The sequence below is a fragment of the Ochotona princeps genome, chromosome 2 (assembly GCF_030435755.1).
Source record: "Ochotona princeps isolate mOchPri1 chromosome 2, mOchPri1.hap1, whole genome shotgun sequence".
NCBI lineage: Eukaryota > Metazoa > Chordata > Mammalia > Lagomorpha > Ochotonidae > Ochotona > Ochotona princeps.
In genome coordinates this window covers 26,595,622-26,652,496 of record NC_080833.1, presented here as the reverse complement: position 1 = coordinate 26,652,496, position 56,875 = coordinate 26,595,622, and the positions used below count along the sequence as shown (strand labels likewise).

General features: G+C 43.4%; 1 protein-coding gene across 1 annotated transcript; it reads left to right on the top strand.

Annotated features, from left to right (window-relative positions):
• Window positions 1-11,839: 11,839 nt before the first annotated feature.
• Window positions 11,840-50,056, top strand: CLSPN (claspin). Its single transcript, XM_058678797.1, has 25 exons — window positions 11,840-11,969; window positions 22,486-22,591; window positions 23,075-23,517; window positions 24,419-24,580; window positions 25,567-25,644; window positions 25,922-25,994; window positions 26,718-26,826; window positions 27,004-27,563; window positions 31,134-31,325; window positions 34,233-34,489; window positions 35,400-35,578; window positions 35,680-35,744; window positions 38,769-38,965; window positions 39,271-39,425; window positions 39,988-40,214; window positions 40,800-40,911; window positions 42,255-42,330; window positions 42,551-42,648; window positions 46,703-46,867; window positions 46,959-47,080; window positions 47,292-47,419; window positions 47,724-47,826; window positions 48,987-49,069; window positions 49,297-49,458; window positions 49,758-50,056. The coding sequence occupies exons 1-25, from the start codon at window positions 11,946-11,948 to the stop codon at window positions 49,866-49,868; spliced, it is 3,987 nt and encodes a 1,328-aa protein (XP_058534780.1). The 5' UTR covers window positions 11,840-11,945; the 3' UTR covers window positions 49,869-50,056.
• Window positions 50,057-56,875: the final 6,819 nt, after the last annotated feature.

Here is a 56,875-nt window from a genome sequence, read left to right as displayed (position 1 = left end):
GATAAGGCAGTGAAGACCCAAAGCCTTGGGACCCTGTACTGGCATGGGAGACCCGGAAGAAGCTCCTGGCTCCTGATTTTGAATTGACTCAACTCCAGCCATTGCAGTCATTTAGGGAGTGGATCAGCTGATGGAGATTTTTCTCTCTGTTTCTCCTTTTCTTCGCAAATTTGATCTGTCTTTCCAATAAACATACAATAAATCTCTGTTTTTAAAAAGGAGAAGGAAAATTTTCTATGATAGGCATTACATTTAGTGAATTTCTGAACACTTACTTAACATCTGGCCTTATTGATCAAATACATTTTCTTACATCAGGAATGCATGTCTAAAACCCTTCTAAAAACTGGCATGTCTGACAGAGTTGCTATCTCTTTTTTTAACTTGTCAGATAATTTGTAACACATAAGATAACAAGGTAATCTATTTGTAAATACAGTGAGGAAGCATGGTGGGAAAAGAGTGTTGGGCTCCTGAGCTCAGAACTAGAGAGACTAGCTTCGAGTTTGAGCTAAGCTGTGTGATCCTGAAAAATAAACGTTCTGCCCTTCTCTTAGCATCAGTGTTCATCAATAAATACAGAAATAACAGTACCTCCGTTCTAAGTTTATTGTGTGTGTTAAACAATGTGTATGTACATTCTAGCCTAGTCCTAACATACCTGTGGTTTCTCAAAAATAATAGTTGAGGGACACCTATTGCTACTTGGGACACACATTCCATATCAGAGTGCCAATCAGTGAGTTAGAGGTTGTAATACATGTAGTATCATTGAATTATTATTTTCTCTGGGAGCAAAATTGAATCTGAGAAAAGAGAAGCAACTTCCCCAAGTGCAGAGCCAGTGTGTGTGAGGCTCTCTGTGATACAGGCACCTGGGCTTGTCCTAGCACTGTGCTGCCCTCTCGACTCATGTCTCTCGTGGGCTTAGCAACAGTCTCCGCCAGCCAGTGTTTGCCTTTCCAACCCATCCTCCAGACTGCAGGGCTATTCCCTTTGACCCAACACCAGCTGGCTTCTCTTTGACAACATGGCACTCAGTTATCCTTGAGAGTGTGTGTTTAGCCTAGTGGCTGAGAGAATTGGGATTTCATGGTGGTAAGAATCAGTGTGTTATGTGACCTGATACAAAATCATCATTTGTTTCAAGCGGGCTTAGCCTATCTGTTCATGAATTAGTTTTGATAATGCCTATTTATTTACTAATGATTGAACAGTAAATTGTTTTGTTGTTATTGTAGGAGTGGACAGTAGCTATTGATGTCTTACAACAGGGATAGATGGGCTACATGTTCCTTCCCCAAACCTTACTACTAGGTTGTGTGCCATAATGAGAGCAAGTCTCACACCGAAATCTGCCACTTGCTCAAATATTTATTAACAAGCAGGTACAACCAGTCCTACAACTTGCAAGCTCAGCAAAGCCCCAGCTCTCCATCCACTTACGTATTCTGTCAAGTATTTTGCAGGAAAGGTTTATTTTAGATATACAAGACAATTTTGTAGGAACAAGATGGATTTAACTTTCTAGACAGAATCAGGCGACAAGAGCTCTCCACCAGCGGGGACAGAAGGACTGAGAAGGACTGGAGAAATATTGCTGCTGGATTGTAGATGATTGTTTGGCTTTTCTCAGATCCTAACTAATCACTTCCAGAGTTTATTTTTCTTATCAGAGTATTCTAAATATCAACCAATGACCTCCAGGTTTACCTAAAACTGGTTAATACATGCATATGCTAAACTTTGTAGTATTAAATCTTTTAATGTGTATAACATTACTATGCTGTAATAGATACATGTTATACCATGTTGTTTACATAAGTTACAGTTACTATAACATGTCATAAGTATAGTGCTTAAGTAAATTATACACAATAGTACACTTTCTCTGGGATTCATCTCATTTTTCTGTGTGGGTAGGACAAGCTGATTTCTAAAATTTCCTCCACAGTGACCTTCTATGATTCTATAAATGGATTTTAACCCAGTTGGAAGAATCTGGGTTAGGACCATTGAAAAAGCTTTGTGACAATTGATGAAGGGTCATCAAGCACCGACATCTCTTTGTTAGAACATTTCTGTATTTTCTTCAAGGTTTAATTTTTCTAGTACACCTGCTCTTCCCTTTATCCCCTAATTACACCAGTCACCCTATAATCCATGATTAGCGTTTCTTTTCTTTTTTTTTTTTTAAGATTTATTCATTTTATTACAGCCAGATATACACAGAGGAGGAGAGGCAGAGAGGAAGATCTTCCGTCCGATGATTCACTCCCCAAGTGAGCCGCACGGGCGATGCGTGCCGATCCGATGCCGGGAACCTGGAACTTCTTCCGGGTCTCCCACGCGGGTGCAGTGTCCCAATGCATTGGGCCGTCCTCCACTGCTTTCCCAGGCCACAAGCAGGGAGCTGGATGGGAAGTGGAGCTGCCAGGATTAGAACTGGCGCCCATATGGGATCCCGGGGCTTTCAAGGCGAGGACTTTAGCCACTAGGCCACGCCGCCGGACCCTAGTGTTTATTTTCTTGAAAGAATTTAATGCTACCTGACATTTTTTTGCTTCTTTTTGCTGCAAGAATGTCATCTTTATGTGAATAGAAATTTCGCTCAAAACTGTATCCCTGAATGTTTTGTGTTTAACCTAGTAGTTGAGATATCCACATACCACACCCAAGAACCTGGGTTTGATTACTGGCTTCAGTTTCAGTTTTGCTAATACAGACCTAGGGAGGCACAATGAGGGCTCAAATGATTGGGTTCCTGTTTTCCTTCTCTCGTTCTCTCCCTAAAACAGAACAAAATAAATCTGTATTCTCGGCACTAACTTGTGATATGAGCTTTTCAATAAAATATTATTTATTTATTTGCATCTACACACGAGAGAGAGAGAGAGAGAGAGAGAGAGCGCGAGCGAGCTTACATCCTGTGGTTTACTCCCCCAAATGCACACACACCTAGGGCTGGGTCAGTCTGAAGCCAGGGGCCTGTAATTCTCTCCAGCAGGACTAGGACCTGGCTGTTTGATGCAAGTGTCTCAGTGGTAGCTTAACCCACAGTACCACAACTCCCACCCTGGGGACTTGCTTTGTCTATTGCTACATAAGAAAACATAGAGAAATACTGTGACTTAAAACAAGTCATTATTTGCCCACAGTCTTTTTTTGTTTGTTTGTTTGTTTGTTTGTTTGTTTTTGTTTTGACTGGGTTTAGCTGGTTGGTTCTTCTGGTCTCACTTTTGGTCACTTATTTGGCTGAATTCATCAGGAGGCTCGGGGAGATGAATGATCCAAGTTGTTTAAGTGTGATAATCTATTGTCGGATAAGGTATCTTGATTTTTTTCCATATGGCCCATCCAATGGAATAACTTTGCTTCTTAAATAGTAGCAACAATGTTTGAAGATTATGGAAGTAAAAGTGGTAAAGTCTTTTAAGGCATAGCTTCAGGAGCTATAGAATGTGGGGGTAACCCTGGCATGATGGCTCAGTGGCTAAATCCTTGCCACTGACCGGCTAATTGTTCATGTCCTGGCTACTCCACTTCCCACCAAGCTCCCTGCTTGTGGTCTGGGAAGGCAGTGGAGGATGGCACAAAGCCTTGGGACCCTGCACTTGTGTGGGAGACTCAGAAGAAGCTCCTGGTTCCTCGCATTGGCCACCTCTGGCTGTTGTGACCACTTAGGGAGTGAAACAGAAGAAGGAAGATCTTTCTCTCTGTCTCTACTTCTTTCTGGGAGTCTGCCTTTTCAATAAAAATAAATAAATCTTTAACAACAACAACAACAACAGGGCCCGGCAGCGTGGCCTAGCGGCTAAAGTCCTTGCCTTGAACGCACCGGTTCTAATCCCGGCTGCCCCACCTCCAATCCAGTGCCCTGCTTGTGGCCTAGGAAAGCAGTCAAGCATGGTCGAAAGCTTTGGGACCCTGCACCCACGTTGGAGACCTGGAAGAAGTTCCTGGTTTCTGGCTTCAGATCGGCGCAGCACCGACCGTTGCGGTCACTTGGGGAGTGAATCATCGGACAGAAGATCTTCCTCTGTGTCTCTCCTTCTCTCTGCATGTCTGACTTTGTAATAAAAAAAAAAACAACAACAACAATATGGAGGTTGGCATTGTCAGTTCAGATGCCACATGAGGGCTTGATACAGTGGCCTAGCAGCTAAAGTCCTCGCCTTGAACATACTGGGATCCCATATGGGCGCCGGTTCTAATCCTGGCAGCCTGACTTCCCATTTAGCTCCCTGCTTGTGGCCTGGGAAAGCAGTCGAGGACAGCCCAAAGCCTTGGGACCCTGCACCCGTGTGGGAGACCCGGAGGAAGTTCCTGGCTCCTGCCTTCAGATCGGTGTAGCACTGGCCATTACGGTCACTTGGGGAGTGAACCATCAGACAGAAGATATTCTGCTCTGTCTCTCCTCCTCTCTGTATACCTGACTTTGCAACAAAAATAAAATAAATTTTTTTTTTAAAAAAAGGATGCCACATGTGAACCTGCATGTCATACCAGAGTGCCTGGTTTGAGTCTGGGTTATTGCACTTCCAACTCAGCTTTCTACTAACGCATGCCCTTGGTAGCAGTAGGCAGTGGTTCAAGTATTAAGTACCTGCCACCCATGTGGGGGCCCCCAGTGGGGTCCTTGCTTTCTGGCTTTCTTGGCTCAACTCTTGCAGACTTTTGGGGATTAAACCAGGGGATGGAAGATATCTGTCTCTCTTTTTCATTCTCTCATTTTGGGAAATGGAACAGCGAGAACATGAACCAGGCACCCATATGGGATCCTGGCACTTGTAAAGTAAGGATTTAGCCATTGATCCATCGTACCAGGCCTTGTGGTAGAATTCTTTTCCCTCAAACATATATACATGGATAGAGTCTTCCTAAACTGATCGAGGCATATATGATTGAAGTATTTGGCCAAGTTTTGGGAATACTAATATCTAAATAAACTACTTGCATTACCAAACCATTAGGTTTCCATAGGGTTTTGGTTAGGGAACGTTCATGAAAACACTTAGGTTGCTATAAAAACCAACGTAAAGGGGCCGATGCAGTAGTCTAATGGCTAAAGTCCTCACCTTGCCTGCACTGAGGTCTCATATGGGCATCGGTTCTAATCCCAGCTGCCCTGCTATCCATCCTGCTCCCTGCTTGTGGCCTGGAAAAGTAGACAAGGGTGGCCAAAGCCTTGGGACTCTGCTCCCGCATGGGAGACCCAGAAGAGGCTCCTGGTTTTGGAACAGCTCAGCTCTGGCTGTTGTAGCCACTTGGGGAGTGAACCCTCGGATGGAAGATCTTTCTCTCTTTTTCTCTGTCTCTCCTGCTCTCTGTATATCTGACTTTCCAATAAAAATAAAGATCAATCTTTTTTGCAAAAAAAAATTTAAATGCAAAAAGCTGCTGAATTAAGGTTCTGGGTGCTGCAAGAATAAGTGGCTGGGGAATGGAATGTAGATGCAGGCCAGGGTCTGGGGAATACCTCTTCAGTCACCAGAAAATCTAAGAGAAAGTGCTCCAGTTTGGACAACGGATGAACACAGGTGAGCTAGGGAAGAAAATCCTTTTATTCCACATTTTCACTTGTGCTGAGCTAAAGTGAATCCATACCTAAAAGTAATAACCTGTATTCTCAGTTTCATTGAGCAGCACCACAATCTATCATTCACTGGTCCAAAAACATAGTAAGCACTGGCGTCAGACTGACTCCCCTCTCCCTTGCCCCTCAGTCACTCATCCAACAAGCCTTGTCAGTGTTGCTTCTTTTCCAATTCATTCCCTGCTGTCCACGGTTGCTGCCATTGACCTAATTCAGCTTCCCATAATCTCCCACTCAGACAACTGGTCTTCTTGCCTCTGGTCTAATCCCCTTCCGATTCATCCTTCATACACTGCTAGAATAATCTTTCTCAGGCATCTCTCTGGCCATTTCACCATCCTTCTCAACAACATCCTTCCAATTCCCGGCTGCCCAATTCACCCTGGCTAACCTCTGAGCATAGTATCCGAGAGCTTTTCTTGCTTGTTTAACTTCCAGCCTTCTCTGTGGCCACTCCCCTCACCTCTCACCCTGTATTCTGCTCACCCTGACTGACCTACTTTTCAGTTCCCCACACACAACCTGCCTCATCAAGCCCCTACGTGTATCTGGAATGCCATCCCCTGCCTGAACAACTCCAATCTGTCTTTGAAAATAATTCATGACTCATTTCTCCCAGACTTCCTCCAGCCACAAGCAGTTGCTCCAACCTCAGGCATGCTGTACCTTCTTGAATACACTACATGGTGCCCACTGACTGCTCGTTTGCCTCAAACTGCCACTGGGAAGCTCTCTGAGAACAGACTGCCTTTCATTGATCTTTATATTCCTTGCATCTAGCATATCCCTAAAATAGGTGCATGACGTTTAGTGAGGAGTGGATGAATATTTTCCTGTAGGTACTTTAAGGTCCCAAAGGTTCTGATAAAGGAGCTCTGTACACAAGGCAGCTATGCTGCATGCTTGTGAGCTAATATACCTTGGGGAAGGGCCCTGCTTGTTTTTGTATTTTAATCCTTCATTTAACAGTTACTTACAGAGTACCCACTACGTTTTAGGTCCATCGTCATTCTTTTTTTTTTTTAATGATTTATTTTTGTTGGAAAGTCAGATTTACAAAGAGAAGGAGAGACAGAGAGAAAGACCTTTCATCTGCAGACTTTTTTGTTCATTTTGTTTTTAAAACTTGTTTATTTTTTAAAATTTATTCATTAATTACATTGTATTATGTGACACAGTTTCTTAGGTACTGGGATTCTCCCCACCCTTCCCCAAACCCTCCCCCTATGGTGGATTCTTCCACCTTGTTGCATAACCACAGTTCAAGTTCAGTTGAGATTCCCTCATTGCAAGCATATACCAAACATAGAGTCCAGCATCTTATTGTCCAGTCAAGTTCAATGGCTTCTTAGGAAGACCCTCTCTGGTTTGAAGGCAGAGCCTGCAGAGTATCATCCTGATCAATTAAAAGCTCCAACATATCATCAGCAAAAATTTACATCATTATGGAATTGACATAGTATTTAGTAACCAATATGTTAAAAATAAATGCGGGTTTTTAACCACATTCTGTGACCACAGATTTGTTTATTTTTATTGGAAAGTCAGATATACAGAGAGGAAGATCTTCCATCCGATGGTTCACTCCCCAAGTGGCACAACAGGTGGAACCGAGCCGAACCGAAGCCAGGAGCCTGGAGCTTCTTCCAGGCCTCACATGCAGGTGAAGCATCCCAAGACTTTGGGTCATCCTCCACTGCTTTCCCAGGCCCCCAGCAGAGAGCTGGATGGGAAGTGGGGCAGCTGGGACATGAACTGGTGCCCATATGGGATCCTGGTATATGCAAGGTAAGGACTTTAGCCACTAGGATACTGGGCTGGGTCCCAGCAATGTCATTCTTAAAACAGATTTCTATATTTGGGGCAGATATGATGGCTCAACTGTCTACTTTTCCACCTCCTATGCCAGCATCCTATATGGATGCTGTCTCAAGTCCCAGCTGTATTAAAAATCAGGGACTACTGTAGTGAGCAAGAAAAACAGTGGTACTTTAAGATTTATTGACCTACAAACATGAAATTGTTCATGAGATCAGATGTTGGAAAATGCAGTTGGTTAACCAAAAGAAAGTCTAAATAACTGAATAATGTTAAAATAATTTAAGGATACAGTGGTTTAGGATACAGTGAGTACAGGCAAGGAGGAGGTGCAGGGAAGGGAAATAGCATTACCAGGATCTGCCACTTGGTGGCAGTGCTTCTCAAAAGATGAATATTTCAGCCAGAACTTGAGAAAAGCAAACTCTCAAACTTCATGTCAAAGATCTAGTCCTTTCTAACACATGGTATAAATAAATAAATAAATAAATAAATAAATAAATAAATAAAAATAAATCATGACATGATAGGCTTTGTCAATTTGCAGACAAAGGAGTAAAAGACATAATTTAGTCAAATATTTCCCTCCAAACTTCCCTAAGTCTCTGCTACTGGCTTTGATGGGTCTGCAAAAAAGCAGATACAAATAGAATACTGGAATGAACTAAGTATGTTATGCTCCACAGATAACTTTCTTCATGGTTGTATAATTGCATAATTTATTTTTCATATTGTTCTTTTGTTCTATAATGAGAGATCTCACAGGTGAAGATGTTACTTAATATATATGACCATGAAGAACAGGACTTGCAAAAACAGTTCCTGTGCAGTACCAATCAAATCCATTTGAGAATTATGATTGGATCCAATGTTTCATAGCCACGAGGAAAATAAGGAACTGAGTGACTTATTTAAGTCTGCAAAGCCAAGTATGGGACAGGTTAAAGCTAATTAATATAAAATGAACACTCTCCTTGGTGCCATCAACTTCATTGCTTAAAACATTTATTTATTTGAAAGGCAGAGTTACAGGGTAGGGGAAGATCTTCCATCCTCTGATTCAAGTATCTACAATGACTCCAGTAGCTACAGTGGCCAAACTAGGCCAGGCTGAAGCCAGAAGTCTAGAATTACAGCTAGGTCTTCCACACAGGTGGCAAGGGCTCAAGTACTAGGACCACTTTCCACTTCTTTCCCAGGTATCATTAGTAAGGAGTTGGATCAGAAGTGAAGCAGCCAGGACTCCAGTTGGCTCCCACATGGGATGCAGGCATTGCCGACAGTGGCTTAACGCACTATGCCACAATGTCAGCTCCCTATGTATTTCATAAAAACAGAGCTTTTGGATGAGTAATCTCAAGATTTGGAAAGGCCCAGAGTGGTCAAGGGTAACTGCCCAGTGTCTGGGCTGGTGGGTGATGGATTGTTGTGGTCTTTGCTAAAATTGAGAATGCACATTTCTACAAGTTAATGTTTAGAATAAAATGCTTTGTGCAATGAAGGAAATGAGGATTGCATCACAAATCTAGAGTTTCAGTATTGCGAAGTGAAAAGCTCTAGAGATGTATTCACAGCAATGTGAATGTATGTCATGCTACTGAACTGTATATTAAAGCAGTTAACATGGTATAGTTTATTTCGTGTATAAAAAATTAGTAAAGATTTCTTTTGTCTTGTTCACTCCTGTCCACCTACTGGGCAAATGGGAGATTTCTGCCTTCGCTTCTCTGGTGAGTGAAGAGGTGCTCTCCAAAGACACCTGAAGATTCTAATACAAGGAATATAATTTCATTTACTCATTTGCAGAGGGAGTTCAAAAAGAATCATATAGTTATCAATTGATACTTATCAACTTCCCCACTATAATCCAGAGTTATTCTAAGCTCTTGATTTTCAAAGTATGGTCTCTAGATCAGCAGTGATAACAACACCTGCTAACTTGTTAGAAACACCCATTCTCAGACTGGCACGATGGTTCCACTAATTAATCCTCCACCTGCAAGCGTCAGCATCCCATACGGGTGCCAGTACTTCCCATCCAGCTCCCTGCTTGTGGCCTGGGAATGCAGTAGAGGATGGTCCAAAGCCTTGGGACCCTGCATCCACAAGGGAGACCCAGAAGAAGCTCCTGATTCCTGGCTTTGGATCGGTTCAGCTCTGGCCATTGTGGCTACTTGGGGAGTGAGTCAGTGGACAGAAGATCTTTCCCTCTATCTCTCCTTCTTTCCATAAATGTGATCCACCTTTCCAATAAAAAGTTTTAAAAATCTTCTAAGAAGAAGCTCCTTGCTCCTGGGTTTTGATTGTGGCTTCTGGCTTTGGATCCTGTCTCTGCTCTGGCTGTTGCAACTATTTGCACAATGAACCAGCAGATGAAAGATCTTTCTGTCTCTGTTAAAACCCACCTTTAAAACAAAGATAAATAAATCTAAAAACAAACAAAAAAGAGAAACATGTATACATTTACTATGGCATTGGAGGAGGTGGGCAGGTATTTGGCACAGGGGTTAAGACATCATTATGCCGGCTACCACACCACATCCATCTCAGAGTGCTCAGATTCAAGTGCCAGCTCTGCTCCCGAAGGCAGCTTCCTGCATATGTGCACCCTGGGAGGTCACAGATGACAATTGGCTGTGTCCCTGCTATTCACATGGGAAACCCAGATTGATTCCAAGGCTTCCAGCTTCAGGTTAGCCTGGTTTGCTACAGTAATCATGTGGGGAATGAGTCAAGTACACACATGCAAGACAATAGCAACGTAGATGAGAAAAGCAATTAGACTGAGACACCAGAGGAAGAGGATATTGGTGGGGACGGAAGTGGGTTGAGAAGTGGGAAGGAGGTGAAGAAGTGAAGACGAGGAAAGGGCTTAAAAAAAGATTTATTATTATTTTTTATTGGAAAGCCAGATATACAGAGAGGAGGAGAGACAGCGAGGAAGATCTTCCATCCACTGGTTCACTCCCCAAGTGGCTGCAATGGTTGGAGCTGAGGCAATCCGAAGCCAGTAACCAGGAGCTTCTTCTGGGTCTCCCACACGGGTGCAGGGTCCCAAGGCTTTGGGCCGTCCTCGACTGCTTTCCCAGGCCACAAGCAGGGAGCTAAATGGGAAGCAGGGCCGCTGGGATTAGAACCGGTGCACCTATATGGTTTCCTGGCGCGTTCAAGGCAAGGACTTTAACTGCTATGCTACTGCACCGGGCCCAGAGGGAAGGGCTTTTATCTGAGCCCAGCTAATGATAGAAACTTGCAAGAGGAAGCCAGTGCAGTGCCCAGGGGGACCAACCAAGCCTGGTATGCCAGTGACCAAGGAGGGTCCTTGGCTGGGGGATTTTCAGCATTGAGATCAAGAAAGTCTGGGGGAGCCTGGACTGAGGGGTTGTCAGTAGGTACCACTGTGCAGTTAAGAAGGGCACAAAACTCTCTGATCTTTCTCCGCTGGTGCTGGCTTCAGTGTGCCTGTAAGACCAGACGGCAGAGGGTGGGGAAGCCTGGGAAGGTGAGCCTTACTGCACTCAGACCGAGGCAAAGAAAGCACGGAGCATCGACACAGAAAGGCGAGAAGACAACCAGCAGCACACAGACAACGCGGTTGGAAGGGTCTAGGTAAGTGGGACTCCAGAGCTTTCCATTCCTTCATTCCTCTTAGCCCTCTCGGTCTGGGATGTTCAAATCGATCCCAAAGACAATTTATAACGATTTCCCATTCATGTTCTTTGGTAACTAAGCAGTCGGCAAAACTTTTTTTTTTTAACAGAGCAACAAAGAGAGAAAAAAGTTTTGATTTGAGAGGGAAAATCATCTGCTGGTTCCTTTCCCAAATGCTCACATCAGCCAGCAGCCAGGAAGCCTTGTGGGTGGCAGAGGCCCCAGGACTTTGGCCATCATCCGCTGGCTCCAGAACGCACTAGCAGCACTGCCACCTGGGATGCAGATGCACCAAGCAGCCGCCTGACCGCTGGCAAAATGCTTTTCAATGTCCACTGGCATTAGGTTACAAAAAGAGGCAGTAGGGTCTAAATAGCCGCTCCAAGAATGAGATTAGAGGACTCCTCCAAAATCTTGCAAGTACAGGACATCCTGCAGGTGCCGGGGGCTGGACCTTCTCAGTGCTAGCCTGGAGAGCTCACGCCTCAATTCGGGCGTGATGTGAGCCGTAACCGGTTCAAGCGTCTCTGCTGGTAGGGCAGGTGAGGCCGGCTCAGCTGCCTCGCTTCCATCCAACCTTGCAGCCTCCGCCCCGGGCTCAGCTGACAAGATCAGTACGATACCCGCCAACCCTGCACAGAGCCTAGTCCTAGGCCGGCAGTCAGCGCCTCGTGATTGGTGGGATGGCAGTGGGCGGGGCCAAATAGAGAAAGCTTCCTTCTGATTGGCGCAAATCATCGAGGGCGTGTCATCCGCTGCGGCTGGGCGCGAAAGCTCGAACGTAGCCGCCGGGCAGGAGACGGCGGGGCAGGCTGCTCCCAAGACTGAGGGAACCCCGCACTGTTTCGACCCCGTGCGGACCTCTGGGGAGGCCGGAATCATGACGGGCGAGGTGGATTCTGAGGTGGGTTTAAGCACATGCCTCCTATCGGGGGTGCGGAGACCAGGCGCCGAGGAAGGGGTGAAGTGTGGCAGGGATGAGAGCCAGGGTTGAGAGAACTACAAGTCCCGGCGTGCACCGCGCGGGCTCCGGCGGCCTTGCGACTCATCCGGGAGGGGTTCGCGACCTCTACCCGGATCGTAGACCCCCAGCCTCTGGAACTTAGGGGCCGGGGGTCGTTGTACCCGGTCCTGGCGGCGCGCGGGGCCGGCCGCCCTAGCCCTTCCTGCTCTGTCGGGGTCGCCCGCCTTCCCCTTTGGCGCGTTTCCTGTCACGCCAACTCCTTTTAAACCTGGCGGACGCGCGGCGGGGATGCTGGGCGGGAGTTTCTGTCAATAGAGAGCGGGGTGTTGGGAAGTTGGAAACTAGAGTAGTCAGAGGCCTTGGAAGTCGTCGGGTGCCGGTCCCCCTAGTTTTCCGTCAGGGCCCCCGAGTGGGGAGGTCGGTTTGGGAGCTCTGGGCTAGAGGAGGGACCTGGACCTGGAAAATGTTATCTGATGTGTTCTTTTGTGGTGTCTGGGCCAGGGCTAGACACCGTCGCCTTGGAAGCAAAATTAAAGGCCATTAAACAAAAACCACATTTTAATACAGTATTTTAAAGAAATGCAAAAAATGTCGAAGTGTCAACATTTTAAATAAGGACAAGACCCTACCTTGCTTCACCTTCATCCTATCCTGTCTTTGGTTCTGGTAACACTACTTAACGAACAGCAGGGAGGCTGGCTTCCTGTGTCATAGTTTGGCCATTTGATTTTTGATGAGATATTAGTTAATGACAGAATTCTTGCCACCCCTCTGCCTCCCCTTCTGCTACAGTCTGTCTTGGACATGGTTGGTCCTGTTGCACATTTTCTACGTTAGGGTTGTGCTGAGCAGCGCACCCGACTCTTGATCCGTGAGGTTGCCTGCAGCCCATCTCCATACCCGGAGTTAACAGTCTTACTGCTTTTAATTGGTGGGAAGATCAACAACCCATACATGATAACCATTTGTACATGTTCTGTTTGGTTATTTTAATGATTATGCCAAACTTTCAAATCAACTTAGTAATTTGAGAAACCACTGGAGTAGGGTTTTCCCTCTTCCTTTATAAAGTTTTAATTTTTTAATTAATTCTATTATCTCATGATACAGTTCCATAGGCTCTGGGATTTCCTCTCTTACCTCCCCAAATTCCCTCCCCCCCTACTGATTTTTCCTATATTATTACAATAGTAAAGTCCTTCATAAATAGTCATAAGTTCATCATTCTGCTATTTAAGTATATCCTGACATTTTAGATATGGAAAATGGTAGAGTGCAATATTCTATTGTCAAGACATATTTAACAGTTTCTTTGGGAGTCCATCTTTAGTTTGAAAGAGCTGTACACTGCACTGTATCTTCACATCTGAATATCATAGTCTTTATTATAACACAGTTGCTATACATCTCCTTAAATGAAAGGCCAAAAACATGATCAACAACAGGAAGAAAAGTAGAAAATTTACACCAACATGAAATTAAATAACATGGATATTGAATGACCAGTGTGTCACTGAAGAAATGCAAAAGATACTTATAGGGCCCAGCACAGTAGCCTAGTGGCTAAAGTCCTCACCGTCAATGTGCCAGAATCCCATATGAGCGCTGGTTTGTGTCCTAGATGCTCCACTTCCCTTCCAGCTCTCTGCTTGTGGCCTGGGAACGCAGTAGAGGACAGTCCAAAGCCTTGGGCATCCTGCACCTGTGTAGGAGACCTGGAAGAAGTTCTTAGCTCATGGCTTTGGAGCAGCTTAACTCTGACCTTTGTGGCCACTTGGGGAGGGAAATAATGAATGGAATGTCTTTTTGTCTCTCCTCTCTGTAAATTTGCCTTTCCAATAAAAATAAGATAAATGTTTTTTAAAAACCTCATAAACCTTTTCTTTTTTTATTTCATATATTTTTTTTGGAAAGTCATATTTACAGGGAGAAGGAGATATATAAAGATCTTTCATCTGTTGGTTCACGTCCCAAATGGCCACAACAGAGCTGAGCCAATCCAAAGCCAGGAGCCAGGAGCTTCTGGGTCTCCCACATGGGCACAGGGTCCCAAAGTTTCAGGCCATCCTCTACTGCTTTCCCAGGCCACAAGCAGGAAGGGAAGTGGAACAGCCAGGACACCAACCGGCATACATATGGGACCCCAGCGCATGCAAGGCGAGAACTGTAGCCACTAGGCTACCGCGCCAGGCCCTCTAAACATTCTTGAAGAAAACGATGCTATTGTATGACCTGTGTGTCACCGAAGAAATTAATAAGGAAAAAAAACTTTTGAAGAAATGAAAATACAAACAAAAATATCAAAATTTATGAGATATAGCAAAAATAGTTCTGAAAGGGACATTTGTAATACTAGGTATTTACAAAAATAGAAATATCTCAGTTAAATGATCTAATAATGCATCTTAAGGACTTATTTAAAAAATGAACAGGAAGCAAGAAATGATAAAATCGCAGCAAAAATAAATGAAATTGAAACTAAAAAGCTAAACATTGCAACAAGAAAGAGCCATTTTTAGAGAAGGTGAACAAAAGAAACTTTTAGCCTGACTAGCAAAGAAAAGCAAGAAAGAAAAACTGAGTAAAGTTAGAGATGAACAAGAAAATATAAGAAACTAGTAAGGTGATTTCTTTTTGCTGAATGGATCCTTTGGTCATTATGTGGCGTCCTTCATCTCTTACTATTTTTCATGTCGGAGTTTGTATTGTCTGCTGGAGAAATGGCTGCACCAGCTCTCTTTCCTTTGCATCAGCCTGGAATGTCTTTTTCCATCCTTGCACTTTCAGTTTCTGCATAATTTTGTTGGTGAGATGTGTCTCCTGTAGGCAAGAAATAGGTGGGTTTTGTTTTTTGATTCAGTCTGCTAATCTATGACATTTGATTGATAAGTTTAATCCGTCTATGTTTAGGGCTAATATCAATCAATATGTAGTAATTGTCATTTTAGCAATGGGTTGTAATTATTTGATTCGTTTTTTGTTATTTTATGTGCTATTTTCTCTGTCAATAGAATATCTTTTTGCACATTTTACATTTTATTATTATTATTATCATTTTATGATACAGTTCCATATGCTTCTGGTATTTCCCTTATCCCAACCCTATCCCCCCCCCCCACCTAGTTCCTCTATATCACTACTAAAGTATAGTTCTTCATACAAAGTCATATGTCCATCATTGTGGGCATGGACAATGGCAGAGAGTCCAGCATCCTGTTGTCAAGATATAGTAAACAGTTTCATTGTAAGTCCATCTTTGTCTGGAAGTAGAAATGCGTACTACATTGTATCCTCACATCTGGATATGTTAGTCTCCATTTCACAGTTACTGTACATCCCCTCAAATGAAAAGTCATAATACAAAATCAGCAATATAAAGGAAAGTAGAAATTTGCAATGCCATGAAGTTAAATAACATGTTACTAGAAATGACAGTCTCCATTACACAGCTACTATACATCCCCTTAAATGAGGAGCCACAAAACAAAATCAACATCAGGGATAAAAAAGAAATTAACAACACCAAGATGTTTAATAATGTGTTGCTAAATGACTAACGTGTAGCTGAAGAAATGAAAATCAAGAACTTTCTACAGAAAATGATGCTACTGTATGATCTACGAGTCATTGAAGAATTTAATCAGAAGAAACTGTTTTGAAGAGATGAAACTAACCAAAAACATCAAATCCCATGAGATACAGTTTCCGCTGATTTTTGTTGGTGAAGTGTGTCTCTTCTAGACAACAAACAGATGGGTTTTGTTTTTTAATACAGTCTATTAATCTATGCTGTTTGATTGAGCTTAAGCCATTTACATTCAGGGTTAATATGTATGGGTGGTATTTTGGTCCTGTCATTTTAGGAATGGGTTGTTCATTGGTTTAGTCTTCTGTTGTCATTTTACTGGGATGTTTTTCACATTTCCCTTTGGTTTTGGTAGGTGCTATTCCTCTTCTCTGTCTAGAGAACATCTTGAAGTATCATTTGTAGGGCAGGTTTTGAAGAGGCAAATTCTTTTAGCTTTTCTTTACTGTGGAAGAATGTTAGTTCATTTTCAAAGACAAAAGCTTTGCTGGATACCTTATCCTAGGCCAACAATTTTTTTTCTTTTAGAATCTGGAATATGTCACTCCATTCTTTTCTTGCCTGTGGAGTTTCCTGTAAGAGATCTCCTGTGTGCTTAATTGGCATTCCTTTATATGTCAATTGATTTTTTTTCATGTGCGCATTTAAAGATCTTTTCTTTATGTTCAATTGAAGAGAGCTTAATGATCATATGTCTTGGTGAAGATCGCTTTTGATCAGACCTGTTAGGAGTTCTGTGCCCCTCCTGGATCTTGTTTTCCAATTCTTTCTCTAGATTAGGGAAATTTTCCTTTTTTATTTCATTAAATATATGTGTAAACCCAGTTTCTCTTTCTGCACCTTCTGGGACTCCCAAAACTCTTATATTTGGCCTCTTAATAGTGTCTTTCAATTCTTGAATCCTTTTTTTGGCCTGATCCACCTCTGCTTCCAGCTTTTTGTTTGCTTCCCCCTGATGACAGGAAATATCTGCCAGTTCTGAGATTCTTTCTTCTGTTTGCTTCATTCTACTTTGGAGACTTTCCACTGTACTTTTAATTTGCTCCACTGTATTCTTCATTTCTAATGTATCAGCTTTCATTTGGTTCATTTCCTGTGTGACATATTCCTTAAATTCCTTGAATTCCTGTATTACGTGCTTCTCATTGTTGACAAGATTTTTATAACAAGTTTTTTATAACAAACTTTATAACAAGTTTTAATTTCTGTATCCCCCATTTTCTCGATGTCTTCCTCAGTTAACTCTGAGCTTGGCAAAAGGTTTTGCTCCTTTGAAGGGCACTCTTCAGTAATATTCATTGTGCCTGTGTCTCTTTTGCTTTTGGTCATTGTACTTGTTAGCAGAGTCTTCTTGGGCCAGGTTTCTAAGCTGTGTCACCCACACGTCTACAGTTCGATTTTACTTATTGCAGTTGGTACACAACTCTGCTTGCAGCCAATTGTGCCACTCCCTCCCACAAGTTCCAGGTCTGAGTTCTTATGTTAGATTTCCACAAAGAAATCTGTAGCACCAACTCCTGGCTCACCAATCTCTACCTCCTGTAATACTGTGCTGAGGCTGCACAGTTGCCTGTACAACCTTTCTCCCACTTCTGGTTCAGGCAGGTCCCAGGATTAGGGAGACATCAGGAGTCCTATATAGCTAGGTTGTTGGTAGTGCTGATCTTGACAGAACCTATTGTCCGTTAGGTCTGAAGGTCACACGGACCTGTTTTGACCCGTATGATGCCAAAATCAGTCTTATTTTCCCTGTGGAACCAGTGCAATGCACTGAGCTCAGTGAGTGCTTGCAAAGCTCAGCGCATGCGCAGCTCACTGTTGTCCCTGCAGTCTTAACGCCTTTGCCACAGTGTACAAAATGTGCCTGATGTACCACTACTAGAGTTCTTGATCTGCTGGCCATCAGATCTGAGGGCTACCTGGACCTGTCTTGGGTGGGAACCTGTAGGATGCCCATTGTTGCAGTTCACTGAGCCAGAAATGAGTTCACTCCCAGCTCAGTGCATACTCAGTCCTTTCCCTTGCCTTTGTCTCTCTAGACAAAATGGCTCCCAGTTTGGCTCTGGGATGGACTGGGCTGTAAAATTTACTCTGTTCCCGTCTGGAATCTGCTACTCTGTCTCTGTTCCTGGTCAAATCAAACAGACCAGCAGGATGGGCAGTTCTTTGGGTTCACTTCCAGAGCTCCCAGTGAAAGTCCTTTCTACCTTGTTGCTGGTTTAGTTCCGGCTGCTGGTGGAGTTCAGATCGCCATTGGTTGAATGCTGCTGGGGTACCAGTCATTGCAGTACTACACTGTTGTGTCCTCTCTTTCTTGTGTCTTTCAGTCTCCAGGTACTCTTCTGCTGTTGTTCTGTCTTCTTCTGTTTCCTGGAATGTGCCCTCTTTGCTTCACATTGGCTAATGTTTCTCCATCTGTTTAAACGTGTCCTTACCCTGTTCTGCCATCTTGATTCTCCTGTATTCGACCTTTTAAAAGTGGCCCTGGGCTCGGCAGCGTGGCCTACTGGCTAAGGTCCTCGCCTTGATCCCATATGGCCGCTGGTTCTAATCCCAGCGGCTCCACTTTCTCTCTATCTCACCTCCTCTCAGTATATCTGACTTTGTAATGAAAATAAAATAAATCTTTAAAAAAAAAAAAAGTGGCCCTTACCCGGTGGCATGGCCTAGCAGCTAAAGTTCTCTCCTTGAACGCCCCGGGATCCCATATGGGCGCTGGTTCTAACCCCGGCAGCTCCACTTCCCATCCAGCTCCCTGCTTGTGGCCTGGGAAAGCAGTCGAGGACAGCCCAATGCATTGGGACACTGCACCTGCGTGGGAGACCTGGAAAGAGGTTCCTGGTTCCTGGCTTCGGATCGGCGCACACCGGCCCGTTGCAGCTCACTTGGGGAGTGAATCATCGGATGGAAGATCTTCCTCTCTGTCTCTCCTCCTCTCTCTGTATATCTGACTTTGTAATAAAAATAAATCTTTAAAAAAAAAAAAAGTGGCCCTTAGTTCTTCAATACTTTTCTTAGCTTGACTCAGTTCCTTTTCCAGCTTTTTAACTTTTTTTCCTCCCATTCTTCTGCTTCTGCTCATGGACAATTTAAGCAAATCAGCAGGATGGGTAGTTCAGTACCTGGCTTCACCTCCTGGGCTCCCCATGAACTCTCCTTCCCAGCTGGTTGCTGGTGGAGCTCCAGTCACCGATCGCCAGCCACTGCTGGGGTATCTGGTCACTGCAACCCTGCTCTGCTGTCTCTGCTTCCCCACGTCCACAGGTTTCCAGGTGTTTCTCTGTCATTGGCCCATCTTCTGTTTCCCGGGATCATGGCCTCTCTGCTTCACCCTGGCTAATGATTCCCTATCTGTTTAAATGTGTCCTTGCCCTTCCTGCAATCTTACTTCTCCCTTAAAAAGGTTTTTTATTTATTCAAAAGAATAAGGTGGGAGACATATCTTCCATATGCTGGGTTGCCTCCCAAATGCCTGCACCACACCAGGATGGGGCAGGTTCAAGCCACAAACTGGGGACTGCATCCTGATGTCGCATATGAATGACAGGGACCCAAGAACACGGACCATCTTCCACTGCCTTCCTCTGCCCAAGAGCACTCCAGCTGGAATGGAGAGGAGTTGCTGGGGCTCAAGCTGACAGATACAGGATGTGGGCCTTGCAAGCCAGAACTTAACCTCCCATTCCAAAAAGCCAGCACCTCTGAACCCAGTGCAGTGGCTAAATCCTTACCTTGTATGCACCGGGATCCCATATGGGTGCTAGTTCATATCCCGGCTGCTCCATTTCCCATCAACCTCCCTAGTTGTAGCCTGGGAAAACAGTAGAGGATGACCCAAAGCTTTGGGACCATGCACCTGCATGGGAGACCCGGAAGAAGCTCCTGGCTTCAGATTGGCTCAGCTCCTGCTATTGAGGCCACTTGGGGAGTGAAGCAGCAGACAGAAGATTTTTCTCTCTGTATCTGCTTCTCTGTTTTATCTGCATTTCCGATAAAAATAAGTCTTTAAAAAAATGCCAATGCCTACTGCCTTATCATTAATGATTTCATTCAAATCTCTGAACACTGAGGTGGTGAGAGGATGCAGCATCCAGGATCACTTTGGTCATTAACTGTCCGAATAATCTAACATCTACATTTTTTTACTTGTGACATTTAAAAATGTTTTATTTAGAAAATATCACCTGTAGGGCCCGGCGGCATGGCCTAGCGGCTAAAGTCCTCGCCTTGAACGCGCCGGCATCCCATATGGGCGCCGGTTCTAATCCCGGCAGCTCCACTTCCCATCCAGCTCCCTGCTTGTGGCCTGGGAAGGAAGTCGAGGACGGCCCAATGCATTGGGACACTGCACCCGCGTGGGAGACCCAGAAGAGGTTCCTGGTTCCCGGCATCGGATCGGCGCAACACCGGCCCGTTGCAGCTCACTTGGGGAGTGAAACATCGGATGGAAGATCTTCCTCTCTGTCTCTCCTCCTCTCTGTATATCTGACTTTGTAATAAAAATAAATCTTAAAAAAAAAAAAATCACCTGTACAAATGAAGCACACATATTAAGCCCGTCGTCCAACTTTAGCTATTATCAAATCACGGCCAGTCTTGTTGAATTAATACCCTACCTTTTTTTCCCTTACTGGATAATTGGGAAGAAAAATCCCAACAAATTTATTTAAAATTGAGAAGGCTTCTATCCACTGATGCCTAAATGACTACAACAGGTGGGCTGGACCACACTGAAACAGGGAACTGGGCATTGAATCCACATCTCCTTCTTGAGTATTAGAAATGGAACCATTTGAATGATGACTTGCCACATTCCACAGTACAAATCAGCAGGAAGCTGGAGTAGGAAGCTGAGCCAGAACTCGAACCCGGCACTCAATACTGTGCAGGTGTCCCAAGCAGTACCTTAACTGCTACGCTGAACACCCAGCCCTCTGTCAGAGTTAATCTACAAATATTGCAGTCTACATTTCTGAAAGAGCTTTCCAAAAAAAGATACCAACAGTATTATTATTGTGACTCCTATAAAATATCTAGTCAGTGTTTAGATTTCCTTGACTCACATGTATTTCAGTTTTTGTTTGAATAGGGATTCAGAGTCAACAGTTAGTATTGTTGATATATGTGTGTATATATCTTTCATGTTGTATACCTCTTGTATATTATCCTTGTCTATTACTTCCCACTCTTTTTTCCCCTGTGATTTATTGTTAAACTATCTACTTTGTCCTGTAGAGATTCCTATGTCTTTTTAAAATTCATGTGTTTAATTAAAAGAGAAAGAGAGAGAGGGAGGTCTTTCATCTGCTGATTCATTGCCAGGAGCTTCATTTGATTTTCCCATGTGGGTGGCATTTGAATGCACTTGGGCCATCCTCCATTGTTCTTCCCAGGCCATTAGCAGGGCACGGGATGGGAATTAGAAGAGCCAAGACTCAAACTGTAATCCATATAGGATGCTAATGTTGGAGGCAACAGTTTTATTTGCTATGCTACAATGCCAGCCCTGAGTTTCCCACATTTAGATTGCTTCTAGATGTGGGAATTATTGAGCATAATCCTCTGGTCCCTCTATTTGGGTCTGTGGACTGGATCAGATTCAGAGGGGAATGTTCTCACAAGAATACTGGGTGGATGGTGTCGGGTGCTTCTGCATATAATGTCTGGTTGTTCTGTTTTTGATAAAGGTAGTACACATTATTGTCATTGCCTAGGACTGCTATTTGATTGAAGGTTGCTAAAATTGTGATAGTCTGGCAATCATTTTGTCATTGATTAATTAGGATATTTCTCTTAAGAAAAACATATGGCCAGCAATCTGTGCAGTGGGTTATATTGGGTGTCAGCATTCCATATGGATGCTGGTTCGAGTACCAACTGCTCCTCTTCCCATCTGACTCCGTGCTAATGACCTGAGAAAAGCAGCAGAAAATGGCCAAAGTCTTTGCGCCATGCACCCTGGAAGAGGCTCCTGGCTTCAGCCTGGAACAACTCTAGTTGTTGCAGCCATTTGGGGAGTGAACCATTAGATGGAAGACCCCTCTTTCTTCCTTTCTGTCTTCCTCCATTTTTCTGTAACTACTCTCCAAAGAAATAAATCTTTTTTAAAAACAAAGCTGCTTTGATCTGCTTTGTATTAATCAGATTAAGATAAAAATTGCTGAGAGTTGTGTTGTAATATTATACTTTTGCTTTAACTCTGAGAATGTAATGTATTAGTGAATTCCTTAAAAAAAAAGTGACCATTTAATTTCCCCTCATCAGTTCTTTGGTACACCGAGGATTAGGTTCACACAGAGAAGGAATAGTAAATATTTGATTATTTTACTATTCATGAAAGTTGGTTGTATTAGGTCCTAAAGGCATATGAAAAGGCTTCAAGAAGTTCATGAAAAGTGAAATTAAACAATACATTTATTTTGACATAGAAGTTTTAAAATCCATGCATATACAACAAGTGTTCAAAAGTTTATGGTTTTCGGGCTCAGCAGCGTGGCCTAGTGGCTAAGGTCCTCACCTTGATCCCATATGGCCGCTGGTTCTAATCCCGGCAGCTCCACTTCCTCTCTCTATCTCTCCTCCTCTCAGTATATCTGACTTTGTAGTAAAAATCAAATAATAAATCTTAAAAAAAAAAGTTTATGGTTTTCAAAAAATTTTATTACAAAGTCAACTTGTTAAATTCCATTTTCCAAGAACATTTTGAAATATCCTCCTACAATAATGTTTTGTTGTTTTAGCCATTCTAGCTTTCATCTCCTCGTAGATCTATTTGAATCGGCCCTTTCCTTCTTCCAGCTTGATGATCTGAAGATTTGTGTATCAGTATGTACTTGGAACTTTCTGTTACCTCATGTTTTTGTTTTCTAGGTACACCTAGAAATCACTGATCCAAAACTCATTTCTCAAGATGCAGACAGTCCTTTAGACAGTGGACAGGGCAGCTGTGGAACTTCTGGATCCTTGAGTGAAATGGGTTTGTAACATCCATTACTATTATTTTTAGAAATGAAAAGTGGGAGGCTGGGTCATAAGTGGATTGAATCCATTTCATTCATCTCTTTTCCTAGTTTTGATTTGTTTTTTATAAAAGCAAGATAGTAGTACTGTACCTTTTTTTAATATATACATTTCTGTCTTATTACTGAATGTATAAAAATGTCCAACAGCGTCCACATGCCTGGTTAATGCATGCATCCTTTAGTAAAAGCATATTTATCACCTGCCAGAGGGATTAAAATAATTTTAAACATTCCCAATCAAAGACATTTTGCCAGGAAAAATGTTTTCAAAATGTGTTTTTAGATTTTCTTTGCTATAATCAACTCTTAGTGCCATTTACATAATTTCACAAGATCCTGTGACATTTGTGTACTTGAATGTATTTTCCGGGAGTCTGAGACCAGGAGGAGGGCCCAATGGTTGTAAACCTTTAAAAAATTTTTTTTGTTTCCTCCAGATTCAGATGAAGAGATCTTTGTGAGTAAGAAATTGAAAAGCAGGAAAGTGCTACAGGACAGTGACTCTGAACCAGAAAATGCAAATGCCTCTCCAGAGAAAACTACCTATGTCAGCGCTGAGGAGGAAAATAAGGAGAATTTATACATGGGGAAAAATGGAAAAATCAAAAGGATTTACAAAACACTGGCGGAGAGTGACGGAAGTGACAAAGAGGAGTCTTTGTCTCAGGAAAATCTTCAGGGGACACCTTGCTTACAGCCAAATCTCCAGTCTGGAAACTCCAAGGACTGCACGGCTGACGGAAAGGTTTCCAGAAAATCGACACGGGACAAAGAAGGAACTGGAGGAAAAGCAAAAGTAAAGTCGAAGAGAAGACTTGAGAAAGAGGAGAGAAAGATGGAAAAAATTAGGCAGCTAAAAAAGAAGGAAGCAAAACCCAAGGTACATTTTAAAGGATGATTTACTATTTCTCAGGTAGATTACTATTTTAGGAAAAGCTGCTTTTCTCACAGCTTTTCATAGATCATTTTGCAGTGAGTATTATTTACAATGTATTGGTTTTTTTTTTTTCGGGTTTCTTTTTTTTTCCTTTTTGTTTTAAAATTTAATTATTCAAAAGGCAGAGTGACAGAGGGAGGGAGACAGACAGAGATCTTCCATTCTCTGGTTCACTCCCCAAATGTTCACATCAGTTGGGGCTAGGTCAGGCCAAAGCCAGGAATCAGGAGCTCCAGCTAGGTCTTTCACGTGGGGAGGCAGGGACTCAAGTCCTTGAGCAACATCACCTGATGCCTTCCCGGAGGCACCAAGCTGGATCAGAAGCAGAGCCAAGCACTCTGCTATGGGATGTGGGTGTCATCTGTCTGTAGCAGCAGCTGAACCCTCTGCACCGCAACAGCTGCTCCAGTCTTAATTTTCATTTTAGATACGCAGCAGACCCATTCCGAATACATGAGTTTCTTTTTTTTCTGTGTGAGCATGTGAAATAATTTTTTCACTGCTTCTGACCAATGAAAATGAACTTTTGAAAGGACTTTTTAGTACATCAGCCATGTCTTACTTGCTAACTAGAAAAATCACAAGTTTTATAAACTAAGAACTTTGTAAATATATAATTGACTTTTCAAAAAAAAGTTTACCATTAAGTGCATTTTGGATAGTTGCATAAAATCACAGCATGGACTTCAAAGACTAACTGTGAGTTGGGAACTACTGAGAATATTCTAGATGCCCTACACTTGTCTGTTGATGAAACATGGGCTGATCCAAATTTCCATATGATGTTGTAAAGTATTGGATTGTGGAATGATCAGCTTATACTTCTTCTTTATGTGTTATCCAGGAAGATGATGAGGAAGAGCTGTTTGATGACAGCGGCTGTCTACTTGCGGATAAAGACCTTTTTGAAACTGGCTTGGAGGAGGAGGATAACTCTGCCATAGAGGATGAAGAGTCATTAGAATCAATAAGGGCTGCTGTGAAAAACAAAGTCAAGAAGCACCAGGCAAGCGACATGGGATTGCAGTAGCCTGCCAACTGATTCTAACATTGACCTTTTTGATTTACTGTTGTAACTGTAATTTTTGTTTAAAAAATGTGTGCAAATTGATTTAAGTTTTTCAGCTGTTAATTTTGGAAACTCACAGTAAAAGGGATAGACATGCTAACTTGCTTGGATACTGGGGATTTGTTATTGCTCTTCTAGGAATGTTGCAGGGGTGGAGAGTAAGATGCATTGTGTTGTGGGAAGAAGCAGGTGAACAGTGGGGCAGAGATGTGACTTTTGCAAATCTCTGGCCCCTGAGAATTCATCTCCATAGGGCTTGGGGAGAGCTTCAGAGGAAGCCATTAGTCAAAATATTGCCCTGAGTGTTTGGAAGCCTAACTTCTCTTCCTAAGAGCTAGCTTCTTCCTTCGCAAGATTATTTATTTATTTTAAAGTCAGAGTTACAGAGAGAGGGAGGAACAGAGAAGAGAGATCTTGCATCTGCTGATTGATTCCCCTAATGGCTGCAACAGGTAGAGCTGGGCCAATCCAGAGGTAGGAGCCAGGAGCTTCCTCCATGTTTCTAACATAGGTGCAGGAGCCGAAGCACTTGGACTGTCCTCCATTACTTTCCTGAGTGCACACTAGCAGGGAGCTAGATTGGAAGTAGAGTGTCCAGGACCCAAATTGGTGCCCATATAGGATGCCAGTGTCACAGATGGTGGTTTTACTTGCTGTACCACAATGCGAGCCCCTCTGAGTTTTCCTTAGCTCCCTACAAGTCAGTGTGTCTGTTTAGGGGAAGATATAAGCAGAGGCATAAAACATGAGGATTCAAGCTCTGTTTGAAGTAGTTGATTTGACAGGGTTCTCTGTGTTTAAAATCTTCTACTTAATAATAATTGACTTATTAATCTGATATGATGTTGGAATACAGAAGTTATCTTCAAACAGTTTTTTTTTTAAGTTTAGTTTTTGTCCTAATAATTTGTAATCTCTTTTAGAAAAAGGAATCATCTTTGGAAAGTGGGGTCTGTTCATTTGAAGAAGAAAATGAATTATCAAAAAGCACCATGAGAAAGGTGAGATAGAGCTTTACGTAGTTGTAACTTGGTTTCTTCACAGGAGATTGTGTTTCTCAGGACCAAATGCTTTATCATAGTTTCCTGGTACTCAACATTGCTTCGTATAAAAGGAATGTAAATATGGATCCAGGTGAATTAATTCTCTGAGACAAAAAATGAACACCTTGAGTTTATATTTGTATTTATCTGTGCTTATGTTCCATCTCTTTTCTTGAAGACTCCTGAGAGATGAAATTTGTTCTGGATAATACATTTATCACTTTTTGTCTTTAAGGAAAGGAAGGCAGCCAAGTTAAGTAAAGAAGCATTGAAAAAGCTGCACAGTGAGACTCAGCGCCTTGTTCGAGGTAAAACAAGCCAACAGTGTAGCTGAGGAACACTACAATATTTCTTTCTAAGCTCAACTTGGGTGTCACTCTACCTTTCAAATAGATAAGCAAATCTTTAGAAAACGATAATATCAAGTTTAAGTTATCATGGCCAGTAGCCATTGTTCTGAAGTCCTTGGAACTTCAGTATAAACTGAGAAAACTTCAGAATTGTATTGGAGGCAAGATTTTTAAAAATAATTATTTATGGACTGATTGCATCAATATCCCTTCACGAGGTTTTCTCTCTCTTTTTTTCCTTCATGATTTATTTATTTTGCTTGAAGGGCAAGAACAACAGAGAGAGAAGAGACAGAGGCAGAGATCTTTTGTTTGGTGATTCACTTCCCAGGTGGCTGCAGTAGCCATAGCTCAGCCAGGCTGAAGCTGGGAGCCAGGAAATATACCTAGGTCTCCCCGCTGGATGGCAGGGACCCTAGCACTTAGGCCATCTTTTACTGCTTTCCCAGTGGCATTAGCAGCAGGGAGCTGGCTCAGAAGTGGAGTGGCCAGGACCTGTACCAGTGCTCATTTGGCATGCTGGCAGCAATACGGATCCTCTGTCTAATCTTTGTTGAAGGAAGGATTATTATTTTTTAAAATTTTTTGTGATGTCTTTGGTTATACTATTTAGTTAATTATTTAAGTGACAAGTTAGAATATACAGTACCTTTATTTGCTTGTTTTGTTTCATTTTTATAGAGTCTGCACTGAATCTTCCTTATCACATGCCTGAGAATAAAACCATTCATGATTTCTTCAAACGTAAGCCCCGGCCCACTTGCCAGGGAAATCCTATGACACTCCTGAAGTAAGAATCCTCTTTATTTGTGATTATAATTTTTGTGAACGCTTTCAGTTTCACAGCAACACGTGCAATAAAAAAAAATTTGGTTGTCCCATTAAAACAGATTCATTATGTGCTAAGGGATGAGAATGTTTGACAGTGGACATCATTTTTAGCTTTACTTCCTTTTCCCTGCTCTAGGTCATCCAAATATCACAAAGAGACCATGGAAGCTGCAAAAACAAGTGAAACGGATTGTGACCCTCAATGCAAAGGTGCTGAGCAGACAGCAGGCACAGAATCCGAGTTGGAAGTGAATGTGCTCTCCGGGGTTCCAAAGGAACCCCAGGTCCCTGCTGGTTTAGATGAATCTTGCAAGAAGGATTTGGTGAGAAATGAGGAGCCAGAGACCCAGGAGAAGCAGAGTGATGCTGGACTTTTACCAGGGGACAGCTCAGGGTCGCAGCAGGAATCCAGCTTTGTTAGGAGTGACAGTGCAGAGTGTCAGGCTGAAAGCCTTGTTGCTTCTGAAGCTCGTGTCCTGAAGGGAAAAGATGACCAAGGAAAAGCAGAAGACACAGAGGAGAAAGTGGAAGAGCCCAGGCAGCAGACAAAGTCAGCAGTGGTTACACCACCTGAGAAGTCCAGACGGTTCACCCTGGACAGACTGAAGCAGCTGGGAGTGAACGTTTCCATGAAACCACAGCTGGGTGCTGACAAGGATTCCTTTGTGATCCTTGAGGAGCCTGAAACCAACAGAGGTAATCCTGGAGACTGTGGGGAGCCTCCCTACAGTGGCGTGTCCTGGTGGGTTTTAATGGCTTGTCACCATGAAGGACAGAGAACACCAGAAAAACCAGTAACCACACATGCTCTTATCCCACAGATGTCCCAGACAGGGCAAGAGTTCAATTGAGCTTGACTTGACAGGATATTGGAATGATCTAAACCTTGTTTATAAGTGTATGGAAGAGGTATATGTTGTGTTATGGCATTTCAGAATTTATTTCTGTCTTTGCAATCTGAAATTCTGAGATCCTGGTTAAATCTCGTTTAGGCTTCCATGCAGACAGTATTCAGTTCTTTATAGCTAAACGTTTTGATACACTTAAAATTGTCTGTAAAACTGAGTTTTTTTTCACTCACCCAGCTGATATTAAAGTGTCTGCTACATACAAAATGGTGTAGAGCATGCTCAGAGAAATCTGATATGTATCCTACACTTTAGATGTTTATACTGTAGGCATGGTAAGAAATATGCAAGTTACAGTAATGTAAGGGGGAGTTAAGTGACATCTTAGTCTATGAAGAACATGTTGTTGAAACTGGTAAATTAAATAGTATGAAGAAAAGGGAAAATATTCTTTTCTGGGGTGAGAGAAAAATTTACCGATAAGTGCTATGGGGATGCATTTCTCCTAGTGGGTGGTTGAAGGGAAAACGTAAAAAGAGATGGATGTAACATTACACATTGCATGCCTTCCTTGCATTTAAGGGAGCCTCAGAAAAGTCTGAGAAAATGGAATTGAAAAGTAAGTCTATTTTTTATGCAAAACTACTTTGAAATCCATACACGACTTTTCATCATGCTCATTTCCCACAAATGTTTTGAAGACCTCTTTTATAATGTGGAATCTCTTTTGTTCCTTATTCTTCTCCAGTGGATTGTCACTTCATCAGTGTGTATATACATTAGTATTTATTGAGTGAAAGAATGATCCTTCAATATTGAATTCAAGCAGTTATCATACTGAGTAGACTTCCTGATTCTTAGGCCAAGCTGGGTGTTTACTTTTCTCTCTTGAGGCAGTTTGGCCTGGCGGTTAAAAGCTTACAGCATAGACTATAGCAAGATTTGAGTCAGTACTCTACTACTAATGGTTAACTTTGGGTGAAGATTTAACCTCTCTTAGTTATCATTTTTTGGAAAGAAAATTAATTTTTTGAAAGGTAGAGATAGAGGTAAACACACAGAGAAAGATCGCCTGCCCACTGATGCACTCCTTAAATCACAACAGACATAGCTGGACCAGGCCAAAGCCACGACATGGGGATTCAGTCTGGTCTCCCTGGTGTGTGGCCAGACCTAAGTATTTGAACCATCATCTGCTGCTTCCCAGGGTGCTCATAAACAGGAACCTGAAATTAGGAATGGAGCTAAGACTTAAATATAAGTACTCTGATTGGGATGTTGGCATACTGATGCCCTGCTGGATCAGAGGCCTGAACCTATCATGAGGTTTGTTGAAGTAATGCATTCAGACAGCATAAAGCAGCAATAAAGCCGAGGTGGCTGTTTCTATAATTAGTGAAATTATAAACAGCTTATTGTTGGCAGGTGTTACCTGCTGCATCTGGTATGTAAAATATGCTCTGTAAGCTTTTGTCAATTGAAAGGATGGCTTTGTGGAGATGGAAAGAAAGATATCCCTGTTGGGAGGATGTGAAAGTTTTCAAAGTGAAGGGGTTGTGTAACAACTTCATTAGCACAGCTCAGGACTGGGGTACTGATCTTATTGAAACTGAGGACAGTTTTGTTATAGAAGACTAGAGGTAATCCAAATGGTCCCAGGCTAAGGAGAAGGAAGGATTACTTTTGAATATTTGCTGTATTAGACAATGAGATCTTTATTAATTATCTTTCTTAGTTCTCATTGTTCCAGGTATTATTTTTCAAAATGAAGAGACTAAGGTTCAGAGAGTTTGGGTAATATTTTCAGTAATCACCCTTAGCTAATATGGGAACATAGCATAGTGCCTGGCACATAGTGGGCACATTTTTTGAAATAACATCTTTCCTGGGGCTGGCATTGCGGGCAATGGGTTAAGCCACTTATGTGAGTGTGAGTTTAAGTCCTGGATGCTCTGCTTCTGATCTAGCTTCATGCTAATGCTAGGAAAACAGTAGAAGATGACCCAGGTGCTTGGGACCCAGCCACCCATTTGGGAGACCTGGATGAAGTTCCCAGGCCCCTGGCTCCAGCCTGACCCAACTCTGTCCATTGTATCCACCTGGGGAGTAAACCAGCAGAAGGAAGAGCTCTCTTTTCATCTCTGCCTCCCTCTCCCTCTGTCTTCCTTTAAAAAAAAAAAGTTTTTTTCTTTAGAAACAGTATGAAAATTAGATTTCCAGTTTATACAATAAACTTTGATTCAGTGCTTTGTTATATGCTGTGTATACAAGTAAGATAGAGTCCTTGCTCTCCAGGAAATGTAAAGTATAGTAGGAATGATAGGCAGGTAGTTACATTACAGCACTGGACGATTTGTACCGTGGTCAGGGTATTCCCCTTTGGATTGTACATCGGGATTCACTTGGACTGGGCAGGCAAGGGTGCTTCTAAAACGGGCCACGTCCCAAAAGCCAAATAGGAGATATCAAGATGAATGGAGAGGGGAGCTTTCTGGGTGGAGAGGAAAGATATGAAAAAGATATAGACGGAAGTGAGGTTTTTGGGGGTCTATATCCAGACCCTAAATCTTACAGGCTTTTTATGCTGTGCTAAGAGCTTGGATTTTGGAAGATATGTAATAAGGGCGGTGATTCCATCAGATACCTATTTAAGGGGGTTCAGTATCATGGCTGGTGTGGTGAATGGATTGAAGGGAATAAGAGCGAAAGCAATGGGGATAGCTCAGTTTCTTATCTCATAGGATAGGTTTTCCATGACAAGTGCATATTGCTTTAAAATTTAATGTATCAGCACTATATTACTGCTTAATATGTTTCACATTGTTTTCACAATACCTGAGACTAGACAATTGGTGGCCACATCTGCTTGGTTTGCTGTAAGGGTCTCTTGTTGCCTTATAGCATGAGGCAGAGTGGAAGAACAAGCAGGCATGTACAGACGTGGGACTTAAAATATGAGAGGCAACCTTGCTTTATAGTAGCCACTCTCATGATAAGCCGTTCCCATGGTGATCCAGTCCCCAAGACTGAGAATTTTCTGCCATGAGAATTAGCCTGATCCCTTGAGGAAAGTATGAGTCCTTTTTTACCTGCAAGAAACCACTCAAATTTAGCATTTGAATAGATAGTTGAAAATTGTGAGATTTTTTTTAGGAGTTGTACATGCTTAGAAAATTAGATCATAAATTTCTGGGTTGAAGTCTGATTTTTGAAATAGGACGAACAGTTGCCACGCTGTTGTATAACTGACACAGTGGTGAATAGCAAAGGAGTTTGGGAGTTCCTTTTTGTGTTTGTGTTTTTTGCCTCAACATCATTGAACTAAAGAGCATAGCTTAGAATCACCAGCACTCAGCTGGAATCGTAAAGGAAAGCGTTTGAGCATGGCAAACTGACAGACTGTTGGTGTTTGATTTAGAACTGGAAGCTTTGAAGCAGCGTTTCTGGAAACACGCTAATCCTGTGGCCAAACCCCGGGCCAATCAGATAGTGAATGTGAACATCATCGTGAAAGACTTGAGCACTGAGGGCAAGGAGGAGCTGAAGGCAGATGTGGTGCCTGTGACCTTGGCCTCTGAGAAACTGGATGGAATAAGCCACACAAAACCAGGTATGGGAATCTATATGGCTATTGTAAGACCTGAAAATGAATGGTAATGAGTTTTTTCCCTTGGAGAAGTTGGAGATTAGAGAGCAGTGCTTCTGGTGTGATTCACATGCAGCATACCTGGAGGTGTGGGCTGTGTAAAATGGTTTTATAGGTATTACTATAAAAAGCAAAAAAGAACAAATGAGGAGGCTTCAAAAAGTGCATGGAAAATCCAGATTATTATGAAATTTCATTTTTCTTTTTTTTTTTTTTTTAAAGATTTTATTATTATTGGAAAGCCGTTTATACAGAGAGGAGGAGAGACAGAGAGGAAGATCTTCCATCCGATGTTTCACTCCCCAAGTGACTGCAACGGGCCGGTGCTGCGCCGATCCGAAGCCGGGAACCTGGAATCTCCTCCGGGTCTCCCACGCGGGTGCAGTGTCCCAGGGCCGTCCTCCACTGCTTTCCCAGGCCACAAGCAGGGAGCTGGATGGGAAGTGGAGCTTCTGGGATTAGAACCGGCGCCCATATGGGATCCCGGGGCTTTCAAGGTGAGGACTTTAGCCGCTAGGCTATGCTGCCGGGCCCTAAATTTCATTTTTCCACAGATTTTTTTGAAGACTCACAGTTAGAATAAATAAAAAACTTGATGCCCTATTAGAGACAAATTCTATAACAATATTATGTACTCATTCTTTTTTTTTAAAGATTTATATATTTATTTATTTTTTATTGGAAAGTCAGATATACAGAGAAGAGGAGAGACAGAGAGAAAGATCTTCCGTCTGATGATTCACTCCCCAAGTGGCCGCAACATCCGGTGCTATGCCGATCCAAAGCCAGGATCCAGGAACTTCTTCCAGGTCTCCCACATGGGTGCAGAGTCCCAGGGCTTTGGGCTGTCCTCAACTGCTTTCCCAGGCCACAAGCAGGGAGCTGGATGGAAAGAGGAGCTGCTGGGATTAGGACCAGTGCCCATATGGGATCCCGGGGTGTTCAAGGCGAGGACTTTAGCTGCTAGGCCAAGGTGCCGGGCCCTATGTATTCATTCTTTGACACTCTCTTCCATACATGTATTTCTTCAAGTATTTTATGTTACTTATTTGAAAGAGTGACAAAGAGATTTTTCATACATTTATTCATTCCCCTGAGCCAAGCCAAAGCCGGAAACCCAGAATTCTCCTGCGTCTCCCTTGTGCAAGGACCCAGGTACCTGAGCCATTTTCCACTATTTTCCTAGGCATATTAGGGAGCTGGATCAGAAGCAGAGCAGTGTGGACACTTGAACTTAGGTTCTGATGGGATTCCCATATCGGTGGCAGTGGCTTAATAAGCGATACCACAGTGCTGGTCCTAAGAGGTTATTGATGGTTATCTTTGAGGACACTCAAAGACACTTTGAGGTTAAACCGCTCCCCATGATGGGTACTTCTCATCCCATATGAGTAGTAGTTGAGGTCCCCACTGCTCCACCTCCAGTCTAGCTCTCTTCTTCTTCTTCTTCTTCTTCCTTAAGATTTATTTTATTGGGCCTGGCAGCATGGCCTAGCGGCTAAAGTCCTCGCCTTGAACGCGCCGGGATCCCATGTGGGTGCCAGTTCTAATCCCGGTGGCTCCACTTCCCATCCAGCTCCCTGCTTGTGGCCTGGGAAAGCAGTCGAAGATGGCCCAAAGCCTTGGGACCCTGCACCCACATGGCAGATCCAGAGGAAGTTCCTGGTTCCCAGCTTCGGATCGGCACAGCACCGGCCGTTGCAGTCACTTGGGGAGTGAATCACTGGACGGAAGATCTTCCTGTCTGTCTCTCCTCCTCTCTGTATATCTGACTTTGCGATAAAAACTTACTCCAGGTCTCCCACGCGGGTGCAGGGTCCCAAGGTTTTGGGCCATCTTCGACTGCTTTCCCAGGCCACAAGCAGGGAGCTGGATGGGAAGTGGAGCCGCCGGGATGAGAACCAGTGCCCATATGGGATCCCGGGGAGTTCAAGGCGAGGACTTTAGCTGCTAGGCCACCATGCTGGGCCCTGTCTAGCTCTCTTCTAATGTGTCTAGGAAAGCAATGGAAGATTGCTCTACTAGGGCTTTGTATCTGCTACCCATATGGGAGAGCCAGATAGAGTTTCATGCTCCTGGCTTCACCCTGTCCATTGCAGCCATTTAGAGAATGAAACAGTGGGTGGAAGACTTCTTTCTCTATGTCCCCCTCTCATTTTCTGTCTAACTCTGACTTTCAATAGATTAAGTAAGAAAGTAAAAACCAGTTTACATATCTAGTTAAGTGGTAGGAATAGCAATCTAACCCAGATCACCTTGCTGTGAAGCCCAGTTACTTTTGAGGCTTCCTTTTAATGGCTGCATAATATTCTACTGAACAAATGCAGCAGTTTGTTTAACCAGTCTTCCGTTGATGGACATCTTGTTTATTCCTGGTTTTGGCTAGTACATCTAGAATTGTAGCCAACAACCAAATAGACAGGTGTATGTCTGAATGCGAAATCCCTAACAGTAAAAATGGAATCCCTGAGTCAAATTTTGATGTTGTTATGTCTTGTTATTTTCTCTTTAATTAAAATGAGGTTAGTTGGCCAGCACCAACTAAGTAGATTAAGCCTTAGCCTGTAGTGCCACCATTCCAAATGGGCACCAGTTCGATTGCCAGCTGGTCTACTTCCAATCCAGCTAGTGTGCCCAAATCCTTATACCTCTGTACCCCAGTGCTAGCTGCTTTGGCTACCTAGAGAGTGAGACCTGCTTCTCTCTTTCTCTCCTCTGTAACTCTTCCTGTTCAAAAAAAAAAAAATCTTTTTAAAAGTGAAGAAATGAGCTGAAGCTTATTTTTAATTTGCTTATTAATGTATTTATTTTTCTGAAAACTATGGATTCATATGTTGCCAGGTTTACTCTTAAGTTGTTTCTTCTTTTCAGGTGAAAAGCTTCAGGCATTAAAAGCTAAACTTCAAGAGGCAATGAAACTCCGAAGGTTTGAAGAGCGCCAGAAACGCCAAGCATTATTTAAGTTAGATAACGAAGATGGGTTTGAAGAGGAGGAGGAGGAGGAGGAAGAAATGACAGATGAGTCTGAGGAAGATGAAGAAGAGGACGCAGAAGAAAAAGAGAAAGAAGAGGAAGAGTTAGGGGAAGAAGAGGGGAAAGAGGAAGAGGAGGAAGAAGGCAGTGAGGAGGTTCTGACAATTATGTAATCTTGTTCCTTAGTGTTGATGAATAAGAAAAAGAGGAAATGCAATTGAAAGAAGAGTATCCTCAGCAGGTTGCACTGTGTGAGATGTTTGGCCATGGATGAAGGGAGCGCTTCACATGTGTAAATCCTAGTGCATTCACTTCTGTCGGCCTTGCTGATGGATATACAGTTCATAGGCTTAGTTTCTACCTGTTTACATTTTAATATTATGCTAATATTAAAATGGCTTGATATTAGTAGAAACTTCCATCTTTATTTAGATGTCTTTATTCAGATTAAAAGGCACTCTTAGTTATGAACATTATATGCTCAGCAACATTTTGTTTTAATATCTTAATTTTGGCCAGATTAAAGTATGAAATAAATTTTGATGCAGGCAGAGGCCTTCCAGAGTTAATTTCATTGTTTTGAGGAAGATATTTGTAGAAGGGCCTTTTGCTCTTGTTCACTAGTATTAGTTTTTACCTGGGGAAGATGAGTGATGTGCTAGATGTTTTACTCTATGCTGAGATCACTTGGACGAGTTAGCTAAAATCTGTCCCTGGATAAAGGAAAAAGAAATTGATGGCTGGGCATCATGTCACAATCTGTTAGGTTTGAAGTTAGAAGATACTCTACTTAGACTAAATAACTTAAGCTGTTATTGCCTCAATAAAATCATAATACAGTTTTTCTTTCTGTTTTAGCATTTTGGGCAGAATAGAAGGGAAAATAAGTATAAAAGAGCTCTAAAAGTGTAAGGGAAAGTGTGCTGATGATAATGGCCAGGGTTAAATTTTATAGATTTAAGATGTGTCCTTTTGTATTGTACACTGACAGTGGGCTTGCTTTTAAATCTTCTGACTTGGATTGTTTTGTGTTTTTTTTTTTTTTGGGTCTTGTGATTGATGAAGATTGCAGAATTTCTTCTTAGTAATGAAGAAATAGAAACTAAAGATGAGAAAGAAATGGATAAAGACAATAACGATGGCAGTAGTGAAACGGGCAGATCGGATGGGCTCCTCTCTGTCCCCAAGCCTCTCTTATCAGACTCTACCTTACTTCTATTTAAGGACAACTCTTCCAAGATGGGGTAAGCAGTGCTGTCTAAGGAAATATGAAATGGATTTAGATTTGCCCTTCTAGTAAGAAGCAGGAACAAATGTACAAACAATTTACCTACTTGTTTTATAGTGACTTTCCCACTGAAGAAAAATCAGAAACGGATGAAAGCTCAAGCAAACAGCCTAGCAAACTGGGTAAGTGGGAAGTAGTGCAGAACCTGATTTGCTAGCTTTGATGCTTAAAGATTATAATTCTTTAGGTTTCCTTTTTTTTTTTTTTTTAAGATTTATTTATTTGTTTGAATGGCAAATGACAAAAGGACATACAGAGAGGGAAAGAGATTTTCTGCCTTTGTTCCACTCCTAAATCATTCCAACAGCCAGGGCTGGGCAAGGCTATTGCCAGTTGCTAGGAACTCTCTCTGGGTCTCCCACATGGGTGGCAGGGGCTCAAACACGTGTCATCATCCACCATCTCCGGGGAGCATTATCAGAAAGCTGGATTGGAATCACAGGCTAACTTGGACTGGAACCAGGAACTGCACTGTGGATAGGCTAGATTCAGACATCCAAAACCACCGTTTAATGCGCTGTGCCACAGCACAGGCCCTGCATTTCCATTTTTGTATTCTGGTGACTTTCCGCAGTCTTACATGTAGCAACTTACATGCAGTTTTATTTTTAGTGGACTTGGGGCATAATATAGTATGTCCTTGGTGGGTCCATGCTGGTTGAGAAGTGTTTAGAAATACTTGTAAAGCTAGTTCTGAGGAAGATACCTGATTGGTTAGATAGCAAGATCCCTCATTGGCATTAGGAAGAAAGAATAGAATTTTCATTTCAGATGTCAGTTACCTCAAAACAGTAAGTCCTAATCATAGAATGCTGTCTTTTTCAAGAAGAGACAAAGATACAAAGAAATCTTCCATTTGTTCATTCACTCCCCATAGTGACCAGGAGTGGGCCAGACCAAAGCCAGGAGCCAGCAGCTCTAGCCAGGTCTCCCATGTGGGTAGCAAAGACTTAAGTGGTTAAACCATCTTCTACTGCTGTCCAAGACACATTAGCAAAGAACTGAATCAGGAGCAGGGTTGCCAGGATTCAAACTATTACTTGTATGGGATGCTGCTGCCGCCCAGCAGCAACACTAAATAACGATGAGGCACACTCTTGAGGGTCTGGGAAAAGCTGGAACCACAACCGGACCCCTCACTTCCAAAAGCGGCCACGTTTAAACCCTTCTCTGCATTGCCCCTTCCCCCATTGGTCTTAGCTTTCCTCCCCACTTCTCCAGCCCTCTCTCCACCACCCTTCTTCCCGTTCCTCTCCTTGTAGGTCTGCATTGCTTCCATACTGCTTTTGTACCCCTCTCTGCCGCCTTTCCTCTCCATACGCCTTAGTTTTTCTAACCAAAGATCTTAGCCCCTCTTCCCCTCTCTGCTGCCCCGTTCTTCCTGTTCTGTCCATCCTTCTTCTCCCCATCTCTCTCCTCATCGTCCTCCCTCTTTAGCTTTTACCAGCTGCTTTAATACCATTCTCCACCAATCGCTTCTCCCTGTGGGTCCACTTGGTGCTACCTGATTGGCCAGTAGCAATGACATAGTCACAGCGAGGGCATCAGCCTATCCCTGTGACTTCCTGTTTACCTGCTGGCGAGACCAACCGTGCCTCCTGGCCCTGGGCCAGCCACCATTCTGCGATGGCCTTTCCTGTTCCGGGGAGCAGCTTCAGCACCCTGCTCCCCACAGGATGCTACTATTACATCTTGAACTGCTGCACCACAGCACTGACCCCTATAACACAGTCATTTACTTTTTTTTTTTAGACTTATTTATTTATTTTTATTGGAAAGTCAGATTTACAGAGAGAAGGAGAGATAGACAGAAAGCTCTTCCATCCACTGGTTCACTCCCCAGGCAGCCACAACGGTCAGACCTAAGCCGATCCAAAGCCAGGAGCTTCCTCCAGGTCTCCCACGCAGGTGCAGGGTCCCAAGACTTTGGGCGTCCTGTACTGCTTTTCCAGGCCATAAATAGGTAGCTGGAAATGGAGCAGCCAGGATACAAACTGGCACGCATATGGGATCCTGATGTATGCAAGGCGAAGACTTTAGCCACTAGGCTACCATGCTGGACCCTTTTCTTTTTAAAAATTTATTTGAAAGGCAGAGTTACAAAGAAAGGGAGAGACAGAAGTCTTCCATCTGCTGGTTCACTCCCCAAATGGCTGCAATGGTCAAGACCGCGTCAGGCGAAGCCAACAGCCAGGAGCTTTTTCTGGGTCTCCTATGTGGATGGAGGGGCACAAGCACTTGGGCCGTCTTCTGCTGCTTTCCCAAATTCATTAGCAGGGAGCTGGGTCAGAATTAGAGCAGCTAGGACTCAGAATCAGCACCCATATGGTGTGCCAGCTTTGCAGATGGTGGCTTAACACACTATACCATAGTGCTATCCCCTCCATCATTTATGCTCCTTTTCTTTTTAAAATAAAAATGATTTATTTATTTGAGAGTAGAATGACAGAGAAAGGAGAGATAGAGATGTCTTCCATCTGCTAGTTTTTTTTTTTCTTTTTTTAAGATTTATTTTAGTTTTTTTGGAAAGGCAGAGAGGAAGATCATCCGTCTGATGGTTCACTCCCCAAGTGGCTGCAACGGCTGGAGCTGAGCCAATCTGAAGCCAGGAGCCTCTTATGGGTCTCCTATGCAGGTGCAGGGGCCCAAAGCCTTGGGCCGTCCTCAACGGCTTTCCCAGGCCACAGGCAGGGAGCTGGATAGGAAGTGGGGCCACCGGGATTAGAACCGGTACCCATATGGGATCCCGGCATGTGCAAGGCGAGGACCTTAACCACTATGGCATCGATCTGGTAGTTTCCTCTCATATATCTGCAAAAGCTGGGGCTGAGCCAGACTAAAACAAGGAAAGAGACAAGAACCCAAGTACAAAATCATCATGTGCTGTCTCCCAGGAGCGTTAGCAGGAAGCTGGGTCAGAAGCAGAGTGGATGGGCCTTAACACAGCCCTCTGACTGGGCTGTAGGCATCCTAAGCATTGACCTAACCCACTGCACCACAACACCCATCTTGTCATTTACCTTTTATATTTTGAAACATACAACACGAGGAGTTTGCCTCTCACAGTTTCATTCTCAACTTTTTCCTCGACAAAACCCACTTTCTGTGTCTAATCACACACGTAAAAGGCATTTCTCTTTCTTTAGATGAAGACGATTCCTGCTCCTTGCTGACGAAGGAGAGCAGCCACAATAGCAGCTTTGAGCTGATCGGCTCCACCATTCCGTCCTATCAGCCTTGCAATAGGCAAACAGGCCGAGGAACCAGCTTTTTTCCTGCCGGAGGGTTCCGCTCTCCGTCCCCTGGGTTGTTTCGGTCCAGTTTGGTCAGCTCAGCTTCTAAGGTAAGATGATAGCAGTTTTCCTAAGCCTCCGCCCTTTGCTTCGCACACTGCTAGCACCTTGCTCCTGAACTTACGTAGGCTCTGGTTTTTGAACCCACCCTCTTGGTGTATTACCAGCAGGCTTCGTCCAGCCTTCCTACTTCTTGGCGGTTATTTTCCTTTGTGCTTCTCTTGGCTATGTGTTGTCCTCTTCCGCTGCAGTTGCCTGGGGACACTATAAGTGTTGTGCGCAGCAACTTCTGTTGTTTTCATGACACCGAATGACATTTGTAAAATGTTTTGCTATTGTTTTGCTTTGATGCCAGAGTTCAGGGAAACTGTCTGAGCCTTCACTTCCCATCGAGGATTCCCAGGATCTGTACAACGCCTCCCCAGAGCCCAAGACGCTTTTCCTAGGAGCAGGAGATTTCCAGTTCTGTCTAGAAGATGACACTCAGAGCCAACTGTTGGATGCAGATGGGTAGGTAGATTTGTGTTTCTGTGGGTGGGAATGGTGCTGGGGACTGCTTAATTCTGTTTAAAAATACAGTGAGCTTCTGTCGTCCCATCTGTGCTTTCTCTTCTGAGAAAGAGAAGGAAGGTGTACAAGCCGTTAGTATTACGTTTGACAAGCTTGAACAAAGTGTCCAGAAAACTAGCTCTTGCTGGCCTTCTGATTCTTTCATCTCTTAGTTGAAATGAATGGATCTTATAGTGTTAAATTCCTCTACTACATTATGATTTCTGGGTAAAACAATTAGCAGACCCCTGCACGTTACAGCATTAACCACAAAGCCAGACTCCAGCATCTTGTGAAGTAAAATTTTGTTCTTTATACTTGACCTTTTGAATAGCATTTTATTCCTTTTTTTTTTTCTCTCATTACTTCCTTCAGCCTCTTCAGATCAGCACAGGCTAAGTTTGAGCCTTTTGTTTTCTAATTTGAGATTTAGCTTCTAACTTTAGTCTTGGGAATCAATCCAGAGTTTTTCACCCACTACTTTTCTGCTTCTCTGAAGAATCTCCCACTCGCTGTGTTTTAGATTCTTAAATGTTAGGAACCACAGGAATCAGTACCAAGCCTTGAAGCCTCGGTTGCCATTGGCCAGTATGGATGAGAATGCCATGGATGCCAACATGGATGAGCTGTTGGATTTGTGTACTGGGAAGTTTACGACTCAGGCTGAAAAACATCTGTCCACAAAGAACGACAAGAAAGAGAACATGGAGGAACTTCTGAATCTTTGCTCAGGAAAATTCACTTCTCAGGGTAAATATCAAACAGAACAAAGGGTTACCACAGCCAAATATCTTAAATCAGTGTTCCAGGGACAAAAAGGCCCTTATTTATTGTTAGGGTGAAAAGTTTAAAAAAGGAAAGGCTATGATAGCATCTTGCATGTAGGTTGAATTCACTGCTTAACTCTCTGACATTTGGAGCTGTTACTGTCTTAGATTTTTCTAAGGTAGCAGCTCAACACTATGTTAGCTTTGGCATCCTAAGCGTTGTCAGAAGCCAAAATGAGATGTTAGCTTCGGACTTGTGATAGATGATGTACAAGGTTTAGAACAGTGTCTGGGCTCTAATAAATGTCTAAATATTCTTGGGACTTACATCCTCCCTTCTCCTGACACACACACAACTGCTAGAATGCAATTCTGAGGTTTAAGATCTTTGTTTTGCCCATCTTCCGCATTTGTGGTGTTTGGCATAAGGTGAGCACTATGCTAGCATTTGTTAAATGAATGGATGGTAAGGTCTCTTTGCTCAGCATACCTTACAGTTGCGTTGAACTGGCTGGGAAGAGGATAGAGCTGTCATTCCTTGGTGACAGATCTTTCTTTTGTGATGCAGATCCATCCACTCTGGCTCCACCGGAGTTCAGGAAGCAGGAGAGGGAGAGCAGTATGAGTGATCCAATGGAAGAAGCACTTGCTCTTTGCTCAGGCTCTTTCCCAACAGACCGGTGAGTCTCAGAGACTAGTGGGAACTTGAAAAGGTTTGACTGATGGATAAAATCCTGGGTCAGATTCTGAACTTAGCAGTAACTAACTTAGGGATTTCCTACCTTGTCTGAGGCTCTTGCTGTGGATTTGGATCCCATGTTTGCAAAGTGAAGAATTTATAGTACTTTTTGATGATGAAAAACAGTATAAAAAAGTATAAAACAGTATAAAAACAAGAAAGAAGAGGGTGAGGAATAAATCCATGAGAGGTACCTAGCACCAGTAATCATTAAGGAAATACAAATCAACACCACAGCAAGATATTGCCTCATACCTATTAGGAATGTTAATTCTAACATATGAAATTCCTTATATGGAGAAACTGCAAGCTGTTGGTAAGACTATAAAATGGTTCAGCCACTGTGGAAAACAATATGTTGGTTCCTTAAAAGCTAGAAATAGAGTTACCATGTAACCCTGTAATTTCTATTCTTAGTATGAAGTTAAAGAAATGAAAGAAGAAATTCAAACAGCTATGAGTATGCCTGTGTTCAGAGCAGCATTATTGATATATTTGAAAGAGTGACAGAGAGAGAAAGAGACAGAAATCTTCCATCTGTGGTTCACTCTCCCACATGGCCAGAACAGCTATGTCTGAGCTAAGCTGAAGCTATGAGGCAAGAATTCCACTCTAGTCTCCCATGTGAGTGGCAGGGTCCCAAGTACTTGGACCATCTTCTGCCTTCCCAGGGCTTATTAGTAGGAAACTAGACCAGAAGCAGAGTAACCAGAGCAGGAGTAACAGAGTAACAACAGGAGCCAGTACTGCACTATGACAATGCCTGCATGGCAAGCAGCTGCTCTACCCTGATATGCCACTACACTGGTCCTCCATTCCCTGTTTTTTGAAGAGATCGTTGGTGCTAATAAAATAATCCACACTATTTTTTTTCCTTTTCAAGATTCATTTTTATTTGTATTCAAAAAGGTTATTCTACAAAGAGAAGAAGAGATGGAGGGATAAGGTATTTCTTCTGCTGGTTCACTCTCCAACTGGCCACAGCAGCCAGAACTGAGCTGAAACTAAGAACTGGGAACTTCTAGGTTTCCCATGTGGGTGCAGGGTCTCAAGGACTTGGACCATGCTCTATTGCTCCTACAGACCATAAGCAGAGAGCTGGATTGGAAGTAGAGCAGCTGGGACGTGAACCAGTGCCCATATGGGATACCAGCTCTACAGAGTGCAAGATTAGTATGCTGTGCCACTGCACTGGCACCCAAATGTTTCACATTCTTTATTTCAGCAGCTGCTTATAGTTTGCTTTCAACAACTTACTTAATGATTCATTCATTTGCACTTTAGGGAAGCAGAAGGTGAAGAGGAAGAATTTGGGGACTTTCAGCTCGTCCCAAATGATAATGAGTTTGATAGTGATGAGGTGAGTTTGGAGAGAGCAGTGACCATAACTGAACCCGGTTGCTACCCTTGGGTTCTTTGTTTGTTTGTTTGTTTGTTTTCTTCTCGTTTGAATTCTTGAGACTAAATTTAGCATCTTGTCAGAAGCTAAAATGAGATGTTTGGGCAGCAACGTGTAAGTGTTTTAGTTGAGGGCGTATTTTACTCTGATTAATGTTGGGTGCGATGCTGTGATCTTACAGGAAGAACGCAGTGACTCTGGGGAGGAGGACCTGGAGGACCAAGAAGATGATGATGAGGAAGAATTACTGAAGCAATCTGAAAGGTTGAAAAGGCGAATGTAGGTGTTATGTTCACATTTTGGACTGCAAGGAAGTTTCCCTAATGGCTGAGTTGTAGCTTGCTGTTTTAAATCAAACAAGCAAGCAACAAAAACTATTTATGAGTCAGAATGATCTGTTTATGAGTGGGGTCTTCCAACTGCTGGTCCTCTCCCCACATGGCTGCAGCAGCTTGACTGGGCCAGCCTGAGACCAGGATTGCAGAGCCCCATCCAGGTCTCCCATGGGTGGCAAGCAACAGGGAGCTGGACAGGAAGTGGTGCAGCCAGGACTCAAATTGCCCCTCAGATATGGGTTGCTGACAATGCAGGCAGTGACTTAACACACTGTCCCACAACACTGGTCCAAGCTTGCTACTTTTTTACCTAACTTTGCTTGTTCTATTTTTTGTAGTTAACACAGTAAACAAAGTCCTTGCATATGACATTTCTTGAATCTTCAGAGATGACTGTATCTTCCTTCAATTATTTCTCTTGTAATCATCTCCTGGTTCCTGCCAGAACTAGAGACCTTGCTTCCATTCTCCTCACTTCCTCAGTGCTGTCTCTCCTCAGGTGTGAGCTGGCTTCTCCCTTGTACCAGATTCAGACTGCTTAAAATAAAACAAAACATTGTCAGACCAGAGTCCCGCTCAAGGTCAAGATCTGACCATCTAAGGGGACTAAGATTCTCTGGGTCCTTTGTCCTATTGTGAATGGCATTGTCCTGGTCTTGGGCATCCTGGTCTTGGGCAAATGATCAACTTTTTTTCCAATGTTTTATTGTTCTAATCACCAAAGTATTTATTTTAATTTTGGAAGAATATAAGAAGATAAAATTAATCCAAATCTATTATCAGTAATATATTTGAAACTGTTGGTGGTGATTCACTTTTTTTTTTTTTTCAATTTGAAAAACAGAATTAGAAACGGAGAGACAGAGAGCTAAATCTTCCATCCGTCAGTTCATTCCTTAAGTGGCTGCAACAATCATAGCTGGGCTGGTCCGAAGGCTGGTAGCCAAACTTCCAGATTTCCCACATGACTGTAGGAACCCAAGGACTGGGTCATCCTCCACTGCTTCCCCAGGCCTTAGCAGGAAATTGGATCGGAAGTGAAATAGCTGATACTCAAACTGGTACCCAGGTGGGATGCTGGTACTTCATTCAAAGGCTTAGCTTACTCAGTCACAACTGGCCTATTAATTTCTCTTAGGATTTAAAATGTTATCTTACTTATTTGAGGGTTAGACACAAAGAGATATGTCCCATCTAGTAGGTCACTCTCCAAATGCCCACAACAGCCAGGATTAGGTCAGTTGAGGCTGGGAGTTGGGCACACAATCTAAGTCTTCTACCAGGCTGGCAGGAACCCAGTTGTTGGCGCTATCACTGCTGCCTCCCAAGGTCTACACTAGTAGGAAGTGAGTCAGAAGCCGGAACTGGATATCAAACCCAAGTACTCTGACATTAAATCAGAGTCTTAGCCACTAAACCAAATGCCCTACTGTTTTCCTATGGCATTTATTGTTACGTAAGGATGTTTAAAGTTTCATAGCCATGATGTATCAGGCTATGCCTTTGCCTCTTGGTGCCAGCATCCCGTAAGGGCATCAGTTCAAGTCCCAGCTGCTGTGCTTGTGATCCAGCTTCCTACAAATGTACCTGGGAAAACAGCAGAAGGTAGCTGAAATCCTTGGGGCACCTGCACCCATGTGGATAACCTAGAAGAAGCTCCTGGTTCACAACTTTAGACTAGCCCAGCTCTGGCTGTTACAGACATTTACGGAGTGAACCAGTGGATGGAAGATCTTCCTTTTCCTGTTTCTCCCTCTCTGTAACTCTGCCTTTCAAATAATTTTTTTTAATTCCTGAAGATAATTTATTTTATTTATTTTTTTATTGGAAAGTCAGATATACAGAAAGGAGGAGAGACAGAGAGGAAGATCTTCCGTCTTTTGATTCACTCCCCAAGTGGCCACTTTGGCTGGATCTGCACCAATCCGAAGCCGGGAGCCCAGAGCCTCTTCCGGGTCTCCTACACGGGTGCAGGGTTCCAAGGCCTTGGGTCATCCTCGACTGCTTTCCCAGGCCACAGGCAGGGAGCTGGATGGGAAGTGGGGCCACCGGAAAATGAACTGGTGCCCATTTGGGATCCTGGCACATGCAAGATGAGGACTTCAGCCACTGGGTTACCACGCTGGGCCCCTATAAAAATAATTTTAATAGAAATTATATGTGAATGACTTTTGGAATGATATGTAGAATATCATGTTGATCCATATTAGATTTATATTGTTGCTTTTTAGTCCATCATTCTATTCTGTTAAAACACATTTGGGATTCTAATTTGTCACTTGTCAAATTAACTATCTCAGGGCAGGAGCAGTGGCTAATCTTCCACCTGTGACACAAGCATTCCATATGGGCGCCTGTTCAGGGACCTGCTGTTGCACTTCTGATCCAGCTCCCTGCCTGTGGCCTGGGAAGGCAGCAGAAGATGGCCCAAATCCTTGGGCCCCTGGGCCCCTGCAACTGTGTGCAAGACCCAGGTGGAGCTTCTGGCTTCTGACTTCTGATTGCCTCAGTTCTTAACATTCTGGCCATTTGAGGGATGGACCAATAGGTGGAACATATGTCTTTTGTCTCTCCTTTTCTTTGTTAACTCTGCCTTTCAAATAAAAATTAAAATAAATCTTTCTTTAAAAAAAAAAAAGGTTGAACTGCTCAAAGGTGGGAAGGAAGACTGGAAATCTTAGTGATGGTGGCTCCTGAAGAAACTCCCCAGAACCCTAGAAGAGCTCAGCTTTTAAAAAGCACAACCTGAGTCTTTGATAAAAAATAATCTTTTATAAAACCATTAAACTTTTGCTGTTTGTGATACTAGATAAAAGAACTTTGAATCTGGGGTGATAGCAAATTTATTTGTAAGAATAGTAGTTTGCTTCCTTTAAGATTTGTTTGATTTTTAAAGACAGAGCAATAGAGAAATCTTCCATCTTCTAATTAACTTCCACAATGCCTGAAGCAAGTAGATGTGGGCCAGGCCAAGCCTAGAAGCCAAGAATTCCATCCTGGTCTGCCACGTGGATGACAGGGGCCCATCATCTGATAATTTTCCCAGGCACATTAGCAGGGAGCCAGAGCAGAAGTGGAGCAGCTAGGACTCTTTAACTGGTTCTCTAGTATGGGTGCTGGTGTTGCAATCAGCATCAGTTCCACAACACCAGCCCCCTAAGAGTCATTTTAACCATTAAGAAATCTGAGCTGCAGTCTTGCTGTGTTTTTTTTTTTTTTTAATTGGGGGTTTGGGGAGCAAGATCTGAGGACTGTAAGAAGATCCAGACTATTGCATTCTTTCTATACCTTACCATCTGTAACCTGTCTGCTAAACCTGCTATGCTTGAATGCAAAACAAGAGTTTGAATTTTCTAGTAAGTGTTCCCAAAAAAGTAAAAGAAAAATTTTTCTGATTTAGAATCATCCAGCCAAGATTAAATGCAAGTGCTGCTGCCTTCTTATGTGACCTTGGATTCAATGTCTCTGGGCCTCCATTTCTTGAACTGTGCAGTGTAGGATTGATGTGCCTACTCCTAAGAGAATGTGGTAATGCCTGTGAGGCACTGTTATTAGCTCAAGTTGTATATTAATTGATTGACTTTTACAAGTTAAAATTTAACTTGAAAAAGACAGAAAGATATCTCCCATCTGCTGGTTTACTCCCCAAATGCCTACAGTAGCTGGTGCTGAGCCAGGCCAAAGCCAGGAACCTAGAACTCAATCCAGCTCTTCCGTGTGGGTGGCAGAAACCACTACTTGAGCCATCATGTGATGCCTAGCAATAAGCTCGAACTAGGGGCAGAACCAAGAGTTGAACCCATGTGATGCAGGTACTACAAGCACAGTGTTACCCCATATGCCAGAAGCCTGCCCACAAAAAATTTAACATATTTAATATATTCCTAAACGTAAGTGTGTCATTATTATTAAAAGGCTCCCTTCTGTTTTCTCATTGTGTTCATATTGCATGTGTGTGTTTGTTGTTACATTTTCTAATCTTTAAAATGGCTACCTAGGAGATTGAAGAAATACCTGGAGGATGAGGCGGAGGTGTCAGGAAGTGATGTGGGAAGTGAAGATGAATATGACGGAGAAGAGATCAATGAATATGAAGAGGATGTCATTGATGAAGTTTTACCCTCTGATGAGGAGCTGCAGAGTCAAATCAAGAAAATACACATGTTAGTATCTCAACCAACCCTTCTCAATAAGAAGGGACTTCTGAAGGTAGGCTCCCAAGGGGCAGAGTCAAACTCATTCCTCCTGTTTTAGGAAAACCATGTTGGACGATGATAAGCGACAGCTACGTTTATACCAAGAGCGGTACCTTGCCGATGGCGACCTGCACAGCGACGGGCCTGGGCGAATGAGGAAATTCCGTTGGAAAAACATAGGTACCTTGGCTGCTTTGAGAAGCAAGTCCGTATAATGTGCATATTTGTCTGACTGAAGATGACGAATGGAAATCAAAATGATAAACTACGTGGAGGACCTGGCTGTAACCGTTATTTTCTGCTAGAGTGGGAAAGTTTATGTGAATATATGGTGAATGATGGACAGGTTTATTTTGTGTCCTTGGCTGAGAGACTTCTCTCTTTGCTTTAGATGATGCTTCCCAGATGGACTTGTTCCACAGAGACTCCGATGACGATCAGATGGAGGAACAGCTTGATGAGACAGAGGCCAGGTGGAGGAAGGAGCGAATTGAACGGGAGCAGTGGCTTCGGGACCAGGTGTGAAGTCTGCACGAAAATCACCTGTACTTTGTGAGAACCAGAGCACCCAGTCACTTGGTTCCTCATGATAGTTCCCTGTCCCTTTTATTCCCCGAGTGTTAGTTGTGCTTTGAGGAAGTTATCATGGACAATTCTCTTCAGACTTGTTTCTCTCCCAAATCAATTCTGCTTTAAAGTAGCAGAAATTGTAAAAGGACAACGAATAGTATTCCCCAAACCCTAGGCCCTCAGCCCAGTCTGCATGGACTTTGTAGGGAAGCTGTAGGTTTTTCTGTTAATACTGTATGATTTTTATTTTCAGGCACAGCAGGGGAAAATTACAACTGAAGAAGAAGAAATTGGGGAAGACAGTCAGTTTATGATGCTAGCCAAGAAAGTGACAGCCAAGGCACTGCAGAAGAATGGTGAGCTCTTGATTCTGTCCATCAGCCTTGGAGTGCCAGTACTAGGGACTTCCAGGGATTAGTGCAGCTTCATCATGAGATGGGGTCTAATACTGCCTTTAAGAGGCCCCCCCTCCAGAAGCAGAGAGAAGTGTGCTGGCGTTTTAAGACAGTAAAGGCTGCGTTGGTGACTGTATGTAGCTGCTTGTGCTCTGTGTTCCAAGTCAGAGTTGTGAGTTCTGGCTTCCCTGTCTAGTTGCCCAGCATTATATATATATATATACCTAAGAATTAGAGCCTGAATTTAAATCCAGGTGTATTTACCTTCAGAACCAAAGTTCACAACACATTTCTATCATGGTTTAAATTGTTACTGATAATGATTAGTCAATAAGTTTAATCTAGTTGTCTGTCTACTTTTTTTAAAGATTTATTCACTGGGGCCAGCATTGTGATGTAATGGGCTAAACCACCACCTGCAATTCTAGTATACCTGTTGATGCCGGTTCAAGTCTTTGCTGCTCCACTTCTGATCAGCTCCCTGCTAATGTACCTTAGAAAGCAGTGCTTGGGCCCCTGAACCCACATGGGAGACCCAGATGAAGCTCCTGGCTTCAGCCTGGTCCAGCCTCAGCCATTGTTGCTATTTGGGGAGTGAAACCAGTGAATGGAAGGTTGATTTCTCTATCCCTCCCTGTCTCTAACTCTGTCTCTCAGATAAATAAAGTAAAATTTTAAAAAGAAAAGATTTATTTATTTGAAAGACAGAGTTTCAGAGAGATCTTCCATCTACTGATTCACTTCCAAAGTAGCCACGATGGCCAGTGCTGGACCAGGCCTAAACCAGGAACTTAAGCTCCATCCAGGTTTCCTGTGTGGTTGCAGAGGCCCAGGGACTTAGACCATCTTCTGCTGCTTTCTCGGGCACTTTAGCAGAAAGCTGTATTGGAGGTGAAGCAGCCAAGAGTCAAACCAGCACTCATACTGGTAACTGATATTGCAGGTAGACTAGTTGTCTGTCTTCCTGAAGCCGCTTACTATAGCTTCAGAGTCACAATTATTAAATAAGCAGCCCCTATGGCTCTAAATTATAGGTTAAATTATAAGACTCCTTAGCTTGTTTTGATTTGAAAGCAATTCTACCCAGTTTTGCACAGCACAAATCTGTCTTTCCTTTCCAGCCAATCGTCCAGTGGTTATTCAGGAATCAAAGTCTCTTCTCAGAAATCCTTTTGAAGCCATCACTCCAGGACAGGTACACCAGGTTGGTTTGGAACCTTGGGAAGCCACTATCGTGGTGCGTGTAGATTGTAAGGGCCCAGGGCAAGGTAAAGGAATGATCTCTATTTTCAGAGAAGGGAGAAGGCTACAGGACATTGAGTTGGATGTCCCAGCGGCCTGCTGTTTCTTTCAGACTTGAGTCAGGGAGGGACTGACCTCGTCCTCCCCTCAACACTGGGCATTGATACCAGTTGACTCTTCTTTCCTCAGCGGAAGACAGGGTCCCTGCTCAACCAGCCCAAAGCTGTGCTTCAGAAACTGGCTGCCCTCTCCGACCTCAACCCCAGTGCCCCACGAAATTCAAGGAACTTTGTCTTCCACACGCTCTCTCCTGTCAAAACGGAGGTGGCAGTGGAGTCCTCTAAACCTCAGGTAGGCAGTGGGAAAGGTGACGCTTTCCCAGAGCAAAATTTGTTTTTGTTTATTTGATTGAAAAAGCAGCAATTCTGGCTTAGCGGCTTACACTGCAGGGCCAATCCTGTACTTTTTAATAAAATGCAAGGAAATTGCTACTCTGGTAAGTAATTGACTTGAAACTTGTCTGGAAAGTTTATGTGTAGTCTTTCTACTGATCACCCATGGTTTAACAATGAGTTGCTGAAGAAATCTCTTGAAGGCAAGTGTTTGTGTGAGGGTCTTGAGCTCATCCTGACTCCCCCTCTGTTCTCTAGGTGAGGAGAAAGGGGTCATCTTTCATGACATCGCCTTCACCTAAACGCCTCAAAACAGATGATAGCACTTCTGGACCAAAGCGGAGCGTCTTCAAATACCTAGAGAGCTAGCACCAACGGGGGCATTTCTCTTGAGATGGCTTTGAGAAGGTTCTAGCACTGAAGGTTGGAATTGATGCGCACACTGATGATCCCTCCTTTCTTCACAAGGCACTGAGATTATGGACAGAAATTCCAGTTCTTTGTATTGCACAGATCAGATCTTCCCCAGTAGCATTTCCTGGGCTGGCCCTCAGTCTTAATCCTGGAGTAAAGTGAAGTCTCTCTCCGTTAAACATTTGACGTGTTATGTTAAGAGCTTCCTGGATTAATAATACCTCTTTGGAGGAGGAGGAAGAAATGGAACAAGTGTCACATTCCTGAAAATTACAGAAAGCAGTGAAAGAGCCAGAATAAGTCCAAATCCATAAGACCCGTAGCATGGGACCAGGACTCTTAAAGGAAAAACTTCTTAGATAGCAGATCCCTCTGCTTACCTATGTGATTTTTCCCAAGGCAGTCTCAACTTTCGAATTAACTCTTACTGCCATTTTAATAAGGACTCAAACTGAGAACCAAGTCAGAAAGACCATGACCCTAAATTTCTGGAGTTGTGCTGCTGAAGATAAAGGATTATGCCTTGTGTCTGTCCACATCAGATGGTCTCCTATCCTGGGAACAAATTTTAAATTGGTTGCTCAAGGCCTTCCCTCCTCCAGCTTACAAGATTTAGAGCCATTTATTGTGTTCTCTTGGATTGAGTATGTTGTTGCCCTGACCAGTCAGGGGACATTTTTGTATTTCGTTACTGATTTTGAGGGAGGACCGTCATGAACTTTAATAATAATAAATAAAAAAAAACTGTTGAAGATCACTACCAACACACTCCCAATTTCCCTGACTACTGTGGAATTCTGGGAATCTTTGGCAGGTTTTTCTTTGCCAGAACCCAGCATCAGAATGCTCCTTTGGGAAGACTTGGCATGAGGATGCTGGAGTTTTGGGGTCAAGACATTGGGAGATGATGACTACCAATGTGATTGATGTAATTAGGGTGTAGGTTTTTTGATGCTTAAGTTGTTGACTTTGACAGAACTCATGTTTGTATATTTGTAATCTTGTAATGGGAAATATGTGTATAAAGATGTTTTAATAAGTATGTAGTTACTTGTTCAATAAATGCCCTTGCCTTGAAGGCAGCCTTGGCTGTCCAGCTTGAATGCCCAGTCTCAGGACAATGCCTATCCAAATTTGGTGGATTTTATTCTCAAGTGTCTTCCTCCCAGGGAAGCCCCCTGGGCCTGGAGTGAGTTGTCCTCCAAATGGCATCTCAACACTAGCAGATTGATCCAGGTAAGTTGCCACGTGATTTAAGGAGAGTTCACATAAGTGGTACCTGTTGTTACAGCCTGTGACTCGCATTTTGTCTAGGAGTCTTTTCATGTACTTTATTATACCTTCATCCAAGGTAAGGGTTATTGTCTCTCTGAGCTGTTTAAATACATGTGGCTTTGCTTAGGCAGCCCTAACTGTACAAAACAGAACTAAAAAGGAGGGCTAGAAATTTCCCTTTTTGCTTCTCTCTATGCCATTTCTTTTTTTTTGAGAAAGATGGAGAAGACTGAAATTGACCACTGAGGATAAGAAATCAGTGCCTGAAAAAAAAAAAAAAAGAAATCAGTGCCTGAAAAATCTCATGAACACATGGTTTCCATGTGAGTCTTCAAGGAATAACCATTCTCTTTGGAGAAAGAAGTGCTGAATCTTCGGCTCTGGACTGTTTTTCATTCTGCCACTCTAGCTGCGATTAGGTGGGCTAAGCTTTGACCTTGGTAACTGGAGTCAAAATGGGAGAGTTTAGAACTGACCCTACATGTTCTTTACCCAAAAGCACGGAACCAGCAGCAGCATCAGCATCAGCTGATGGAACAGGAGTCTCAGGGCCTTCTATGGCTGCTGGTAGCACTGAGGAGCACTATTGCTTGGATATTACATATTGGGTGAGATGAGAGCCCGGGAGTCTGGGGGAAAGGGACGCACTCAGTTGGATCATCTCTTCCCCAGTCTACACACTGAGGCCAGAGCACATGCTGTGGACCTCATTTAAACGGGCTCCTCAACAGTGGTATAGCCTTATTGGGATCTCTCCTATGAACCATCAGATCAAGTTGACCAACATTGAGAGACAAGCTGCTGAGATCTCTGGATCTCTCATCTTCACTGCCACTCTATAAACTTCTCCCCGCTCTGGGACAGGCCCAGTGCTAGAAGACTTTTGAGAGGCTGTTTCTGGTTTTGGCTCCTGAACTATGTCTCAGGACTCTTGGGACTTCCTGTCCTGGGATCTGTATACCTAAGGATGGGGAGAGTATCTTTGGATCAATCCTGAGATGGTGGGGTGTCTTCTACCTTTGCATCCTACTTGAGGCCTGGCTTCCAGTCCAGGATATAGTGACACCCAGTAAAGGCTGAGTAAATAATACCATCTCTTTCACAGTGTTTATAGAATGAGGGTACTAATTCATGCCTGTTCTGAGTTGCCATGAGGCTTATGTTAGGAAATGTGTGTGAATACGTTATGTCAAACGTTATGCAAATACAAGAAATTGCCAGTATCACAATTCCATCATATGTTGTGAACCACTCCTTGACAGTCCATTGTCTCCCAATGTCTCAAACTTTGTGCCTTTAAAAATGTGGTCTGGGGCTTGATGCAGTAGCGTAATGGTTAAATTCTCACCTTACATCTGCCAGGAACCCATATGTGTGCTGGTTCATGTCCTGGCTGCTCTGCTTCCATCCAGCTCCCTGCTGGTGGCCTAAAAAGGCAGTCGAGAATGGCCCAACGAGCCTTGGCACCCTGCACGCATGTGGGAAACCTGGAAGAAGCTCCTGGCTTCAGATCGGTTTAGCTCGGCCATTGTGGCTACTTGGGTAGTGAACCAGCGGATAGAAGATCTTTCTCTCTCTCCACTCTGTAAATCTGGCTTCCAATCAGAAAAAATAAATCTTAATATATATGTATATATATATGTCTTCTAGCTGCATGGCTATGGCCAGAGGAACTCAGGCCGAGCCGCTCATTGGTGTACTCTGGGGACTTGCGGGTGTAGGGTTACAGTGAGTCTGGGGTATGGCACAGTTGAGAGCAAGCAGGGACCTGAGGGTTTATGTCCAGGTGAGGAATGACTTCTGAGGGACTTCTATGGACAAGGTCACCATACTTGCAGGGCTAAATCATGGAACCCACCACGAGTGTTGGAACAGGGGTTAGGTAATGTGAGGGTGAGTCATGAAGCCAACAGGCATGTGAGTGAATTGGATCCCGGGGTAGAATGAGGGGAAGTATATGGACTCGCCCATGTGGAACAGCAGTCTCCGTTGGCACCTGCAAGATCTGTGGCTGGGTATAGGCCTGGTTGGGATGCTAAAAGGACCCTGGCTGGCTTCAAATTCCCACTGGTGAGGGCAAGAGCCAAAGTGGGGGCATTGGCCAGGCCTGGACATGGCTGCAGTCTCCCTTGGTATGGTGTCAACTAGGCCTGGGGAGCACCAGACTGGGCTAGACTCCAGTACTCATGGGTACTCATGAAAGCCAGAGTGGATGCAGAATGGACTGGGCTAGGTCTTGGCTCCCACGGAACCACGTGAGAGCTGTGGCTGGGCATGGACCATGTGTGGCTGAGCTGCAAAACCCAACAGTAAGAACCAGAAAGGGTACGGGCCATTTGAACAAGGACACTGTTCCTTCCAGGACAAGAGCTTGGCAAAGTCAACCTGGGCCAAGGAACCACCAGTGTGCACAAGATCTGCCACTGGAAGATCTGATAGAGGAGCTTGAGGAACTCCTGTGTCAGGTTGCAGTCCCTCCAGGTAAGTGCAAGGACCAAGGCAAGGAACAACCCAAACCAGGCCAGGTTACAGTAACCACTGTGGGGAGTCTAGTGCACTCTGAGTCACTTGGGCCTGCCTGCACGGTGGGTACTGGGCCTGTAAAGGTATTGGGGCTCAGCAGGGCTGAGGGACTGACCAGGCCATGGATCCATGGGCCCACCTGTGAGAACTGGTCCTCAGTGTAAAGGATGGAGTGCTAGACAGCAGGCCATGGTGCACATAGAGGATATGGTAGCCCATTGAGACCTGCAGAGGACATCTGGTACCAAAGCAGAGAATGGAGACTAGAACATATGGACAACTAACCCAGCCAAATGATGGCAGTAAGTATCTGGGTGAATGGAAACTCCGAGGTTGACTGTGTCAGCCTATGGATGTTGGTAGGGTTTCCTCATTCATAGATTGGTGAGATCAACAGCATTTTAGAACTATTGCATCCACATAAGCATCACTGGGTTGATATTGGGTGGCTGTTCCCCTGGGTACAGCTTCTCTTATCTCTCTCCTCCCCCCGGAAATGGGAAGAAGAAATAGAAAGTTTGGAAACTGACCACACCCACTTTTCCCTAACCCTGGATCCTTCCACCTTGACCAACTACGTAAACATCATCTAAAATTTTAAAAATGAATTTTTGTTAAAAAATGTGGTCTGCCTTCCTGAAAAACCCACTCTTCGTGTGTTTTCCATTTCAGTGAAAGTTTCCTTCACACACCTTTCTGTTCTGAAGGGCGTGCTTCCATAATCACCCGCATAGGAGACCTGGAAGAAGCTCCTGGCTCTTGGACTGGCCTATCATTAGCTGTTGTAGCCATCTGGGGAATAAGCCAATGGATGGAAGATTCTTTCTATAACTGCCTTTCAAATAAATAAATCTTAAAAAAAAAAACTACCCCGTGAATGCATTAATTTGGCCTTATTCTCGTTAAATTTTATTCAGATTTTGCCTTCTGGTGAGCACCAGCTGTGCGTTACTAGAGGCCACTTGCAGGCCCAACAGATACCTTTGGTTCATTGGAGGGACCCAGCCACCCAAAAGTGGAAAGGTCCCGAGCACTTGCTAACTATGGAAAGAGGGTTTGCTTGTGTTTTCACAGGTACTGAGCCATAGCCTGTGTGGGTACCTGCTTGTAATGTAAAACCCTGGACCCCATCCACTGGAGGAAGCCCCTCCAGTAAGACAACTTCGCGACCTCATCCTGAAAGATCCATCACCATCAAGGAGACAATAGAGGAGGAAGAGGTCAGACCCCTCCCAACAAAAGGTGATATGGGGGATTTTAAGAGATTGGCGCATCAAGCACAACTGTCCCTGACCTCATGATGTATTTGATAAAACAACTGAATGGTTGATATTCTGGAACACTAATAATCCATGGGAAAGGTTATGCTCTTGTCCCTAGAATTTCCTGATGGATCCTCAAAGCTGTGGGTTTCCCTATGGCTCATCTGACCTCGGAAGCGCAGCAACTCCCTTGAATACAGCGCTGCCCTGGAGAAGATGGAACCCCCAGTGGAACTGCCTCTAAGAACTGAAAAACTAAATTTGTTTAATATTCCTCTTGTTCCACTACAGATCAGGAGTGCAGAGAAATTCTCCACCTTCTTGGAATGTTTGAGGAAGACTTTAAGTGTAACTTATTATTTATAGATAACAAATTCTTAATGGTCTAGACATTAGAAAAGCCATAGAAATTTGTGGTGGGATCTAAGAACTACCCTGACACCCTCTTAAAAGGAGGTTGTGTGTACAGAGCAGGAGGGGTCTCAGGGTGGAACAGGAGGATAAGAGGAGGTCTGTATTCCAATTCCCGGATACTCCTAGAGGCCTCCCAAGTGCTTTCGCCACAGAAGCAATGGATACTTCATTCAGGATTGTCAGTATGGACACTGAGAATCAAGAACTGTATCCTGACTGCCTAGGAGATCACAGGGAGTATGAATGTCCTCGGAGGCTGAGAACTCTGAGGTCAGTCATTTCCTATTGGATTTCCCACACAGGATGGTAGCAGCCCAAAACCCTTTCATAGGGTCTGGTGACATCAGAACTACAGCCAGGAGCCCCAGGTTGCACTCAGAGATAAAAGGACTGTAAATTTCCTTCTGGACTCAGGAGAGGAGCTTTCTCTGGTCCTTATCTAGTTCCAGCCTTGGCTCCCAGGCCTCTCTTACACCGACCGTCAGAGTTGCTTGTGAGCCCCAAAATTAGTTCAGATAGACAGAGACTAATAAAGGTCAGCTAGTTGATAATCACGCAGCTTGTACCTTACTGATCAGGCTTCCCATTTGGCTTTTCAGATAGAGAGAGACACTGATATAGAAAGTCTGAAACAGCCAGGGAAAAGGCCAACTAGCCTATAATTGCTCATCCTGTATTTACTGGTCAGGCTCCCTATTTGCTTCTCCTGGACTTTACTAGATAGAATGTGGAGTTAAATTCTTCCTCACTCACTAGGTTGTTGGGGATTTCCCTGCCTTAAACTTTTCTATTCTTCAACTGTTAAAATGCAAAGTTCTGTAAGACCATGCTTAATCACTATATATGCAGGCCCCGGTCTCCCAAGGATTAACTCCACAGCTTAGCTTGTTTCTCAGAGCATAACAGGATTGGTAATTTTGGCCTGATACATATAGCCACTGGCTTAACCGCAAGTTCCTGCTTCCTATTGTCAAGTTATCTGCCAAGGGATTGGATAAAACTCAAGGGATTTAGGGTGGCCACTAGAGGATTGGATAAACACTGGGAGGAACTGAAGGGATTTAGGGTGGCCACTACTGGGAGGAGCTAAGCAGAGTATAAAAGAAAGTCTGGAGTTGCAATAAAGATCATTCTGTCATCGATCGGCATTCGGTGTACTGCGTGTTGCCTTGTCTTGTCTCTCTGCGTTGTCTGCGTTGCAACCCTAGTCCCTCCGCTCGGCTCGGGGTACGTGGCGACGCGGGCGTTGCCAACATATATACTGCAAAGTTTAAATTGTGGCTTAATATTCTCCCCCCAAAAATTTTATCAATTTGTGACTGTTAATGCTAAGCAAGATGTAACTGCATAAAAACTTTGATGTTAAGTTTGTACTCAGCTGTTATATATGATGATGTTAATGTTGATTCTTCTACTGTTCCTGTGCCACTCTGATTTAGGTTAAACTCAAAAACATGTTAACTTGGGAGAAAAAAAAAAGGTTTACAG

Coding starts and splice junctions, on each gene's coding strand:
- CLSPN (XM_058678797.1), top strand. CDS start 11,946: ATGACGGGCGAGGTGGATTCTGAG. Junction 42,649..46,702: donor GAAAGGTTGAAAAGGCGAAT/GTAGGTGTTATG, acceptor ATGGCTACCTAG/GAGATTGAAGAAATACCTGG. Junction 46,868..46,958: donor CAAATCAAGAAAATACACAT/GTTAGTATCTCA, acceptor CTCCTGTTTTAG/GAAAACCATGTTGGACGATG.